The following is a 72,089-nucleotide window of genomic DNA, read 5'->3' as shown; positions in this document are numbered from 1 at the left end:
CTGGTCCACAGAGTGAGTTTCCAGGACAGCCAGAGCTGTTACCTAGAGAAACCTTGTCCCAAAAACAAAGTAAATGATAATAATAATAATAAAAATATTTTAAAAGAAGATATGCTCTTAGCTTTGAACTTCTGGAGGATGGACACATGCCACTGTGCCCAGCTTGCCTGTCTTATAATTTTTTGTTCCTAATACTATGCCTACCATATGGTAAGCTCAGTAAATATAGTGGCATGGATACATATTAAATGGATGGATTAATATGGTGGTGAGTCGAGATACTGCAAACTCAGGAGTTGGTTTTGTTTTTTAAACCAAGGAAACCCTATATTCAATACATTCTCATTTTAAAAAATATTGGTAACCTAATATTGTGCCAGATAGTAACTCTCAATTAAGTGTGATACTCTTATTCTTCACACAACTGAAAATCAGAGCATACTGACGTCTTAAGTAGGTGCTAATATTTTGAAGGTGGCCTCGAAGTCCGCAGTTAATAGTTCTACTTCATTTTTCCAGTGAAGGAGGGGAGAGCATTTCATTAAAAAAAATCAAAGTTAGTGAGATGAGAAATTCAGTGAAAATTAACCTGACTTAAGACTCTAGTTTTGTTTTGAGATAGGTCTTACCGTAGTCCAGGCAGGTCTGGAAATCACTCTGTAGCTACCACCCTTCTGCCTGTCTCTCCAGACTGGAATCACAGGCATACACTGTCATATTTGGCTAAGAATCTTCAAGTACATGACCTTCAAGAGGAAGATTAAAATCTGCATATAGGTGCAGTGTTCAACAGACGCTCTCCTCGCACCAGATAGATGAGACACGACACCTTCTTTCCGTCTACTAATTTTACACCTATTTAAAGCAGTCAACCCTCTCTCTCTCTCTCTCTCTCTCTCTCTCTCTCTCTCTCTCTCTCTCTTTTTCTTCTTCTTTTTTTTCTTCTTCTTCTTCTTCTTCTTCTTCTTCTTCTTCTTCTTCTTCTTCTTCTTCTTTTTTGTTGTTACAGGGTTTTACTCTAGCCCTGTGGCCCAGGTTGGTGTGGAACTTGAAGCAGTCCTCTTCCTCGGGCTCCTCAGAGGTGTTTTGGCTAGATGTGCTACCATACCCAATTGCTTGGCTTCGTTTTCTTTCATATGACCGCTTGTCAGCAAAATTAGTGCCATATTGTACATGCCTTTTGTACTTCAAACAGAAGCATGTAGCTCAATAACTTGCTTCTGGAATGTTCCATCCCATGTTCAAGTTCCCTGAAGAAAGGGCTGAATGCTGGCTGGAGAGGAGAGCGCTGCTGCAGGAGCCGCCTGTGGCCCTCCATGGATGCCGCATTCCCAGCAGAACTCCTCATCATGCCAAACCACTGGCTTACACTCACTTTCTAGGAAGCCAACCAGGCAAATATAACTGGGATGGCGTGGTTTTCCCAGCTGATATAGGAGGTATTTCCGTGACAAATGTCACGGAAAAGCATCAGTTTATGCAAGTTACGCAAGCCTTTCTATATGAAGGTATGAAGGTTTTTTTTTTTTTTTTTTTTTTTTTTTTTTTTTTTTTTTTTTTTTTCTGAAATGGGAGAAAAGGAACCTTCAATATTTTAAATGCGGAGCTTATTTTAAGAAGATTTCCATTGTTTGTGTGTGTGCACAAAAATACCTGTCTGAAGCTGGGCGGTAGTAGCGCACGCCTTTAATCCCATCACTCGGGAGGTTGAGGCTGGTGGATCTCTGTGAGTTCGAGGCCAGCCTGGTCTACAAGAGCAAGTTCCAGGACAGGCTCCAAAGCTACAGAGAACCCTGTCTCAAAAAAGCACACACACACACACACACACACACACACACCACCTGTTTCTATTATACTTGCATGCAGGCCCCTGAGGAGGGTGTTGGGTTCCCTAGAGCTAGAGTTTCAGGCAGTTGGGAAACCACCCCGCATGGAAGCTGGAAAGCAAATTCTGGTGTTCTGCAATATCTGTGTGTGCTCTTAACTACTGGGACTTCTGTCCAGCTCCCAGATGCAGTATACTTAAATATCTGGTTACAATGATATAAAAATATACAAGATACAGTGATGAGAGCATGGTTCTCATGGGAGAGTTGATTGGTAAGATAAGCTTTGATGTGCAGTGTGTGTACAAGTGCACATGTGTGTGCATGCATACGGAAGCCATAGTCAGTGACAGGTATCATTCTCTATTACTAACCATATTTTATTTATTTATTTATTTATTTATTTTTATAGAGTTTGTCATGTAATCTGGAGCTCAGAGATTGAGCCAAAAAGGCCAGGGAATCTCAATTCTCCATCTTCTCCATGCTGGGAATTGAATTCAGGTCCTTAGGTTTCGGTGGTCCTATTGTTTGAATATGAAATGTCCACCATAGCCTCTTGCATTTGAAATTGGTCCCCAGATGGCAGCGCTGTTTGGGAAGGTTATGGAATCTTGCTGGAGGAGGTGCGTCACAGTGAGCATTGCTTGTGCTTTACAGCCTGACCCCACTTCCTACGTCAGCGTCTCTAACCCTCTGGAACCATGGCACCTCAAACGACATACTTTCTTTATAAGATGCCTTACTCATGCTTTGTCCCAGCAATAGAAAAGTAACTAAGGCTGGGCCGTGGTGCCACAGCAGGAGGCAGAGGGGAGGTGGATCAACGGGAGGACAGAGGCAGGCGGATCTCTGTGGCTCGAGGCCAGCCTGGTCTACAGAGTGAGTTCCAGGACCACAAGAACTATACAGAGGAATCCTGTCTTAATGGTTTTTTTGAGACAGGGTTTCTCTGTAGCTTTAGAGCCTATCCTGGAACTAGCTCTTATAGGACCAGGCTGACCTCTGAACTCATAGAGATCCTCCTGCCTCTGCCTCCCAAGTGCTGGGATTAAAGGTGTGCAACACCACTGCCAGCCCCCAAGGCAACCCTTATAAAGGAAAACATTTATGTAGGGCTGGCTCGCAGGTTCAAAGGTTTAGTGTATTGTCATCGTGGTGGAAGCTTGGCCGCACACAAGGTAGACATGGTGCTGGAGAATGGAAGGTCTTGAGTTCTCTTATCGGATCAGCAGGCAGCATGGAAGAGAGAGCAGATACCATCCCTAGTGATACCACTTCCTCCAACAAAGCCACGCCCACTCCAACAAGGCCACACCTTTCTAATCGTGCCACTCCCTGATGACCCGGAGCATTCACATCTCTAAGCCTATGGGGGCCGTGCCTGTTTAAAGCTACCACAGTGGGCAAAGGTGTTCACAAGCAAGGTTCCATGCCCTGAGCCTGATCCATGGGACTCACGAGGTGGAAGGATGAGAGCCAATCTTACAAATTCATATCTGACCTCCACATTGCCCCTGGCACCAGTATTAGTTACTTTTCTGTATTGCTGTGATCAAGGCACAGTTGATGGAAGGCAGTTATAGAAGGATTATTTGGCATTACAGTTCCAAAGTGGTCAGAGCCTGGCCGCCCAAGGACGCCACTGGCCAGCACGAGCAAGAGCCGACGACTCCCAATTTTAATTAAACTGCAAGCAGAGAGAAGTGGGATCATTCTAGAGTTCTTAAACCTCAGAGCACCCCCAGCGACATACTTCCTCTACAAGTTCACACCTTTATGACTACCCAAACAGCACCTCCAACTGGAGACCAAGTAGTGCTAAATGTCCGAGATTGTGGGGGACATCTCATTTAAACACCATAGAACTTCACAGCCTCCACAATCACCCCACACAAAATCAAAAAAATAAATGTTATAAAAGAGAGAAAGAACATAAAAGAAGAAAAAAATTTACAATATTACTCTCCTTTCATGCACGGGAAAAGAGAAGACCTAAATACATTGTTATGAGTAATATATGACTGTGAGAAAATATGCAATATTAATACTTAATGGTTAAGTGAGTATTATAGATATATAAATACAATGTTTATTTTATTTAATTTTTTTGCGGTGGATATGGATTACTGTGTTCCATGTATGTACTGAGTACTCAAAGAGGCCAGAAGACGGTCATAGGATTCCCAGGAACTGAAGTTTCACATGGTTGTAAACTACCATGTAGGTGCTGAGATTTAAACCTGGGTCTTCTGGAAAAGGAGTCAGTGTTCTTAACCAGCAAAACACCTCTCCAGCCCCTATACTCTTCGCTTTTTAAATTCACTTGCCATCTAGACTCTAGCCCAGGCTGGCCCTCAATCCTCCTGCCTCAGTCGCCTAGGTGCTGAGATGGTAAATGTTACCCTCCATGCCTAACTGGAATATTTTAGATAATAATCACCAAGTTGAATAGCAACAGGATTAAAGTTTAACAGAATAAACATATCAGCAAAATATTATTTGCATACTAAAAAAACCTATGCATTATTTCACAAGTGTTTTTGGTTGTTTTTTGTATTGTATTGGTTTTTTCGAGACGGTGTTTTCTCTGTGTAACAACTCTGGCTGACCTGAACTCACTTGTAGACCAGGCTGGCCTCAAATTCACAGATCTATCTGCCTCTGCCTCCCGAGTGCTAGGATTAAAGGTGTCTGCCACTACCACCCAGTAGTAATGTGTTGTTGTTATTATTATTATTTTGGTTTACTGAGACAGGAATTTCTCTGTGCAACAGTCCTAGCTGTCCTGGAACTAGCCTGTAGATCAGGCTGACCTGGAACTCACAGAGATGTTCTGCTGGGATTAAAGGCATGTCCCACCACCACCCGGCAAGTTTTTTTTTTAATATTAAGTCCCCACACTAGTTCCTTGTCTCTTCTCTGTTACAAAGTACTTGACAAAGTCAACTCAAGGCTCTTATTTTGAAGGAACATTCTTTATGTAGGAAAGGCCTATCAGCAGAAGTTTGAGGCCACATTGTTTCCATAGTTAGGAAGTACAGAGTCTCAAATGCTGTCCTCCCCCCTTTCTGCCTTTCTCCTTTTTAATTCAGTGGAGGACCCTAGTCCTTCAACCCTTAAACTAAACCTAGTTAACCTAGGATCTTCAACCCTAACTGGCATAATCTATATGGTCCCCCACAAGCCCACCCAGAGCCTTGTGTGAGGAGACAAGGTGGCTCCAGATGCTATCAACCTGACAATGGGGATTAACTGTCATAGACCCTTTGCTTTCCGGGGTGGGACTTATTCACCTGTGCTAAGCCATCAAGCTAAAAGCTTAGCCCTCTTTTATTTTTTGAGAGACAAGTTTTCTCTCTGCAGTTTTTATTGTCCTGGAACTTGCTCTGTAGACCAGGCTGGTCTCAAACTCACAGAGATCCGCCTGCCTCTGCCCCCTGAGCGCTGGGATTAAAGGTTGCGTGCAACCACTTCAGCCTCTTAGCCTTGTTCTTATATTTTTCATGATGGCAGTAAGTTTTCAGCCCCGAACTCAAAACAAAGCAAGTGAAATGTCACACGAGGACAATGCTTGCTTTTTTCTAAGAGTCCCCAACATTTCTAAATGTTTCTTATTCAAAGTGCTCTTACCAGGCTGAGCGGCAACAGCACAAAATCTCAGGCAACGGATAATCACGTTTGCCTCAGTAATTCCTGTTACCTATATAGTAACACTACGTTCGTACACTTGGGGAAGTTCTGATCAATGTTCATGAAACGTGTCTGTGATATAGATGGCAATCACAGCCTCCCCTTGAGCCTTCTTGTACCTGCGTTTAATTCCTCACTCGAGTTCTCTCTTCCCACCTTCTTCCAGGACTGCAAACCCTACTTCATTGGCTGCCACATGCCATTAGTTCAGCATTACTCTTAATAATCTATAACTAAGCTAAACGATCCCTTTCCTCCCAATTAAAAGCTTGCTTTTATTCTAACTAGAAGGCAAAGTAATAGAGAGGGGAAAGATACACGGGTCATTAGGAAGAACTTGTAATGAGTCATGATCTGAAGATTATTTTTTCATATTCCATAGCCTAATGCTAATTGAATTACAGACCCAAGAATCCAGGAAATGAAAGTCAAAGAAAAGGTGCGCTGATTTAATAAATGCGGTGTTGTGTCCTCTCTCATCCATCAGTTCTCTTCAGTTAATAAATGGATTCACAAAACCTCACCCAAAATGGAGATCACCATGATAAAACATTCAAAAAAAAACTGTGTGCTAAAATTCTATGTCAACAATAATTTAAGTTGCATTTCTGCAAAGACATTAAAATATTATCTAAAATGTACCTTATGAGGACTGTAAGTTATCTCTGACTATGATTAGGATATGTAAAAATATTCATAGAAGTAATGGCTAAAAATGTTTAAAAAACTATAGCTGGGCAATTTTGATGGTTTATGACATAAAATCTAATTTTTTAACTTTTTATATTGTTTTTTCTATTAAATAAGTGTTTTATAATGTATGCATAACAAAAGATTTCTATCTCTTGCAATATACATGCTCTGTTGAAGTTGAAGACATGTTCTTGTGTCTTGAAAGCATTTTTATAAGGATGTGATACCTTAGAACGAGTCAATACTTCATTCATAAACAGCACATCCTTTCATTTTCTTGACATCACCCAAGGAAAACGGGAATACAGAGCAAACATGGACCCAGTGCACTGGAGTTAATATATATAGTTCTAATGCTACTTACTGATTAACACAAAGGTGTTTCCTTTTGCTTTTTGAAGCTCTTCCATTAGGAAACAAGAAACAGAAATACAGTGTTAATAAAAGATGCTAGCACGGAAATGTTCTCAAGGGGCAGATGCCTATTCCAAACTCTCACAGAGCAAATTAGTCTTCTATAATGAAGTACAAGATCTTCAGGCTACATGCATTTCAATGCTTGAGAATGTTCAGATAATGTTAATACTTAGTATCTCTATTTACATTGGGTTTGCATGACCATTTTAATGAGAATAGGTTTCAAGCAGTCTATGAATTCTAGTCATTATTTACAGAGTTGGAAGATGTTACAGCACGTGATATAATTTCACAGTTTTCCAAATGCCTTTTATTTATATGCCTCTGATTCCCAAGAGTGAGTTGGGCTGGGCATGTGGCTTATTTGGTACTTGCCTGGCATGCACAAAGTCCTGGGTTTGCTCCTCAGCACCACTTAAACTAAGTGTAGGGCATACCTCTAATTTCAGTCTTTTTGGAATAGGCAGGAAGATCAGAAGTTCAAGGTCATCTGTAACATGAGGGCCTGCTTGTTGGGGTTTCTGTTCTGCCCAGTTCCTGCATTCGTTAAGTCCCAAGAAAAATCATGCAGAGAGGTCTACATAAGTTATAAACGGATTGGCTCATTAGCTCAGGCTTCTTATTAGCTCTTATAACTTATATTAACCCATTATTATCTGTGTTAGCCACATGGGTCAGTACCTTTTTCAGGGGGGGTAGATCACATCCTGCTTCTTTGGTGTCTGGACAGGTCTGGGGAGGAATGGGCTTCCTCCTTCCCAGAATTCTCCTGTTCTCATTGCCCCGCCTCTACTTCCTGTCTGGTTGTCCCACCTATATTTCCTGCCTGGCTACTGGCCAATCAGCATTTATTTAAAACATAATTGACAGAATACAGAATTGTCCCGCACCAGTCATCCTCTACTACATAGCAAGTTTTAGGCCAGTCTGGGCTACATGAGAGACTTTGCCAAAGAAAAAAAAATTAAAAACAGAGTAGTTTCTAATTCATTCATATGTTTGAAAGATACCTTTTGAGAAATGTGAATATAATACCAGATTGAAGGTGCAGATATAATCAAAATAGTAAATAACAGAACAGGAGAGTATCCTCCGTGGGAGCACACAAGGTCAGGTAGGAGAAAAATATAGTAGGGGTCAGTTAACATGGCCACAGATGACACTGTTGTTTAGATCTCAAGTGTCCCCCCAAAGTCTATTCCCCAGCCCATAATGGTGGTAGGTATGATTTTATTAAGTGAAACCCATGTAAAGGTTTTAGGTCGCGTATTCCTCCCCCTCTGCCCAGCCCCGTTTTGTTTGTTTATTTACCAGAGGGGGTTTCTCCGTGTGACAGTCCTGGCTGTCCTGGAACTCCTTCTGTAGAACAGGCTGGTCTCAAACTCACAGAGATCCTCCCGCCTCTGTCTCCCCAGTGCTGGGATCAAAGGTGTGAGCTACCACATCTTACTCTTCGTTAGTTTGTTTTGCTCTCCCATCCCCGTTTTCTTCAAGGCAGGGTTTCTCTAGCTTTGGAGCCTGTCCTGGAACTAGCTCTTGTAGACCCGTCTGCCTCTGCTTCCCGGATGCTGGGATTAAAGTCGTGCGCCGCCACTGCCAGGCTCCCCTTTTCTTTTTCACATGTGGTGAACGTTTTGTTTTGGAGTTTGCTTGTTGTGGTGCTGGGACCTCGTTTATTCTAGGCAAGTGATTACCACCGCACTTCACCATGGGAAAGGTCTTACCAGCCTCTGCTGCTGAGATGGGGGTCTCTTGCTGCATTCCAAAAGTAAGCTGGCCTACCAGTCATGGGCAAACCTCTCCAGCTGTGAGCCAAAGTTAATCTCTGCCTCTCATTGGCTGGCTATGCAGCCCAGCCAGGCCTGGTACTTCCTAGAACCTACTGTGTAGCCTAAGCTGGATTCAAACTCTGGATACTTAGGTTGGTTGAGTTACAGGGATCAAGCATGAAATCACCATGATTTGGTGCAGCAAAGGAAACAGTCAGTAGGGTGCTAAGACAGCCCATGGCTGCCTGGTGACTGATATCTACAGCCTATAGAGAATATTGAAAACTTAATACCAAGTTTTTAAAGATCCAGTTGATAAATGGGCTAATCCACTTAACAGAGACCCCCAAAGGAAGAAATCCAAATGACCGAAAGAGCTCAACACCTTCCCCCACCACCACCAGGGAAGCACAAATTAAAACCACATCGAATCTTACACCACTCAATGGCTATCATCATGAAAACAAACCAAAGAATAATGCTGGATGTTGTGCGCTTGGGAGGTGAAGGTAAGGACTTAACATCTCAAGATCAAGGCCAGCCTCAGCTACTTAGTGAGTTAAAGGCTAGCCTAGACTTTGCCTCAAAAAAAAAAAAAAAAAAAAAAAAGGAAGAAAGAAAGAAAAAAGCAAGAAAGAAAAGAAAAGAAGAAAGTAGACAACAACATATTCTAGGAAAATCATAGAAAAAGAATACTTCTACGTCACTGGTGGGAAAGAAAATTGGTACAGCCGCTGTGGAAATCAGTGCTGAGGTCCGAAACTCAAACTAGAATTACCAGATGACCCCACCGTAGCGCCGTTTAGCTTAGCGGAAGGACTCTGAACACACCACAGGGATGCCTGCACAGCTGCTGTTTTCTTGTAACATTCACAACAGCTAAAACATGGAACCGCCTTGAACTCCATCACCAGACGGATGGATACGTGTGGCCATTTACAAGGCAGAGTTTTACTGAACCGTAAAGAAGGATGAAACAATGTTACCGACAGAATTGGAAATCTCTTTAAGTGAAATAAGCCAGAAGGGCAAACACCACACGCTTTCTTTTGTGTGGAGCTTTTTTTTTTTTTTTTTTTTTTGTTCTTCATTGCTGTAAACAAAATACCAGGACAAGCAAGTAAAGGGAGGAGAGAGGGTTTGTTTATAGCTCACGGCTTAATAAAGGTAGAGTTTATCATAGTGGGGCTAATGTAGTGGGCGAGACTAGGCTAGTCGCACTGTGTCCCCAATGAAGAGACAGAGCGAAGTGAAGCCTGGTGTTTCTTTCACTTTTTCCTTTTTATTCAGTTGGGATCCCAGGCTAGGGGATGGTGCTGGCCACATTCAGGGTGGGTCTTTCTCAGTTAAACCTCTCTGAAAACGCCCTAAAGGCTAAAGTTCAAGGTGTGCCTGATACACAATTCTAAATCCCACTAAATGGAAAATCAAGTTACTCATCACACCTGGAACATAGACTGAAATTTGTAAACATACATGCATACACACATATGCCTGTGTGTGTGTGATATGGAAGTGGTCTATGGGAAGAGGAGGAGGTGTAAAGATAGGACTGGGAGACCAGGCAGGGTAGGGATATGTGTGTCATGAATGCAGAAAGGACTCTGGAGAGAAGGGGACCAGCAAGAAGAGGGAGAGAGGATGGGGCAGATAGAACAAAGTATAGCGTATAGCGACATACATGAGTGCAAATGCCACACTGAAACCTATTACTTTATGTGTTCGGTAAAACAATTATAATTTTTAAAAGTCCTAGAGGAGACTCTAGTCCTCCTGCCTCTGCCTTCCAAGTGCCGGGGCTAAAGGCTTGCACCACCAGCAGCCAACATTTTGCTTTATTAAGATGGTGATCTCCAACACTTGTGCCCTGACGGAGACTAACGCAGGTAGCTCTGTGGGTAAGCCCTGCACTGGTGTTATTCTGAAATTTGCTGGCGCTAATAATAGAAAAGATACTGCAATTCTGCCTGTTTACTTTCAGATTTATTAACCATTTCCCTGACAGGTGATTCTGAAGTGGATCGTTTTCATTTAGAAGCGTAGCGTTCCCGCAGGTCTCCGGCTGTGCTCTATTTCTATGGCATATCTTTTCGATGACGATTCTATGCGTGTTGTCTTAATTTTGAGGGAGAGTCTCTCTCTGTAGATCAGACTTGCCTCCATCTTGCAATGATCCTTCTGTTTCTGCTCCCTGGGTGCTGGGGTTACAGGTGTGAGCCATCACACTTGACTAGGATTTTAAGAGATGGGAGACTGGACGTTTATCCCAAGGCTGCAGTCAGCCAGGCAAAGTTTTCACCTCACTTAGAAACTCTCAGGATTAACTCACAGGGATTTTTTTAAATTCATAAACCCAATTCAATATATAAATAACATATACATATAAAAAATAAAAATAAAATTTTAATGAAAATTTCAACTCTGTACACATATATGTGTATGTGTGTATGTATGTATGTATTTATGTATGTATGTATGTATGTATGTGTGTGTGTGTGTGTGTATGTATTTGTGTATGTGTGTGTCTCCTCCAAATAAGTTTAGATTTAGGGAGTATGCTTCAAGCTAAGGGCAACTATAATAGAGTATACTTTTCCCCTCTGAACTTCAAAATCTATTCTTTGGTTTATATAGCAATTTTTTAACCCAACCAGTTGACTTATACATATTTCTTTTGGAGATTTATGTATTGCTTGGGAATTCTGTTTTTGTATATTGATTTCAGTCTATAATTATATTAAATAAACCAAGAAAGCACGTCACAAACTGGCTTTAGAAATAGCTGTATTTTTACATATCTGTCTTTGTGAAAAGCTTGCCTGAATATCTATATTTTATTAGTAATCTCTCAATTTCCTCAATAAGTAAGTCAGTAAATTGAATTTATAGTTTATTTTTCTTTCCTCCCATCAAATTACATGAATAAGAAATACCGTGGTCTTATAACATAATTCTATTTCCAAGAGAAAGAACATGCGAGTGGGTAGAAGAATAGGCACTGGTGACTGTGTATAATATATTTGTTGAGCATTTATACTCTGCAGGGATGATGTAGATGGTGCTGCGGTTGACGTTTCTGCTTTCAAGCAGAGGACACTTAAGAGAGAGAGGCAGGGGTCCATTTCGGGTGGAGTCCATACGTAGACCAAAGAACACAGCTGAGTCATATATCAAAGGTGGCGCTGGTGGGTACACATGACACCTTCGAGTCTCCAATCCAGACACTTGCTTATTAACAATTTAAACATGCGTTTCTAGCCTCAATGATGTAGGGAATGGGTGGCCGAGATGATATCCCCCACGAGGTGAGATCACAGAGGCTCTCAAAGCAGGTACAGTTTTCTAGGCAGAAGTGATGAAGCTTTGAATTTCCTCGCCGCAGTGTGAAGGGAAGAATCTCAGATGTCAAGACTTGCTTGCTGACTGATGACCAAAGACTTCTAGGTTTCTTGGCTGGGTAATGAGGGGAATAAAGCTACCCAGTTCTTAAGCGGATATTATTTCTCAAAGAGATACCACTTTTGCGGGAGGCCAGGGGTAGATGAGACAATCTTTCTCTGGGAAGCCCTGGCTGTCCTGGAACTCACTCTGTAGACCAGGCTGCCCTTGAACTCAGATCTGCCTGCTTCTGCATCTCAAGTGCTGGGATTAAATGGCCCCCGTGCCCAGCTGGAATACCACTTTTTTTTTTTTTTTAAGAGAGAAGCCTAAGCACTTAGGAAAAGAAGATGTCTCCCTTTGGGATTTGCTGAGTACAAATGACTCGAAGACTTAGGGATGAAATGTCCACTAGGAAGCCTGATTCCTTGGGATACCCAGGAAGAATGCTCTGCTTAAAGAGGGACCTGGTGTCACATGCCTGTAACTAGAGTGATCAAGAAGCAGAAGCAGTTCTTGTCATTGGTTCAAATCCAGCCTGTTCTACATAGCAATTTCAAGGCCGGGGTCATGAGGAGGGAGAAAGAGGGGATATTCTTGCTAAGAGCTTTCAGAGTTGAATCTGGTGAAATGGCTCAGTGGGTAAATTTAGGTGTTTAATATGCAAGCCTGGCTACCTGAGGTCAAGTCTTGGAATCTCCATAAATATGAGGGGGAAAAACAGAGGCCATCAAGTTGTCCTCTGACTTCCACATATTCAGTCCCCCCATTTATGCCCCACACACCCCACCACCACTAATAATAATAATAATAATAATAAATAAATAAATAAAATAAAACAAGATTTCTTTCATAAAGCAAATGAGACTCATTGACATACATGATATCATTAAGGTCACTGGAATGGATGAAGTTGCAAGGGCATGAAATGAATGCTTATGGATCTAATGAATAAATACATTACGGGGAGGCAAAACCACAGCGAAGACTCAGCTTAGTAAAAATTCCTAGATACTCAGAGCAGCAGCAGCAGAAACTGAACCCATTCCAGCACTTTCCCTACGAGTCACTGGAGGACTACCAAAACCAAAATTAAAAAAAAAAAAGCAGTAAACACAATTTTCTTTGCTAAGTCTATAACTGATTATTTAAAGAAAGCCGACCATTTCGGAACAGGCTCATTTCAGCTGATGGAGTCCACATTACTTTAGGGCTAGGGGGCCTCCATTAATAGTGAGTGGTGAGCATCGCTCTTCCAGACTGGTCTCCGAGGGAAGGATGCTCACACTGTGAAGGCTGAGAATATTACCAAACTGTAGCTCAGAGCTTCGACTCTCCAGACTTAATGAAGTCTCTCAACTTCACTGTTGCCCCCTAGTAAACTTTTTAAGGTGTATTTCATTTAACTAATTCCTATTTTAAAAATAAAATACAATTGATATGTAGATTTGTTTATTCACTGTGACATGCAATGGTGACAATGGTGACTGAGATGTTCACTTGTTTGGTTTTTGGGACAGTCATGTAGTTCAGGCTGGTCTCAAACTCATGCTGTAATCAAGGACGGCTTTGAACTCCATATCCTTCCATCTTTGGTACAAGTTGCCAAATGTTTCCTTAGAGCCTAGTTCAAATGTCACTTCACAGAGGAGCCCTCCATGACTTTTCTTTGCCCCTCATTTTGTTTTTTTTATTAATAGAAAATAATGGGTTTCATTATGATAGTTCCATATGCACACTCAACGCGCTCTGGCTGTTTTCACCCCACATTACCCTCTCCTGGCGCTCCTCCCCAACCCTGATGCTGAACAATTTATTTATTTTATGTGTATTAGTGCTCTGTCTTTCTGGGCATCAGATCCCATTACAGATGGTTGTGAACCACCATGTAGTTGCTGGGAATTGAACTCAAGACCTCTGGAAGTGCAGCCGGTGCTCTTAACCAGAGCTATCTCTCCAGCCCCTGGCTTTGTTTGTTTGTTTGTGTATTTATTTATTTTTATCTAGAGTCTGCAATGAAAGAAAAGATAAAAAATTTTTTTTCTGAGTCTGGCTTGTTTCATTTAACAAGATAATCCCCAGTTCCATCTATTTTCTTGCAAGTGGCATCATCGTGGTTTTCTTCCTGTCTGAAGACTCTCACTGTGTGTACAATTCACATTATCTTTATCTAGCCACTGATGGGCAGCTTGACCGATTCCTTGTCTTGTGAATAGCGCTTCCTGGCTGTGTGATGTTTGTCAATCTTTGAGCACAGGCTCTGTATCACTTGATTTTGTTACTGCTCAGTCAATGTCGCTAGCGGATCATAAGCTCCTAGAAAGTACCAAGATGATTTTCACCCTTGAATTACCGGCAATCAACAGGCATTTAAGACAGGCTACTTAATAGCTAATTGTGGAATGAAGGAATGGATTAATATGAAACAATGAAAGCAAAGGGATTCACATACACACACATGCACATATGAGCATAAACACACATGAGCACACACACACATAAACACATGTATACACCATGAGCATAAATAAGTGATATAACACATACACATACAAACACACATGGGTGCAAACATACATAAATACCTACATACACACATGTATACGTATATACATACACATACACACACCCATCTGCACACATGTGCACGCACACAGGTGCTAGAAACTGGTGACAGATCTGATTTGTGTGAAGGAATACTCTCCCAATTTCTTTTAACTTTACTTTTTGTTATTTATTTCTGAAACAGGGTACCCTCAAACTTGCGGTTTGGCTAAGAATGACTTTGAACTTCTGATCCTCTTGCCACCACCTCCCAAGTACTAGGATTACAGGCCTGACCCACCCTACACAGTTTCTAGGCTGCTCATTACCAACTGAGCGACACCTCCAGCCCTAATGGCCCCCAGATTTATCCACAGGGACCATGGTGATCTAAAAACTGTACAGACCCATTTCCCTTTTGTCAACAGTGGCTCGACTTCCCCACAGAAATACAACACATTAGTTCCTTACTGAACTTTCCCCCACTGTATTGGTTTCTGAAATATTTGTAGTCTGTTAGCTTGTTGTTTTTTTTTCCCTCTGCTAGAAAATAGCAAAATGAATGTTTCTCAAACAATATTAGGAGTCAAAAGTGAATCAAGATTGATTTGATAACATAGTCATTGTAGACATGAGCCCATGGGTATTGCACTCTCTGTGTACACCATAGTTACATTCTTCATGGGTTGTTTGTAATTGATGTCACTCTCTTCCTACTGCAGGATGAGCCAGGATCAAACATTCATAGGAAAAATGAGTACATTAAATCACCCAGAAAACCCAGAAATAATATTTTACAACTGTAGACAAAGCAGCTGAGAGATTAGATGCATTTTCTACTTTTCAATCAATTGTTGCTAAATTGTATACACCTTTAATAGCTTAATATCACCATGGTAACCACATTCCATATGTATGATTTGTTTTTGCTGCATACAAATTATCAGAAATCAATTAAGGATTTAAAATCACAACGATACTCGTACTCTTTAATTGTTCGGAGAATGCCATTCCATTTGTTTCTGTTTTGCATTTCCCCCTGGCTATGTTCTAATCCAAGAGTTTCTGTTGAGCACATTGTGATTCCAAACTCTTATTTGTTCTAGGATTTTAAAAAATCAATTGCATTTTCCTAAAGTATTCATTTTATTCTATTTTCCTTACTTAATTTAATCATGAAATTATCTTCTTTTATTTGACTTTATACTGAAATCGTCCAATATATCATATTGACCTCTCCAAAGCTAGACATATGTACAGCATTTACTTAATTGAACCTTTCTGGCTTGCCTGTTCTATACTTAAGCCACCATTATGCAATGCTGTTTGCTTGATTTATTGGGTTTGGCTTACATGCTTTATAAATTGTGACTGTTGGGAAAATTTTAAAGAAATTGACTTGGCCTGACTGGGATTTTTGCATTGAGAACTCATTGCCATTCAAGCTCCATTTATTTAAGAAGGTATCCATTTTAACAAGGGCCTTCATCTGGAATAAATAACACTGGTTGTAGAGGCTGGACAAAGGGTCTCTTCCAATCTTAGCTTTTCTATTCCAACATTAGAATCTGGTTGATGTCTGAAGGGCAGTGTGACACTAAACATCAGTCAGCGGTGAGCTAGAAACCCCAGCCGCCGATGTGACAGAAAAGTCCAAATAGAGAGCGCATTATGTGGGAACTAGGATTAGAACAGTTTTCTATGTTGCCCCTCTTTCCATTCAGAAATTTGGGTTTCGGCCTAAGTCCCTCTTTAACAGTCAATGTTCTTTCTCTAAGCCACCTTTATATAAAAACAGTCGAGTCATTAGTACCTCATTAATAAAGTCTTGTGGCAAGTACCGTGTATAGTCCTTCAGTACCACTAATGAAAAGGACTAATTCAGCATGAAGTACTGATGTTTTCTTTTTTGAGATTTATTTTTAATTATGTATATGTATGAGTGTGTGGGGGAGTGCCTAGGGAGGGCAGAGCATCGATCCTTTGGAGCTGGAGTTATGGGCGGGCAGTTGTGAGCTGCCTAACGAGTGTGCTGGGACCAGAACTCTTATTCTCTGATAGAGCAGTATCCCTCTTGACTGCTAAGCCATCTATCTCTTCAACCCCGGATGTTTCTTATTTTCTCTTTCTTTGTTTTAACCTGAATTCCTAGTTTTGTGTATCTTTTTCCCCACTGGGCAAGACGTAGCCCGTGACACAGCAGACAGATGTCAACGGGCATAGGGAAGGAGGTAAGCCATGCCACGGTGAAAGGTGAAAGCAAGCCCAGAGCTTCATGATGGCAGGACCTGAGGTAAGACACCAGAACACTATCTTGTCCAAGGCTGGCTGGGACAGTGGCCACCACGATGACCCTTAACTACCTTTTGCTTATTATAATATCATCTCATATGATGAGCCTAAAAGAAATGATCCTCTCCCATCGTGCACCTGAGGCCATGCCATACTCAGAAAACCCTGAGAACAACGAAGGGATACAAAGACCATTCTTGGAAAGTCCACACACATTCCTGGAAGTCTATGCCTTAACCCATGCATAATCTCTTTTGTCTATCCAAACAAGCAACTAGCCAAGATAAGCTCACACTTAACTCTTGAGTGTGTACCATTGTCCTCTGATTAACTTCCTCTCAGCTATCTATCTTGTCTGTGAATTCTCCTTCAGGTGGAGACAGTAACCTGAAAACACGGGTGGAGTCTCGGTCTGACCTCCCCATCATTCTTGAGTCCTCCCCAGTCCTTCGCTGCTATGAACCCCCCCCCCCCCGCCATGTTGACAGTCCCAGCGGTCAACAGTCCTGCTTTGAAGGAGCGCGCAGGTGCACTGTGGACAGAGCGAAGGGTCATGGTAAACAGGAGTGACACCACGCTATTACCACCTGATCTGTGTGGAGGAGGATCAGGAAAAAGTCCCAGAAGAGGTGGCAGGTGTCTTCTTAGAGACCTGTATCTAATCAGACACACAAGACAGGGAAGATGTTTGAAAAGAAGAAAGAGCTTGAACAGAAATGTGATCCCTCACACATCCAGCTGTTCAGCAGATGCTGCCTAAAGCAATTCTGGGTGCTATAAATAGACGACATTAGAAAACACTCATTGCCTCAAGAAGTTTACTGTCTAGAGGGAAAGGAAGACCTACTAAACAAATAGTACAAATACTATCTTGTAAGAAAAAGAAATCACAGAGTAGCATAAAGCTCTAGGGGAAGTGTAGCACGATCAATAAAAGCCCAGAGACAGAAATTGGGGTTTAACCCGAAGGTCAGAAAAGCAAAACAAGCCGGGCTGTGGTGTCGCACACCTTTAATCCCAGCACTCGGGAAGCAGAGGCAGGCAGATCTCTGTAAGTTCGAGGACAGCCTAGTCCACAAGAGTTAGTTCCAGGACAGGCTCCAAAGCTAGAGAAATCCTGTCTCGAAAAACCAAAAAAAGAAAGAAAGAAAGAAAGAAAGAAAGAAAGAAAGGAAGGAAGGAAGGAAGGAAGGAAGGAAGGAAGGAAGGAAGGAAGGAAAAGAAAAGAAAAAAAGGAAAAGAAAAGAGAAACACCTAATCACTGGCTCTTACCTCTACCTCAGTCCAAAATGGCGATTCTGTCTCCCGGAATCTCAGAATGAGACTGTGTGTGAGAGCTGTCTCTTCCCATTTTATATTCCTCTCTAGTGCTGGGCATGTACCACTAACTCCCGGTTTCTATGGCAACCTAGTGTGGCTGCTGGGATTAAAGGTGTGTGCCACCTTTATGGCTGATCAATATGGCTGTTTTACTCTCTGAACTTCAGGCAAGCTTTATTTATTAAAATGCAGATGAGGCCGGGCGGTGGTGGTGGTGGTGGTGGTGGTGGTGGTGGTGGTGGTGCACGCCTTTAACCCCAACACTCGGGAGGCAGAGGCCAGCCTGGTCTATAAGAGTTAGTTCCAGGATAGGCTAAAGCTACAGAGAAGCCCTGTCTTGAAAAACAAAAATAATTAATAAATAAATAAATAATAAAATGAAGATGAAGTATCATTACAGGGAAGGCTTTCCAGTGTTATAGGCATGTTTCATCCTTACATCAGGCTCTACCACAGACAGACTTCTGCTGGCTGATCCAAGATGGCACCTTCCAAGTCAAGGCTGAAATGAGGTCACCATAATTTGGTTTCCAGGCCTCCTTAACTTGTCAGAGAACCTGATGTTTACCTATCTCGGTTATCTTTGAGGGCCTGACATATCCTGTGCTTGAGATCTTAAAATTAAGACACTATGCCGGAGAGGCAGAGGTTATCTGCTGGGTAACTGTGGTGGATGGACTAGGAATAGCCTCCATAAACTCATGTGTGTGAGTCTTGGCCCAAAGGGAGTGTCGCCATGAGGAGGTACGGCCTTCTTGTTGGAGAAAGTGTGTCACTGTGGAGGTGGGCTTTGAGGTCTTAGAAGCCCAAGTCTGGCCTGTTTGACACAGTCTCCTGCTGTGTCCCTGTCAAGAAGTAGAACTCCCAACTCCTTCTCTGTATCGTGTCTACTTAACACACCATCATGTTTCCCACCATAATGAAAATGCACTAAACCCCTGAAACTGTAAGCCAGCCCCAATTAACTGTTTGCCTTTATAAAAGCTGCCACGGTCATGGCGTCTCTTCACAGTAATAGAAACTCTAATGAGACAGTAGCAAAGCTTCTTGCCACATGGGAACTGGTAACACATCTCATCTGGGAGCCTTTAGCCTTGGTCAGACCCAATACCATTGCATATTAATCTTCCTGGGACAAGTTTGAGGTCCAAAGTCCCTTCCACACTGAGAGACACTGGTCTTTTGTACACATCCACGGGAAGCTCCATTCAACACCTGCTGATAAAACCCATTTCTAGAGCAGAGAGAACATTTCCTAGCCTTGCTCAGCCTTCTGAGTCCTAAGCTGGGTGTCTATGCACGCGACCCCTTAAGTGGCATCTCCCAAACCTTATTTTGACCTTCGCTCTAACCTCAGTAGAACTAGAAATGGCCACACGCTCCTGTGTGTCAACCTTTCACAAGCTGGTTTTGAAGAACTTCTTCCCGAGCTCATAATTAAGTTGAAAAACCTTCATTTAGACAAGAAGAAAGATTTCTTAGAAAACTTTTCTGATTTAAATAGCACACGCCTAATTGTGAAACGGAGGGTCAAATTCCGCCTCTCAACAGTGTTTACTCTCTTATGAAAATGCTTTGCCCGCAGCTCTGGCTAGTTTGCTTACAGAAGGGATTTAGGATAGAAGATTGCAGTCCTGGCGAAGGAAGGGTTTTCTTCCCTCTGCCCTGAAGTCTTCGCAAACCACTGGGCCCCGTCAGTTCTGCTGTGGAGTGACTCAGATTTGACCTGTGGTAGGAATGTCCCTCTTTAGGCTTCTTTGGAGCCATGGCTATGCCTGGAGCACAGCTCCTAGTGTGGACTTTGACCACAGGTAGGACTAGTGCCCCAATTTTATTATCTTACAGTTCTCCAAATAAAGGCCGGATCAAAGCAGGCATTTGCAGAGCAGATGACCTATCACAAAACCGACACTTTTCTCCCTCCCTCCTACCTGTCTTTTTTTCCTGCCTTCCTCTTTATAAGACTATTTTGATTATTTCTTACTTATGTTTATATGTGTTCATACGTTAGGGAGTGTCTGTGGAGGCTAGGTCCCTGGGAGCTGGGGTCTCAAGATGTTGTGAGCTTCACAATGTGGGTGCTGAGAATCAAACTCAGGGCCTTTGGAAGAGCAATACAGACTTGGAACAGCTGAGCCATCTCTGCACCCTCTGCACCTCCCCACACCATGCTCTTTTTTTTTTTTTTGTAGTGCAGGTTTCAAACCCAAGTCACTGTGTGCACGGTAAGCAAACTATTTATTTATTTATTTATTTTTACTATTTATCTTTATTCTATACATATTGGTGTTTTGCCTACATGCATGTCTCCTGGAACTGGAGTTACAGACAGTTGTGAGCTGCCATGTGGGTGCTGGGAAATGAACTCAGGTCCTTTGGAAGAGCACTTGGTGTTCTTAACCACTGAGCCATTTCTCCAGGTCCCGGTAAACAAACATTCTACAACTGAGTTTCACACCTCACCCCCAAGATTTCTTCCTTGCTAACAGAAAAATGGTAAATATGCCGGGTGGTGGTGGTGCAAGCCTTTAATCGCAGCATCGGGAGGCAGAGGTAGGTGGATCTCTGTGAGTTCAAGGCCAGCCTGGTCTACAGAATGAGTTCCAGGACAGGCTCCAAAGCTACAGAGAAATCCTGTCTTAAAAAACCAAAAAGAAAAAGAAAAGAAAGAAAGAAAGAAAGAAAGAAAGAAAGAAAGAAAAATGGTAAATATAAAATATTCAGTCTTTTTATTTTTTTTTAATGTTCAGTCTTTTTTTCAAAGACATTTTTAACTATAAATAGCCATGGTGTTGTTCTGTTTGGCCTGTAACTTAGAGTTGTCACCATCTTTAGGCAGAGGTGGTTTCTGCTGTGTGATTGTGTTCATTTCTGTCTTAACTGACGTGAACACTTGGCCTCAAGCAAAACTCTCCCTTCAGCACTTTGAATCCCTCTGTGCAAGCCCACAACTGCACGACTGTGCATTCTCCTCCTGTGGAAGTTCCTCGTGCCCGGAGGGCTCAGTTTGTACTTTCCAGTTGGGACTTGGTAGGCTATTATTTCAAGGTTCTATTCAAGTCTGAGCAGCTCCACAAAATCCCCACTAAGTCAGCTGGGCTCCTGGAGTCCATTGCTTTCCTCTGTTCTGTGCCTTTTAACTAGCTCTGTCCCAGTCGGCTCTGCAGGGCAGGTTGGCTTGGTAGCCCTGTCTCTGCGTAGGCCTGTCGTCTCTGCAGTCAAGTTGATACTTCTGCAGGGATGCTGTGGGAGGCGTGATGAGTTAAATCAGGGTTTTGTTTTGTTTTTTGTTTTTTTTTTTGCTTGTTTGTTTTGTGTTTTGAGACAGCTTTCTCTGTGGTGCCCTAGCTGTCTTGGAATTTGCTCTGTAGTTCAGGCTGACGTTGAACTCACAGAGAACCACCTGACTCTGCGTCCAAAGTGCTGGGATTAAAGGCATGTGCCACCACACCACCGCCTGGCTGAGTTAAATCAGTTTTAAGGCTCTCCAAGTTCTTTATTTTTCACCAAAGCATTTTTCTTTCATGGATAAGATTAGATTTTCTCTCTCTCTTTCTTTCTTTCTTTCTTTCTTTCTTTCTTTCTTTCTTTCTTTCTTCTTTTTTTTTTATTTTTTTGTTTTTGTTTTTTTTTTCAAGACAGAGTTTCTCTGTAGCTTTGGTGCCTGTCCTGGAACTAGCTCTTGTAGACCAGGCTAACCTCAAACTCATAGATCCGCCTGCCTCTGCCTTTCAGAGTGCTGGGATATTAAAGGCGTGTGACACCACCGCCCGGCTAAGATTAGATTTTCAAAGTTTAAGTTATAATATTAGATGGATTATTCTAAAGCACATCTTCAGAGCACTGAGATGGCTTGGTAGGTAAAGGTGTGTTATCAAAATTCCTTGAGGGGGGGCATGTAAACAAACCTCCTAAGGTCGCAATGAACAACCGAGGTGTGTTTCCATCAAAGTTCACTTTGGGCAATTGATGAGTTTATTGGACTTCCTCATAGAGCAAAAGGAAGGGGTTACTTACAGGAATGCAGGTAAACCTCCTCCCAAAGTTGCAATTCAAAGTCTGCCAATCCTGGATTTGGCTTTCCCCATTGCCAAATAGGTGGAAGAGTGCCCTGTGTATATACTGTAACTCCTCCTTGAGACCCTGTGCAATTAGGCCAGAATTGTACATAGTGGCTGGCTACTCAGGTGAGGAGCCCTTGCTCCTCTTCCCTCCTTCTACGAGGGGTTATCAACCATCATCAAGCCGAATTGGGATGATCTTTTGCAAGTGGGCACAACTTGTCTCTGAGGATAGTCAACTACAACAAGGTGCCTGGAGCCAAGCTTGACACCAGAGTTTGGTCCCTGAAACCTACATGGTAGAAGGAAAGACTTGACTACCTTAAGTGTCCCCCAACCTCCACAAATGTGCTTTGATGTGTGCACACACAAACAAATGTAACAACAACAACAACAAAACTTTTATTAAAATTTCATTGTTCTCACCTCATCATCAAAAGGCTTCCTTGTACATCATCCCAACTGCAAGTGCCAAACACAGGCCTGAGACTTTCAGCAGAAGCGCCTGATCCTAAGTCACGTTCTGTGTCCCTGCCTACCACTATTTCAAGCAAACTCACGGTTTTCCTCGTATAATCGCTTGCTGCTTATTTATTTCCTTATCGGTAGGTCTCAGGTAGCCCAGGCTGGCTTCAAATTCACTGTGCGACAGAGAATGACCTTGGCTTTTGATTCTGCTACCTCTGTCTTCCAGGTGCTGGAATTCCACGCCCCACTTTGGTCTGTCCCCCTGCAGTCTCTCACTTTGGTACCCTCTGCTATTTAGGGCTGTGACATGGGCAGTGGGTACCGAAGTGTGAATCCTTTAGCAGCACAGCCTAGGATAGAGCCCTCGAGGAGAGGGCCAGTTTGCTGGTCACCTGTGAGTTTCCAAAGCATCATGCTATGCCTGGAACACAGTGGACACTTAAAACATGTTTCACATTAGTAACTGAGTGGACTGCTCTAAGCAGGTATGGGGCTGATATACATGTCTCTGAACAGCCTTCAGCAGAGAGCAGGAGGGGAAATGGCTACACAGAACATCCTGCCTGGAGACTCACTGCTGCCAAGCAGCTAATCCTTTTTACTAACGAGCCATTCTTAGTACCTTTTTCAAAATCTTCAGTAGTCAACATATTTCCTGCTGCTGCCCAAGTTCATATGGTTTTGAGCAATTGCCCTGTTTTACCATATTGTGATATATTCTCTGCTGTGTTTTCTGTCTGGCACAGTGTCTGGCACTGTAATGGATGCCCAACAAATATTTGAATTAAGGACAGACATTGAATTATAAACAAATAGTCAAATAGGTTGCTCTTAAGATCCTAAACTGGCGGTGGTGGAGCACACCTTTAATCCCAGCACTCACGAGACAGAGGCAGGCGGGATCTCCCAGTTTGAGGCCAGCCTGGTCTACAGAGCAAGTTCCAAGATAGTCAGTGCTACACAGAGAAACCCTGTCTGGAAAAACCAACCAACTAACCAACCAACTAAACAAACAGACAAAAAGATATATGATACTATATTTTCATCACTAAAAGGATATTATGTATCTTTTAAACGAAGATTTTAGTGTGTTTGTCTGTCTGTCTGTCTGTCTGTCTATCTGTCTGTCTGTCTGTGTGCATACAGGTACCTAAATGCCAGAACAGAATGCTGAACCCACTGGAGCTAGAGTTACAGATCCCAGCATGGGCACTAGGATCCAAGCTCAGGTCTTCTGCAAGGGCAGTGCATGCTCTAAAGCAGCACACCATCTCACGTGCCAGCGTTCTCCATATTATCTATGGTGATCAGGAAGTTACATGTTACTGTAGCAGTTACTTCTCTGTTGCTGTGCTAGGGTTACCACGGCCAAGGCAACTTCTAGGAAGAACAGTTCGCTCTGGCTTACTGCTCCAGGGGAGGAGTCCATAGTGACAGGGAAGGCAGGGCAGCAGGCTACAGGAATAGGAAGGTGAGAGGCCATGACCAGCCACATGCAGGGAGCCTAGGGTGCCAGCTGCCTGTGAGGCTAGGATATACTCCCCAAGTCCACCCCTCAGTGACATACTTCTCCAGTGAGGCTCTACCTTCTGAAGATTCCTTAACTTCCCAAACAGAGTCACCAACTTGGGACCAAATGTTTGAGTATCTGAATCCCATCACGGACATTTCCCACTCAAGCGACCGCAGTCTGCGCAGACACATGATAATTGTTCTGGGCAGTTGTCCCATAGAAATGAAGACTTACATTTACACAGAAACCTATATACAAATGTTTGCAATTGTTTTGTTTATGATTGCAGTTTTGGAAGACGATCCATGATTCCTCCAGTAGGTGAATAATTAAGCAAATAGCCATCTGTGGAATATTATTCAGCAACAAAAAGGAATAAGTTACTGACACATACAACAACTTTGATGGGTCTCAAGGAAGCGACAGTGAATGAAAAGTCAGTCTTGGGATGTGTGACGTCGCTTACACAACATCCTAAGAATGACAAAATTACACACAGAGAGAAGCACCGCAGTCTAGAGAGGTGGCTGGCGTTTTAAGGCAGTAGCAAGAGGGTCTCTGGGATGGATCTTGCCTGACGATGCTGACACGGACGCACACCTGCTAGGAAACTGCCCAGAACAATGCACACACGCGAAAGTGAAAGGAGCGCAGATAAACCACCAAAAAGCCGACCAGGATTTTACCAGCGCTCATTTCCGGGTGGTGATATTTGTACTCTAATTATGCAGGATGTTGCCTTCAAGGAAATGGGGCAAAGGGCACACATACTCTTTCTATATCATTTCTTACAACTGTTTGGGAACTCACAAAGGTCTCAACTGAAAGAACCTGGCAATTCCTTGGAACCCAGGCCTGTTTTAGGAATTAGCAAGGAAAAACACATAGTGCTGATCTTTGAAAAGCTTTCTTTGACTGTGTAAACCATCAATGTCATCTTAAATTCTGGAGGTGACCCCAGTGTGAGGTTTTATAATTCAAAATCACACCATGATGATGTGTCTACCTGGATTCTGTCTTTTAAATTTGGGGTTCAGGGCCTTATTCATTTCTCTCACTCGTTAGGGTCCATTAGCTACACTAATAAACAGTAAAGGCTTCTACTACCGAGGAGAGCTCGTGTGAGACACTGAATGCTGTATTATGGGTGCTCTCTATAAATACGGCTTAAAATTAGATGGCAAAGACTTCCAATTCACATCCTGCCAACTGTCTTACCACACTTTTTTTTTCCCTTGCCCATTTGCCTGCCTTGCTATCCTCTGTAATGAGTGAGTTACTGAGTTACAGTAATTGTAGCTGGGAAAACCATCACGCAGAGGAGGGGCGAAGCAGCTCAAAACCTGCCTTATTTTTAAATGAGTGAAGCCTCTGTCATTTTTTGGCTGAGTTACAGCCTCGCAGCAAAGTCAAAGGACCAGTCGAGTAAATGGCACGTGGGGAGGGCTCGTGGCAGCATACATTAACCGGATTTCGTTTTCCCTTAATAAAGAATTTCAGTTTTTCCACAGCTAACTGTATAATCAATTTGCTGCCCTGCTGCCTGGCTAACTTGCTCTTGGCTCCACTTCAATACTATCGAGCAGAGCCTGTAGCCAGGGCATGAGGAGGAGCCAGTTTAAGGGGGAAGGAGCTCCTTGCTGGCACACCAGAGTCCTCTCCTTCCTGGAATTTTCCTGGGCTTTGTTTGTTTGTTTCCATCTTCCTCTTGTGGTTGTTTTGAAACAGGGTCTCTCGAAGTCCAGGCTGGTCCCCACCTCACTAGGAGGGGAGGATGAACTTAAACTTCTGATCCTTCTGTCTCTAGCTCCTCTGTGCTGGGATTACATGCATGGACCATCATACCTGCTTCATGCAGTGCTGGGGATTGAACCAGAGTTTCCTGTGTCCTATACAAGCATTGAGCCATATCCCTGGCCCTGAGTCTTTCAGTCTCCTTTTCCTTGCCCTTTTTTTTCTTCCCTCTCTTTTCTATCTATGTCGTTCTTCTGAAATTACATGTATTTATGTGTGTGGGTGGGTTAGCATGCCAAGGCATGGGTGTGGAGGCCAAACGACAAATTGCCTGGTCAAGTCTGGTTTCTTCACTGTGTGGATCCCCGAGGATTGAACTCAGATCATCAAGATAGGTGGCGAATCTCTTTACCCACTGAGTCATCTCATGGGCTGTCTTTACTCTGTAGGGAGCAAGATGCCCAGACTTGCCTTAAACCCTTGGGCTCACATGGTCTTGCTGCCCCCGACTCCTGAAGAGCAGAAACAGCAGACATACATCACTTGATCTTTCATCCTGTTTATAAAATAGAACTAATTTTATTTGCTATTATTAGTGGGTATGCTGGCTTCTTTTATGTCGATTTAGCGATCCTAACTAAGACAGTGTGCTGTTCGGATGTGTGAGTGCCCTGCGCGGCTCCTGTGGAGGTCAGAAGCAACCTCGGGAATTGGTGCCCTCCATCCACCTCGTCTGAGGCAGGGTCTCTCTGGTTTCTGCATACTCGGGCCAGCTGATCTGTGAGTTTCCAGATGATTCTCTTGTCTCGCCTCCATCTCCCTGTAGGGGTTTAAGCATTACAAGTGTGTGTCACCACATCGAGGGCTTTTTTGTTTGTTTGTTTGTTTGGTTGGTTGGTTTTGGTTTTTTGAGACAGGGTATCTCTGTATATTTGAAGCCTGTCCTGGAACTCATTTGGTAGACCAGGATGGCCTCGAACTCACGGAGATCTGCCTGCCTCTGCCTCCCAAGTGCTCAGATTAAAGGTGTGTGCCACCACCACCACCACCCGGCCACATCTAGATTTTTTAATGTACATTCTGGGGGTCAAACTAAGGTCGGCAGACTTTCCTGTGTAAGTTCTTTACCCAGGGAACCATCTCCTTATCTTCTGATATCATATCCTCAACGTACCCAAGCATGATGCTCCGAGTGTCCCCATCCTGGCCATCTGAATCTCTGTTATAACATCCGGGATGGTGACAGAGCTTCCTTAACCACGTCCTGAGGACTGGATGACATTCAAGTTGACAGTCTTTCTTCTTCTGCAGCTTTGGAGCACCCCGGAAGGCTTTGCAGTTTTATGTTATCATTTAACTATGGAAGAATTTAGAGTGCTGAGGGGAACATGCATTTCCAGTCCAGTTGTGGCTGTGAGAAAAGCTGCCGAGTCTGTAGCAGACGCTGTGCACGATCGGCACTCTGAAGTTATCCTCCTGGAGGCTTGGAGAGAGTGCAGAGAAAACACATTCTCTCATAACTGCTGATTGTGTTCTTCCAGCCTGTCCCAGGCCTGGAAATTATACCCTATAGGATGGGCTCGTTCACTAACTTACTTGTAATTCCACATTTTCCCCCTAGCTCGCTGGATTACAAGACACAAGTTAAACATACAAGATAAACAAATATTATCTTTAGTCACACAATCACCAGACAAAAAGCTCCTCAGAGCAAGCCGGCTCCACCCTCCGGGTTGCTATTTCTGCTCCTCATTCCGAAGGCTGCAACTTCCATTTGAGGACTGTGGTCTCAGCATGCCTCGGAAGAACGGCTGTGCTCTGAAGTTAAGCGGGCCAGGACCCCTCCCTCTGTCTAGGTGCTGGGACCCTAAAATTTGATTTGCTCCCCAGATAACTTCCTTATCATTAACCCCTCAGGGGCCAGGCCCGTGAGGATCACACAATCCTGAGAGTTCATGGTATAGAAACCCTCACAGAGCCCTCTGTCCCAGCTATGACTTCTTCCCGCATTTCCCGGACATTCTTTCTCTGACATTTACACCTCTTGCTATATAGTTTGGGGCTATGTGTCACTGTGCAGCCATTCCTGGGTGGTACACCATAGTTTAGAATAATTCCCCCCTCCAAACTTACTACAATTTTTCCACTTTCCCCCCTCCCCGAGTTTCCTCAGAGGATCCCTAAGATGTATTCTAAGGAGCTGAGAAGTCTGTCTACTTCCCTCATCTCTCCCCATCTACGGTGGGGGGTTCTTTTCCTGTGAGTCACATGGGAAAGGGTACACAGCACTACAGAGATCAGAACAGGTGTCCCATTAATTACAATCTTTGTTCCTCCGGAATCCCGAGGGTCAGTGCTCACCCTAAGCTATGCCTGTGACTCAACACAACGTTTATTGTCCTGTGAACTCATTCCTGGCTGCTGAATAACACTCCAGTTTTTAGCGGGATCTCCCTAAATGGACTTAATTGAAAATTCATTCAATTGCCTTGAAATCAGAAGTTCAACACACTAGAGGACTCACTATCCTTGATCAGAGGAACACAAACAATCGAGACAATCGCAACCGAATCTCTGTTTGGCCCTCTTTGAGAACTGCTGTAGCGTGGCGTCGTTACTTGCTGAAAACATTCTACCAGTCACCGAAGGGGCCTGTTCAGCTCTACAAACTCTTGGCCGGTAATTTCTCCTCTCGACACAGAAAAAGAGTCATAGCTCAGGTCTCATCAAACCATCTGCCAGATGTCTGAATGGTGCCAAACAACAACCAAAAACCACCACATTGAAGACAGTTGCGTGATGTCCTTGGGACAAGCCATGACAAGTCTGGGCAATCATTTGAAAGAAACTTCTGCAAAACAGAGATCATGTCCAGCCCCATGAGGAGGCCACACCCCCCGTGTCACTGCAGATAACCATCCAAGAGATTCAGGGTGACTCACTCAGAAGTCCACCAGCACACTCTGCAAGAGCTCTCTGGAGCCGGGTGTCTTTACTCTGATGCTCCCTGGCACAGAGTCAGCCTACTGCTTCCCTGCCACTTTTTTTTTTTGCAGTGTTTGCACAAGATGCCACTGTGGCCTAAGCCTTTGGTCTTAACCCAGAACCACAGATTTCTAATAAAATTCCTTGGCAAGCCGAATTTCAGAGGGCTAGTCTCTCTCTCGCACTCTCTTTCTATTCATTATTTATCTCTCTATTCCTTTTGTTTGTTTGTTTGTTTTTCGAGATCGGATTTCTCTGTGTATCTTTAGAGCCTGTCCTGGAACTCACTCTGTAGACTAGGCTGTCCTCCAATTCTCAGAGATCCGTCTGCCTCTGCCTCCTGAGTTCTGGGATTATAGGCCTGCACCACCACTGCCTGGCCCTTTTTCCTTTTTTAATTAAAATGTTTTGATCATTTACCAGTTACCCTCCCCCAGCTTCCCTAGATCCTCCCTTCTTCCCTACCCACCCACCTTTATGTTCTTTCTTTCTCTTAAAGAAAAAAAAACAAAACAAAAATCAAAATAAGCAAGCAAAAGATCCTTAAGAAAAGAAAAGCCCAAACAAAAAGTCTACAAAAATAACACTGAACTCATTTTGCATTGACCAACTACTCCTTGGCATGGTGACTGCCCTGGAGTGTGGCTGATATACCCAGTTTTCTCTTCGAGAAAACAAATTGATTTTCCCTTTGCCAAAGGGTATCAATTTATAGATAATTTCTTGGCTGGGGTGGGAGGCCCTGCCCACTCTCAGTGCTGGGACCCCATCTGGCTTAAACCTGTCCAGGTCTTGTGCATGCAGCCACAGTCTCCGGGAGTTCGTATGTGCATCAGACCCGCTGTGTCTAGAAGACACAGATTCCTAGGAGTCCTCCCTGGCCTCCGACTCTTAAAATCTTCCCACCTCCCCTCTACATAGCTCCCTGAGCACTAAGAGAAGGGATCTGATGAAGATATCCTATTTACCAAGTGCTCCAAAGTCTCTCACTCTGCACATTGTCCAACTGTGGGTTTCTTAGTTCCCATCTACTGTAAGGAAAAGCTTCTCCGATGATGACTGAGCAAGACACTGATCTACGCTTATACCAGAATGTCAGTAGGAGTCATTTTTTTTTTTCTTTTTTCTTTTTCTGGTTTTTCGAGACAGGGTTTCTCTGCAGCTTTTTTAGAGCCTGTCCTGGAACTAGCTCTTATAGACCAGGCTGACCTCGAACTCACAGAGATCCGCCTGCCTCTGCCTCCCGAGTGCTGGGATTAAAGGCGTGCGCCACCACCGCCTGGCTAGTAGGAGTCATTTTTATGCTGTGCTCTTTTAACAGAATAATAGTACTAGGTTTTCCCTTAAGCCATGAACTCTCTGGTCTCAGGTTCTTGACGCCTTTAGCAATGTCAGGCATTGGTTCCATCCCACAGTGTTAGTGCTAAAGGTCAAACCCAGACTTAATGCATTCCAGGAAGCACATATGCTACACCCCTATCGTTCAAATATTCTGTGCTCTTACACACACACACACACACACACACACACACACACACACACCATAAGCAAATCAAAATAAAATAAAACGAATCAAAGTGAGCACAGCACAAGCAGCATCAGAAGAGGCCAGACCAAGCATCCCAGAGGCTCTTCTCCACCCCGGGGTTCTACACCTGGGGGCTGTGCTGTGACCAGAAGCTCTCACTGTGACAGATGACACAGACAGAAATGTGACTAACAACTAAGAAACGAATTACAGAAAACAGCTTGAAGATTTTGAAATGAGGAAAAACCTAGTCTTCTTTTTTCCCCTTTGAAACTAAGCACACACCTCCCATTCCGCTCACATTGAATAATTTGGCAAAAAACCAAGATGTCCCTTGTTTCCAATACTTAAATACTCCTTGGCACATAGACACCAAAACAATCTCTACAGTGACACAATAAGTCAGGTTTATCATGCAAGAAGACAGGCTACTTGTTTTTTATTTTTATTACAAATCAATTTCCCAAATAAAATCAACGTCTACACCACTAGACACAGGCTGAGCAGACCCCATGTTGCCTGGCATTCGTCAGAAGTCTCCCTCTGCCCGAGTCATTGTATGAAGGTGAAGACACAGACTGCGCTCCTCAGCTTTTCACCCGTTCACCATTTAACAATTGTTTGCTTGACACGAGCTAACATTTTGGGTGCTATGGGGATCTGTGTCAGGGGAAGTCCCAAGAGTAAACAGATGGTATGTTCAAATTGGGATGATCCAAGCGGGGGGAATGGCCTTTCTTTACAAAAGAGTCTCATTTCAAAAGTTTGGGTAAGCAGAGGGGTGAGTTACAGTAAGCAGAGGGGTAAATTCAGGTAAGTGCTCAGACATCTTTCCTGTATGACCAGAGACACTGGACACATATACGCTGGCCCTCATAGTGGAGCTCGGCTGGAATGTGGAGCGTACAGCTAGGGACTGGAGAAGCGCGGACATTAGACCAGAGTATGGAGCCGGGCATGGGTTCTGAAAGTGGGTGCGAAGTCCTCTCCAGGTGGGTGTGAAGTCCTCTCCAGGAGGGTGTGAAGTCCTCTTCAGGTGGGTGCGAAGTCCCCTCCAGGTGGGCATTTCTAGTGAGCAGGTGGGCAGGGAGCTCAGTGCTATGGGCAGGCATGTCCCAGGACTGATTAGTTGGGGCTGGATGGAAGGCAAAGCAACGGGTAGTCCCAGATGACCGTACTCGGGATGGCGGCTTTGCTGCTTTAAAGCGTGGCTACAGGATAAGGGGTAGATGTTTTCTTTGCTCCAATGGGATGATAATGTCAGATATCAGAAAGGGAAAGAGAGAGACACTTCTTAAAAGACAGATTGCATGTGCAATTCTCTCTCTGGAAACCGAGATGCCACGACACAGGGCATTTACTGCACAATCCTCAGTAACTGCTCTCATCTGGGTGTCTGGGTGTCTCTCTCCCTCTGCCTCTATTATTTTCAGTGCTGAAATGCCCAAATACCCAACACAGTGGTATTAGAAGGTAGGGGAGGTGATAGGTATTGAAACATGTGCATTCATGAGTAGAATTAGTGGCTTTGTAAATGATGGTGAAGCCCAATCAATCATATCTGGTTAGGGTGTGGCCACCTGGAGCCCAGGTAGAAAAGCCGGGAGATGCAGGGCACTTGCTCTCTCTCTCTACGCAGTGCTCGCCAGATCCTTCTGGATTTTGGATCTCCTACTCTTGTAGTGTGAGTTCCTCCTTTTTCAATTATTAAAATATAACTGTTGTTCTTGAGCTGGTCTGGTTATTTATAGCACCAACCTAATTTGTCAGCACATAAGAGATAATAGGAATTAGCTAGAGCACTATACCATGTAAGCATGTAGCAAGATGATGTCATGTCCCAAGCATCTCCTTACCATAGACAGGGTGACACCTACTTGCCAGGAAGTTGGTCTTTGTTGGACACCAATCTGCCAATATCTTGAGTGTAGAGTTCCCAGCCCCAGAACTGTGAGGTATGCATTTCTTTTGTTCAAAAACCTCAAACTAGCGTTAGCGTATGATCCAGCAATGCCACTCCTGGGCACATTCTCAAAGCATTCAACACAGATACCTGCATATCCATCTTCTGTGCAGCAACATTGCTTATGATAGCCAGGTTGCAGGATCCACCTAGATCCCCACCAGCACTAGGTTTTTAAAAAAGAACACAGGCGCGCGCGCGCGCGCGCACACACACACACACACACACACACACACACATGCACAATTATAAAAGTAGATGGGGGACCATTTGGAAAGAAAAGGACCAGCTGGGAAAAGGGGAAGGAGGTGATGGGAGTTGAATAGGAGTAATAAATTTACATTTATTTATTAAATAAATACATTTAATAAAACGTCATAACAAAACATAAATCATAAAACTTTTTTGTTGCTTACAAGTCACCCAAAATGCAGTGTTTTTTGTAAGAAAGAACACTTCTTTTTAAAAAATATTTATTTCTTTATTATGCATACAATATTCTGTCTGTGTGTATGTCTGCAGATCAGAAGAGGGCATCAGACCTCATTACAGATGGTTGTGAGCCACCGTGTGGTTGCCGGGAATTGACCTCAGGACCTTTGGAAGAGCAGGCAATGTTCTTAATCACTGAGCCATCTTTCCAGCCCCAAGAACACTTCTTTTTATTATTTATTTATTTATTTTTTTTTTTATTAAAAATGTCTGCCTCCTCCCCGCCTCCCATTTACCCCTTCCCCCTCCACTCCCCCTCCCTCTCTTATCCAGAGAGCAGTAAGGGTTCCATGCCCTGTGGGAAGTCCAAGTTCCTCCCCCCTCCATCCAGGTCCAGGAAGGTGAGCATCCAAACAGGCCAGCCCCCCCCACCCCAAGCCAGTATGCGTAGTAGGATCCAAATCCAGTGTCATTGTCCTTGGCTTCTCAGCAGCCCTCATTGTCCGCCATGTTCAGGAAGTCCGGTTTTATCCCATGCTTTTTCAGTCCCAGTCCAGCTGGGCTTGGTAAGCTCCAAATAGATCAGCCCCACCACCTCAGTGGATGGGGGGACCCCTCGCAGTCCTGACTTTCTTTCTCATGTTCTCCCTCCTTCTGCTCCTCGTCAGGACCTTGGGAGCTCAGTCCCGTGCACCAGTGTGGGGCTCTGTCTCTATCTCCATCCATCGCCAGGTGAAGGTCCTATGGTGATATGCAAGATATTCATGAGTATGGCTATAGGATCTGGCCTTTTCTGGCTCCTGAGAACACCTCTTTTTAAAACAAGTTTCTCTTTATGTACTATTCCCATCCTTCAAGGCGGAAGTCCCTTGAGTACCCTGAAACTAGTTTCTTCTTCTAAGCCACTTTGTTAGCTACCTTTCTCACCTCTGGCATGAATGCCTGACCAAAATGACTTAAAGGAAGAACTTCTTTTGGCTTAAGGTACAGGGATACGGTCCATCACGGCAGGGAAGGCATGGACTTGGAGTAGGGCAGTCTATGGTGATGAGAGCTTGGGACTTGTTTACGTCTGCAGGATCAGAACGTGGAAATGTTAGGTGAAGAAGGGGAACTGGGCCGTCTCCCTCCAAAGCCCATCGGTGGTCGGCTGCATCTTCTAGCGAGGACCCATGTCCAAACAGTTCTGCAACTTCCCCAAATGGCATCATCAACTGGGGACCAAAACTGCTTGGGGGACACTTCAAGTTTAATCTAAAGCGTCATCTTCTTAGTTGTTTATGTGGGTCCCCTTGTCCTTTAATCTTCACTTTTGTTTTTATTTCTATAGCATCTTTATTACAACATCTAGCAATACATAATAATAATACATAATAATAATAATATAATAATATAATAATAATAATAATGCAGGGAGGTTACTTAGTTTGATTAGTTATTGTGCTGGCTACCATTTAAAAAAAATGTCAACTTGATACAGGCTAGAGTCATTTTGGAAGAAGGAACCTCAATTGAGAAAATGCCCCCTCCTGATTGACCTCTGGACAAGCCTGGGGTGCATTTTCTTGATTAATGATTGATGTGGGTGAGTCCAGCTCACAAGGAGTGGTGCCAAGCCTGGGTTATGGTCCTGGTGGCGTAAGAAAGCCAGTAAGCAGCACCCCTCCATGGCCTCAGCATCTGTCCTACATCCAGTTCCTGCCCTGACTTCCCAGTGATAGGGTATGACCTAAGAGCTGTAAGCTGGAATCAACCCTTCTCCCCAACTTGGTTTTGGTTGTAGGTGTTTTATCACAGCAGTAGAAACCCAAGACATCTATCTTTGATTCTTTAATTGTCCTACTAAAATCAATGTAACAAGCCCTGTAGATTAGCTCAGTGATAGAGCACTCGCTTGTCTACCAGGCCCACGCCCTTTGGCTTGATACCCAGCTCGGAAAACAATTACCATGGCATTTGTTCCTCAGTCTGTTGAGTCAAGATTCTCCATAGGTAATTTAACCATGGTCTCCTAATTTGCTGTGAAAGTCTCAGCTTATACCTGTATTTTGAGTCACCAGCAACAGGTCATTCATGTCTGTCATAAATGTATCCTAAAGAGAATATTCATATTGCGTTATACTATGCCTTGGGTCCATAGCATATAAAGAACTCTTAGAACTCAACAGTAAAAAGAAAACTCAGTTTTAAAATGGGCAAAGTTATTTCCCAGTTTTCCACGGAGGATATACACATGACCAAGAAGCACATCCCTGTACCACCCAATAGATCAATGGCAGTGTGAATCAAGAACACCCCTGACGTTCTCGTGAGACATTCCGGAGGGTGTCTAGTCTGCTTCAACTTTCCTCCCTGTCTTGTTTCCCCTTTCCCTTCCCTTCTCTGTTACTTTTTAAGAGCATTTTCTCCTCCCTTGGCAACTCGAAGCGCATGTGGAAGTAACACTGACTAGCTGCCCTCAGAGACCTGACGGCGAAGCTGAAAACTCCTAACACATAGAAGAGGCTACAGGGTGTCGCACTTTAAACAGCGTCTGAGCACAAAGCCACAAGTGACCCGCTCCTTCCGAGGGACAGAGGCTGAGTCCATACCTGGGAACAGTGAGATGGACGTGACATAGTCGGTCAAGCGTCACTTCAGGTCACTCTCATTGGAAGAAGCCTGGGAGAGCCTATTGACAATCGCAACATGCTGCACATTCACTGAGCCTGGGGAATGGCTTTGTTTTCTGTAATTACAATCACACTTGACTGATACCGTAAAATGCCAATACAACCCCCCTCCCTAACTCTAACTTGGATGACCTCTTAGCATTCATGGTACAGGATTTGACCTATAATACACTGTGTTTATATAAGACTCTATATTTAGCATCAAATGGAAAAGTTTGCCAATAATGAGGTTTTGGAATGCAGTCAATTCACGGGAACCTGGGCTGGCTCACAACAGCTCCGCAGCCCTGCACGATTCTCGTGGAGAGTGACTGGATTTAGAAGCGGCGATTGTGCAAGGAGCTCCTGCGAGGACTCTTGTCCTCAGAGACCCACATCCCTCCTCTGCCTTCTCCTGGAAACCTTGGCTTCCAACTCCGGGCCAGCACTAGCCCATCGGCCTGAGGGACTCAAGCCCTGCTGGGTTGCCTTCACTTGACAATTGCTTCATTTAATCACCCATTTCTTTTCTGGAAAAGAAAAGCCAATTCCAAACAAAATCTACTGAAGTATCACCATGACTGCCAATATACGAAGCTCATCTCCAAACAAGAAGAGCAGCGGAAACATTCCAAGAGATAAAATTCTCTCATCAGCCCCCTTTTCAGCGGCGTTAGAGGTACATTTTAAGCTCTCTACACTAAGAATGTTCTGGCACAGACTAAGAAAAAAAATGAGAATTTTTCCTATTTCAAGTGTTTTTTTTTTTTAAGAAACAATTTTCCATATTGTGTCAGATCATTTTTCCACCAAGACCAATATAATACTTAGTAGATACAGACATGGTGTTGAAATGCCTTGAAAACATAAATACTGCAGAGGGAGGGGTGATAATGAGCCTGCATCCTTGGGAATGTATTCCTCCAAGCTCTGGTTTGTGAAAAAATACTTTGAAAAGGACATTAAGCCTATAGAAAAGACAAAATATTTGTCGTCTAACTTCTTGCTTCTTTTAGCATACGACTTTAGCAAATGGTTTTTTAAAAAAAAACAAACAAAGCTGGAAGTGCTAAGAGTTAAGGGTGTCTCCAGATGATGCCAAGCATGTGTTTCGCGGCATTCTTTATAATATGGAAGCGTTTTTCGGGGTCTGGCTCTAAAAGTTGAGTTAAGCAGTTCACATGTTAACTCCAGGGCTCTCTGCCTAGACACGATTTTGTTCATCCTTCGCTCCTGCTGCGAAGGGAATGGAGGGACAGAAAGCTTCACCGCCCTGGGTACTGTGCTCTACTGCTTTAAATTCGCTCCGAGAGCGGAAGCCATGTTTTCCCAGATGTTTGCCTGTGGTTTTTCTCAGTATCATCATTTTGTCCTTAAACTATGGGAGAGACTTACGAGTAAACAGAAGAGCCAGCATTGGCTTTTTTGCTCTAAGTGCTGTTTACTGAACAGCTTTTCAAGATTAACAAGACTGAAGATGGTGTGGGGACTGGAAGAGGAGAGCAGAGAGAGAGAGAGAGAGAGAGAGAGAGAGAGAGAGAGAGAGAGAGAGAGAGAGAGAGAGGGCGAGGGAGGGAGGGAGGGAGGGAGGGAGGGAGGGAGGGAGGGAGGGAGGGAGGGAGGGAGGGAGGGAGAGAGAGGGAGAGAGAGGGAGAGAGAGGGAGAGAGAGGGAGAGAGCTGGTGAGCTGGTTCCTTTACTCTCTGGAAAGATGGTACAGGAACTCGGAGAGCGCTGGTTCCTTCACTTCCTGGAAAGGCTGAAAACAATTCGCCCTTCATTCCTGTTGTTACTTCTGAAAGGGAGCTCAGATTTTCCATTTCAAAACTTTCCAGATTACTCTCCCACTTGTTCATTGTTTCATTTGGACTCGCTTAGAACAACATCTGAACACTTGCCTTCCCATCTCAAAGCAGCGAAGATCCCGATGATCCAGTAGTAGCCTAGACCAGACTGCGGTCCTATTGGAGAGATCCACTAGAACCTACTTCATTTCGCCAAGGCTGCTGAATAGAAGAGTTTGCAAAACACGCACTCAGCCTGATGGCCTGAGCTCAGCCCTTGGAATCCGCGCGGTGCAAGCATGGAATTTGCTCCCAAAGTTGTCTTCTGAGTGCAAATTACTCTCCGCCCTCCCACAAATAAATGTAATTTTAAAATTCCCCAAAGAGGCTGAGGATGTAAATAAAATGCTTGCCTAGCAGGCATGAAGTGTTAGGTTTGATCCCCAGAACTGCATAATGGGATTGAGTGGCGGGGCGGGGTGGGGGGCGGGGGAGGCTCGACTGTAGAAGAGGATATCTCTGGAGTGAGGGGCACAGGCAGGAAGGTCAGGAGTTCAAAGTCATTCTCCACTACATAACAACTTTGAGGCTATCCTAGGTTATATGAAAACTTGTCTTGAAGAAAACAAACATTAACATAACAACAACAAAAAACACATAATAGCAAGGTTGTAAAAATTACACGTCATATTTTTAATTAGTTTCTAGCTTAAAAAAAATTTCAAGGCATGGAGTTGGGAGCCTGGTGACCTGAGTTCAAACTATGGCATCTATGTAAAAGTAGAAGGAGAGACCTGACTTTACAAACTCACTGGCACTCCCATTATGGCACATGCACCCTCCACCAATCATGCATATGTGTGCATGTGCACATATACATGCCAATCATAATAATAAATGAAAATTTAAATTCCAAGGTACTTTGCGTGTAAAATTTTCCTCTTCTTTTATAAACAAATACATTTGGAGACTAGAATAGTTATGGTAGCATTGTGCAACAAAACATAGTTAGAATTGGGGGGGGGGCTGGGCAGTGATGGCGCACACCTTTAATCCCAGCACTTGAGAGGCAGAGGCAGGCGGATCTCTGTGAGTTAGAGGCCAGCCTGGTCTACAAGAGCTAGTTCCAGGACAGGCTCCAAAGCCACAGAGAAACCCTGTCTCGAAAAACCAAAAAAAAAAAAAAAAAAGAATTGGGAACAGGATCTTTCTTATTTATTTTGCAGATAAGCATACAAGATTATTAGATATTATAAAGGATGTTTAATAAATTATCCTCTACCATCTCCTTTTATAGCATCCTCTCAGTTCCCTTTCTCCTTTTTTACTCTCTATAGTTTTCCTCAGGTTTTAATACAATCACACCGTATGTGTATGTGTATATATGTATATATATATATATAGTGTATGTGCATGTATATATGTATTGTGTATTTATATATATGTAGTGAGCCTTTCTCTGTCCTGACAGTCAGTTCCCAAATAATGCCATGGAGACTTATTATTAATTATGAAAGCTCAGCCTTAGCCTAGGCTTGTCCCACTAGCTCATAAGAAAAATTAGTCCATTTATTTTAATTTATGTTCTGTCGCATACCACCCATCCTGATTCCTCTGTGTCTTCTCACGTCGCTGCACTTCTTCTTCCCAGAGTCCTCTGTGAACCCAGAAGTCCTGTTTAACCTTTTTCTACCAAGATATTGGACATTTAGCTCTTTATTAAACCAATCAGAAGGCACCTTGAAAATGACACATCTTCACAGTGTAGACAAATATTCTGAAACATTTCCCCCTTTTTGTCTAAATGAAAAGGAAAGGGTTTAGTGCTAAATAGTAAAGCTATATACAATAAGAACAATTATCAAGTAAAGATTACATTTGCAATGTCCAGTCCATTTGCATTTGGAAAATTCAGAGAAAATACTTCATTATCTATCTTGTCTTGGAGAGTCCAAAGTTTTATGTCTAATTTGCTTTCTATCCAAATTTAAATTACCAAGCCCAAAATATCTTTTTGGAACTTAAAATATTTTCTTAGACTTAAGCTTTTATGTTTCTTTTTTTTTGCACAAATTTAATGTTTATTCCACGTTTCTGTCATATTCCTGGATCCTTCACCAATGTTACATGAGGAAAAAAACAAAAGCAAAACAAATGAAAAACTGAAATCAGAATCAGTAATGTTATCCAAGGAGGGAAGCAAATAAATTAAACTCTAGCAGCCATCAGCAAGAGGCCAGCAAGGAGAACGCTGTGGAAGGACATGAGGTTGCTAGAAAACTGCAGACTTTCACCAGCAAAACACGCTCCTGCACGGAGTGGAGCAGAAACAGATCTTTTCCTGCTAAGGTAACAGAAATGCAAGTTCTTTTTGAATACTGTGGAAAGGCAAATGTGTGTATCATGGTAATTCTACCCAGCTGTTACAGTGTGGGCCAGGAACACACCTGCGGATTCTAGGGTGGTGTATACTGTAATTCTCTGATTGGGGTAGTGGACACACTAGCAAAAATTGGGGGGAGGAAGGGAAGAAATGAACACAGAGGTACAAGACAAAGGCGAATGAGACTTCTCTTATATCTTAGCAACATTTAGATGGAATCAAACTTCAGTGCAGTCCACTCTGCTTAGATGAGGCTTTGGTTCAGCTCCCAATCTCGATTGTGTGACGCAGTCTCCTGTGAGAACACTCAGGTGTCTTCTTAAACAACAAACCTATTTTTAGTGGTGGAGCCGCTCTTTGTAGCTGTGTCTGCGCGGGACTGATAACCAATTACTATCTTTGGAGGAAGTCCTAACCTTTCCTTGTATGCCCTCCCTATGTGTGTGACTGCGTCTCTGTTTTCACACTCAGGAGTCCATATTGCTCTCTTATCACCTTTACCTCTAACACTGACAACAGCTCCACATACATCATCGCTGTAGTCATCAAAAGATTCTCCAATAAGGCACAGCAGTGTCTCTAGCCAAAAGCGATCGAGGTCACTTCGTCTCTGCTGCTTGTTCAATGTAATTAGCCATCGACCACCCCGTTTGTTCTTCTCATCTTCCCACATAGGCTCAATACCATCCTTAAAAAGTGAGTAGTCACAGCCAGGCATTAAATTACTAGACAACTGGATATGGTTGTATAGAGCCCAAAAGTCTTCAACAGTATCAAACTTAGAGATCAATCGAAGGTTTGCTTGCCAAGTTTTGCTTTTATCATTTTTAAAAAACCAGAGTGCCCACCTGTTCTGGAGAGCGTGTTTGATATAGTGCTCTGGGTTGGCAACCTCCTGACTGGATTCTGTTTTCTCCTCTTCCGCAGGTGGGGGATTAGTAGTAGGGGTGGTTTCTGGTTCCACAGTTGCCATCTTAGATCGATCTCAGCTTTTATGTTTCTTAACCCTATAAACTTTATATCTCTTATGTAAGTTCCATTTTTGAATGTGATAACAAAGAAAACTGTAAAACTAAAACTATGACTATCTTATCTTCTACCCAATCAGAGACCCTAGAAGGATATAATATTACCTGAGTAAAGAGGAAGTGAGATCAAGCAATTTACAAAACTATAGAAATGACAGAAATTGCTGGGTGCCTGGACAGTCACACCAAGATTCCTCTGCAGCTTTGGGGCATCCATCTTTAGCCTGTGGGCCTAGAATATCTGACAGACTTTTCTGTGGAGGAGGAATTTTGAAGTACTGTCTCTCCTTTTCTTGGCAAAGTTTGGAAGTTGCCTTCTTTTGTGTCCTGCTTGTCCAGTTTGTACAGCATAATATCACCAGTCAACTCAAGAGCAGTTTCATGCCAGAAGCTAACTTTGCCACAATAAAAACAAACTCCATATTTGGTTCTTTGATGCCCATCATCCTTTTTTTTAAAAAAAAAAAAATTGATGCTGCCTGGAGCAGACAAGTCTTACTGTCATGAAAAACCTTAGGTTATTAAAACATTTTAAATGCTATATTTTGTAGGTCTCGGAAGAGTTTGAAGACCACCTAGCTATCTCTGTTTAATTATATAGATCTAAAATATATCTCTCTTTAACCTTGAAAATGTATCTAACATGACTATAAATTTGATTATTATAGATGACTAACTACAAACCTATATTTCTTAATTATAAATAGCTTTCAAGAACTAGAATTTTACATTATATTTTAATGAGAAGCATAGGTACTACCTTAAACAAGAGTAGAAACATATATAGAGTATAAAATAATTAGTCCTAAATTTGTATTGATATAGAAAAATCCAGACCAAAATATTTGAGACTAATGGTTGTTTAAAAGTAGACTCAACAATCCACTCTTTTATCCCTTCATTTCTATACTATATTCTCATTTTTCCCTTCAGAAAAAGATCCCTGAATCTAGTCTCCTTTGTTTAGCATTTTTCATGACCATGACCAATAACCAACTTGTAACCAACCCTCCTAAATAATGACAAATATCCATACACCACTGAATGACCAAGAATACCCACCTCACTAACCCAGACACAGAAAGACAATTATCACATGTACTCACTCACAGGTGGTTTTTAAACGTAAAGCAAAGAAAGGCAGCCTACAAACCACAACCCCAGAGAATTTAGACAACAATGTGGACACTAAGAGAGACTTACATAGATCTAATCTACATGGGAAGTAGAAAGTAGAAAAAGACAAGATCTCCTGAGTAAATTGGGAGCATGGGGACCTTGGGGAAAGGTTGAAGGGGGGAGGGGAGCAGAGAAAAATGTAGAGCTCCATAAATATCAATAAAAATGTATATAAAAAGAATACCCACCTTACTTCTTTGGAATGTGGGTGTCATGTTCTCTAGACTGCTTCCTGTTGTCTGGGGGTGACAAGATCTTTAGAAGACTCTGAGAAAATTGGGATGATGATCAAGTCCTAGGAGGGTTAGTGTTATTATTTTTTGTTTAGTTTCTGTGTAATGGGAGCATGTAGAGCTTATCTGAAATCTTGGCCAGATTGTTTGTGAGGCTGGGACATCTCAGCTAGCAGCTTTGAAATTGTTCTGGATGCAGAATTTTGAGGAAACTGCAATAGAAGCATCTGAGAGGCTGGGTCAGCTGGTTTACTTGACTTTATTGGTGTCTGGTCCTTTTGTTCTGAAAACACATAGAGTTTCAAAGATAACATGTATATTTGCATTAACATAAGTAAGGGATATGCAGTGTGTACAAGTCTGTTAAAGATGATTTTTTGTTTTATGTTTGAGCAAGGTAAAAGGAATGTGTCAATTTTATAAGTCTGTTTGGACTGTATAACCAAACCTCTATTCATGTCGTATGAAAGGAAGGCATGTAATAATAAGTCATGGGGACTCTGTAGCCAACAAGATTTATCATGCCTCAACCAGTCTCAGAGCTGTTCCCATAGTAGAAGGATCAGCATGTATGTCACCTGTCCTGTAGTCTTTCTTGCTTTCTTTTTCATGTCTATAGTCAAGATTTTCAGGAGGTCTCCTCCAATCAAATCTGGTCTTCATTAATCTTGAAGAAAACCATAACTTCTAGTTTCCTGTGGAAACAAAGGTATAACCTCTCCCCCAACACAACATTTTTTTTAACTTTCATTCTGAAGTAAAATATCTTTTAAATATATACGTTAGTTTAATTTGGCAGTTTCCATAATCCAATGTACCTCAGCAGCTATTTTTTTGTACATTAGCATTTAAAAAGTTGAAAGTCAACAAAGCACCATACAGCATCCAGATGCCCTGTGCAGTTCCCATCCTCACATGACTTATTATTTTTATCCTACTTTACTTGTTCTTTAAAGGCTTTACTTTATTATTTTTAAACTATTTTTTCTATGACTGTCTATACTCATTTTTTTTTCTTTATTTAACATCTAAGAGCGTTTTTAAACACATTGTAATCTGTTCAGAGGTTTTGTCTGCCTGGACCTGGCTTTTTTTTTTTTCATGTCTGCAGCCTCTTCTAACTCTGATGAATTGTTGTGTGTGCCTAAAGCAGGAGTTTGAGCCCAGTGCTGGCGCCTCAAGTGCTTGACTGTACAGCAGGGCCTCTTAAAGAGCTTTACCTAGCCCAGTGGTGATGGTACACACCTTTAATCCCAGCACTCGGGAGGCAGAGAGAAGCAGATCTCTGTGAGTTCTAGTCCAGCCTGGTCTACAAGAGCTAGTTCAGGACAGGCTCCAAAGCTACAGAAAAACCTTGTCTCTTTTATTCTGTCACTTGTGTTATTTTTAATAAAATGCTGATCTTAGTAGTCAGGCAGAAAGTATAGGCAGGATGACCAGGAAGGAAGTAGAGGCGGGGCAATGAGAACAAGGAGAATTCTGGGACGAGGAAAGATTCAGTCTGTAGTTGTTACCTAGCCACAGAGGAAGCCAGACACAGAGCAAGCAAGTGAGAATGCCTCACTAAAAAAGGTACCAAGCCACGTGACTAGCATGGCTGAGAAGGAGACTGCTTTCTCAGGCCCTATGTGGATATTCGACTCTCCATATGTAACTAGACTTTTCTTTGGGCTACCACCTCACAAATAATGATACAGAGACTTAATATTAATTATAAAAGTTCAGCCTTAGGCTAGGCTTGTCCTTCTAACTCTTATAACTTTGATTAACCCATTTATCTTAATCTACGTTCTATAGTACGCTACCTATCCTGCTTCTTCCATGTCTCTGCCCTTCTTCTCAGAGTTCTCTCTGTCCCCTGAAGTCCCGCCTAAACTCTTCCTGCCCTGATATTGGCATTTTGCTCTTTATTAAACAAATCAGAAGGCTCCTTGGCACACATCTTCACAGTGTAAACAAATATTCCACAACATATATGTGTTTGTATATATGTGTGTATGTATGTATGTATGTATATATGTACATATGTATATATGTACATATGTATATATGTACATATGTGTATATGTATGAGTATATGCATATATGTGGGGGGTAGCCTAGGACCCAAATATGAGAGAGCATATGTTTTCTTTTCTTTTGACTTTTTGAGTTTGGTTCACCTTTATGCTTTCCAAATCTATCTATTTCTTGTAGATTTCATTTCGTTTTTTTCTTTCCACCTTATTAAAATCTCATTGTGTATATGCACTATGTATTCACTATACATTCATCTCTTGATGGGCATCTAGGGTAGCTCCATTTCCTTGCTGTTGTGAATAGAGCAGCAATGAACATGGCTATACTAGGGTTTCTGTGCTAGGCTATGGAACGTTTTGGGTTTGTACCTGGTAGTGGTATAGCTGGATTACACATGTTTGTATTGTTTATTCTGGAGTGGGGGAACCCCATACTGATTTCCATATGGAAAGTGGATCTTTTGTTCTAATTTTTTCTTTCTTTAATTAATTAATTTATTTTTAATGGAGAACCAGAAACTGAATCCAGGCCCTTGGGCATGATAGTCGGGGGCTCTACTTTAGAGCTACATCTTTAGCTCATATTTTAACCTAGAAATAAAATTCCTTGAGGCTATCATCTCCGTACCTTTAAAATGAGAGTTTCGGCAGGGCATCCCATCGGTCAGCCTTTGGCTGTATAGGCGTGGCCGTGGGCGTAGATGGGAATATGCACAGAACCAAAGGTTTGTTGCTTTAGTGAGAACCCCATCAGTCTCCTTGCTTCTACCTACCTGCACTCAACAGTCCCATGACTTCTAGAGCTTTCCCAGCTTTGTTAACCCTACCTTCCTTCCCCCTCACACCAGCCTAACTTGCCAGCAGGTTCACAGCCACAACGATGAGTAAACAATTGCTAGCACTGCTTCCAAATTATCAGACACCATCTAAGCACCCAGCGGGCTTCCTGAAGGACTTTAGAACCCCTTGGAGAACTCCAAGCCCAATCCAGGTCGGTAGTAATCCCCTCACCCTGAGACCCAGCAACAACCACGAAGATTTCAGTCCGTTCGTGTCTGAGTTCTTTTCTTGAGCACAAACACACTTTCTGCTTTCAAATCCCAGATCCCACTGCACATATGCCTTCAAACTTATTTCCAAATATTAATGGTGCACTGTGAGAGCTTTTACATCATGTACGCACTTAAATAGGTGGTATTCTATTCTGATGCCAAACATCTGGATAAAAAGTTAAAAAAAAAACAGTCAATTATCTAGATATTTTCAAATTCCCAGATGTTTGGCACCACGTCGACAAAACATTAAAATCCTTGACCAGCCTTCCCAGCTTTTGCACAGATGTCTGGCGTTGCGGAGGCAAACTCTCTCTGAACTGACAGACGTTTTGGCAGGCAAGGAGCGGGGCGCTTATTACATGGCCTGGGTCAAAAGTGTTCTAAAGTTGAGCGTGTGTGGATGGCTAACCTCTTCACTGTTTCAGCAGAGGAGAAAAGGGTGTGCGTTTTGGGGAAGCTGAACCCATTCTGATGGAAGCCTGCAGTCTCCGTCTGTTTTCCTTTCCCTCACGTCCTGACCTTTGGGGGTCTGCACTCTGGCGTTTTGTTTTGTCTTTCTGGTATAATTAAGATGGTTCTTGCTGCCTGATGGTTTCATTAACAGATTGTTCTGAATCTTTAAATGTCACGTTAATGTGCCAATATCCCTGACAACAGTCCTGCCGAAAATATATTCAGATGTTTTAGAAGATATTTTTGTTTTTCTAATTATCTTTTTCCTTGGGTTGCAGTCTTTCTTCTAGTCCTGCATCAGTTAGTGTGTATGTTTATATACCTTTGACCCTTTTTTGACACATTGAAAGTATAATTTCTAAAAGTTAGGTGCTCAGTGTTATCCACTATTATATCTCACCAAATTTTATGTGCTTAGATAAGTATTTATAATTAATTTTGAAATTTCCACCCTTTACAGTTTTCTCTTTTTGTTTTGTTTTAGATTTAAAAATGTTTTTCCAGGCAATGGTAGTACATGCCTTTAATCCCAGCATTCGGTGGCAGAGGCGGGTGGGTCTCTGTGTTAAAGGCCAGCCTGATCTAGAGTGAGCTGCAGGACAGCCAAGGCTACATAGAGAGACCTTGTCTTAAAAGTTTTTGTCTTTATTTATGTGTGAATGTATATGCGCACGTGCAGTGGGCACCTGTGGAGACCGGAAGGGGCATCAAATCCCCTGAAGCTGGGGTTCCAGGGGGCTAAGAGCTCCCTACATGAGTGCTGGAAACTAAACTTAGGTCCTCTGAGGAACAGTGAGTGCTCTTAACTGCTGAGCTACTTCTCTAGTCCCTTTTTTTATGTTTTTGAGACAAGAGTCTCACTATGCAGCCTGGCCCGACCTTGATACGTGCCATGGACAGGCCTTGAACTTAAAACTCTTTCTGTCTCAGTTTCTTCCTCACTGACAGGGTCAGGTCTGTACCGTGCCCAGTTCTGTTTCTTGATCCTCTTGATTTACTGGACTTTCCTTTTCTAGTCTATCTGGTGCTCTTTAAGTCAGTGTTGCTTGAATTTGTTTAGTATGTCTATAATGTACCTATTAATATGAAATATTTTCATCCTGTCACTGAAAGAGATAAAAGCAAGCTGAATCTGTCTCTCCATGCTACGGGAGAGAGGGCAGTGGACCTGAGTGGTTAGTTGCATGAACTCATTAGTGACACCAGACTGAGTCTCTTTCATCTCAGCCCACACAGAGCCGACTGACCCGTTTCGTTGTGGTTTCTTCCTGATCCTGACGCTGCCTGACCCGGTTGCCACAGGCAGGACATTAGCCGGGCTTTGCCTTCGCGTCTTCATCCTTTCATCCGTAAATTGGAAGCTTCCACATTACTGTGTTTTGAGGAATAATTTGTAAGGGCCCTTTGAAATTATAAATCTTAAACGTTGTGTTGCTGTTGTGTAACTTGACTTATGTGAAGGAGAGGCATTGTAAAAACCATATGAGTCGGCTTTTGATTTTAAAATCCATATAAACCGGCGCACGGTTGAGGACCGACGGCTTTGTTCCTTGCAAGGCAATGTAATCTCCTCATTTTCAGCTTTAGCATCTGGTTCTATGTGTTATTTTTTTTTATTATGAATCCTTTCTTCAGATTTATTGGGTGTTACAGTATGCTCAGTGCTCTTGCCCAGTTGCAATTTACCGATGACTTTCTATCGTGGGTAATTTTCCGGGGTCTGTTCAGCCCTGTATGAGGTGGTCGTTAGGGGTAATGCACCATTACTCTTGGGTGTGTTATTGTTTGTATTTTTACATAAAAATGAAAACTAAAAGAAAGCAAAGAACTATGGTGATTTAGCCAAATATTTTGAAATACCTCCATAATTCCAGTCTTTTCATCTTTATCCAAAGTCCTATAGTCCTGGGCTCGGATCTCTCAGCTTTGGATTCCTACTTGGACACAGAGATTGCTATCCTGGACCATTTGCACCATTCTAACCAAGCGCGGTGGGAGCTGACTGGACCATGAGGATCTAACTGCATCAGTGAGTTTATCCATCTATGGACTCATACTAAATGGGCTGCTAGGAGGAAGGTAAGTCGTAGGAGGCAAGAAGGTATGTTGTGGGAATTCTGTCAAAGTGTGTCCATCCCAATTATACATCCTGGAACTGGGAACTGACTACAGGGTGAGCTCGGGGCCCACTGGACCTACAATGAGCCAGCCACACCTCTCCTCCATAAGCCCCTACTTTAACGGATGGCCAGGTGCTTTGTGGAGTCTGTAGCAAATCTGAATGTATTCAATAGATAAAGGAAAGTCTGTTTCCTTTCTCCCTGTAGTAGTGGTTTGAATAAGAATGGACTCCAAGGCTCATAGATTTGAATGTTTAGTCATGGGGGAGTGCACTATTTGAAAAGGATTAGGAGCTGTGGCCGGTCTTGTTGGAGGAAGTGTGTCACTGGAGGTGTGCTTTAAGGTTTCAAAAACCCAAGCCAGACCAAGTGGCATTTTCTTCCTGCTGCCTGGGATCAGAATGCAGAACTCTCAGCTACTTCTTCAGCACCATGTCTACTAGCATGCTGCCATGCTTCCGGCCATGATGATAGTGGACTAAACCTCTGAAACTGTAAGCCAGCCCCAACGACATGCTTTCCTTTACACGAATTGCTGTGATCACAGTGTCTCTTCACAGCAATGGAGCAATAACTAAGACAGTAAAGTAACTGCACAGTTTCCTTTGCAAAAGGCCTTAGGTCCCTCTGGGGAAGTTGGAGAAAGGCTTTACAGTCAGACTCCTAGGAAACTCTTCGAGGACCTAGCCTCCCTCATTCAAAAGGTTCTGGGTCTGCAAACTGGCTCAAGTCTGGAAACGGAGTCTCAGGCCAAGATCCCCTTTTGCCGTGATCCAATGTAGCCTTCTTTTTATTTGTTTAAGTGTTTTTTTTTTTTTTTTTTTAGAGTAACTTGGCAAAATAAAATGCTGGTTTGTTATTGGACTTTGCTTTACACATACATCAACCAGACCATAATAATCATAATAATAATATAAACAATAATAACAAATAGTGATTTAATAAACAAAAAAAGTAAAAAAAAGCAAACTTACTTTTTGGTCTTTTTCACCATCTTATACAAATCAATTATTTATAGTTCAGTTACGTACACAGAAAAAGTCACTGGAATGCTCAGAAGGAGATCGCTTTTGCTGTTATTGTTTTGTTTGTTTGTTTTACGGGGCATTTTTCTCTCTTGATATTATAAGGAACATGTTCACAACACAAGTCAGAAGCAGCACAGAGAACCATCTGAAGCCTGGTTTGGTCACCCGTTATCATTAAAAAATGGCTAACTCCTAACAATACTTGCAAAATTATAAAACGTAAATAAAACATACATACAAATTTTTCTTTTAAAATAGTTTTATACTTTTTTATTGATATTTATTGAGCTCTACATTTTTCACTGCTCCCTTTCCTGCTTCTCTCTTCCCCTCTTTACCTTTTAAAGTATTTTTAAGAATAAAAAAAAGCAGGGCCTGGGAAGTTCCGGTTCTTTTTTTCCTCCCCTGTTGCAAATGCATGCTGTGGTCATGGTGAGGTGGTGGAGAGCACATGCCACCTCTGGGTGGCACTGCCCACAGAGACTGCTTCTTCACTTGAAGACAACTTCGTTTAAATTCTGAGACGGCAAGTGGAGGCCGAACAGTGGCCCTGCCTTTAGCGTTTCCTTTGTGCTGTTTAAGTCATCCCTGTCAGGCTTCTTGGTGCCACCATCACCATCCTCATCATCTCCAACCCCACCTGCTTGCCCGTAGGGGCCTCAGCCCCTCCTCATCTTCATCCCCATCCTCTTTCTCCTGCTCTCCCTCCCCACCTGCTTCCTCTTCTTCGTCTGCCTCCTGCTCCCCGTTTTCCTCCCCAGCACTCCTATGGGCAGCTGTGTCTCTTCCATTATTCTCCGCTTCCTCCACAATTTTCTGCTTCTCCTTCAAGCTCTTGATGGTGAACTTGGCGCTGGCGTCCAAGGCCGTGTCTGATGTGGTGCGGCATAGCCATATCTGAAGCAGCAAGTGAGAAAGAGACCCTGCGTGAGCTGGAGGATGATGCAGGAGGTCAATGTAGCTACAGTTAGGGCAGAGCACGATCTGGGAACGATGCAAAGAAGGCTTTTTTGGAGCAGCTGGTAGGGTTGTTTGTTTTAATGCCTACACAGATCAAACAAGAATGTGGCAGGCTTCTTATCTACTCATGCCTGGAAACACCACGATTGATTAGCCAGTATCAAAGGTTCATACAGGTCATGCCACCATAAAAACCATAATGGGTCAGGCCATTATGGACATTGCTTTGCCTCTGCTGCCCATGAAAATAACTATGATTACCTTGCCTTTGGGAATTCCTGGATCCTGCTACTTTGGGGCCCAATATAACCCATTATTTTTAATTCATCTAACTGAGCAGCAATGTCTGGCACAAGGAATGGGGTGACAATAAAGCTCCTCAAATGTGCTAGGGCCTCTCTCACTGTTTTGGGTTTTATGGGATTAGTGAGGGGCGTGTCTTCTGGGCCTTCCCCTGTGTAGGATTGAACTTCACCCAGCTCATCCACTCTAGCATTGCAATTTCCCTGAGCCTTAAAATCCCTCCATTAACACTAAGACAAGGGATATCAGGCATCTCCAACTCCTTTTCAGTAGGCCATTTTTTTTTTCCTGGCAAATACTTCTTTCAAACTTTTGACACTTAAAAAAAACTGTGCTAGCTTCCATATTAAACCTAGAATCTCCACTCAGATGACCCATATCAATAAACTCAGCCTGATCCAGTTTTATGTGCCTTCCACTGTTACCCTATACCCTTCAATCCCTTTCCATGCATATTCCCCCAGACTTCTGCTTGAATGAATAAGCAAGTTCATTAAGGTCTTTAGAAGCATAGGGTACTCCCCCTGCCTCATCCTCCTGTCTTTGGGGCCACAAAATCCCACAGCTCAGCCTGTTTGGGCTCTGGGGACCTGGAATTGAGTGCACCCAGGCCGGTGGGAGGTCCCCTCCTTCATTTGACTGCCCGGAGCAAGGTAGGCCTTTGTCTGAGAGCTGCTTGGCCTGCAAGGGGACCTCACAGTCTGCAGGAGGATCCATCGTTCTTTGGGGTGAGTGAGGAGTGAGTGCCTGAACCGCGGCAGCTGCCCGGAGAGGGACCACCGACTCTCCACAACTCCCCCTGCCACCAGCACACTTCCTGCTCTTCCTGCAGGGGTTATTCTCCCCGGATACCGCCTCTCTCTCCCTGTCCCTTCCCAGCTTGCACCCAGAACCCTCCCCCCCTCCCCCTTCCTCATCCTCCCGTCTTTGGGGCCACAAAATCCCACAGCTCAGCCTGTTTGGGCTCTGGGGACCCGGAATTGAGTGCACCCAGGCCGGTGGGAGGTCCCCTCCTTCATTTGACTGCCTGGGGCAAGGTAGGCCTTTGTCTGAGAGCTGCTTGGCCTGCAAGGGGACCTGACAGTCTGCAGGAGGATCCATCGTTCTTTGGGGTGAGTGAGGAGTGAGTGCCCGAACCGCGGCAGCTGCCCGGAGAGGGACCACCGACTCTCCACAACTCCCCCTGCCACCAGCACACTTCCTGCTCTTCCTGCAGGGGTTATTCTCCCCGGATACTGCCTCTCTCTTCCTGTCCCTTCCCAGCTTGCACCCAGAATCCTCCCCCCCCTCCCCCTGCCTCATCCTCCCGTCTTTGGGGCCACAAAATCCCACAGCTCAGCCTGTTTGGGCTCTGGGGACCTGGAATTGAGTGCACCCAGGCCGGTGGGAGGTCCCCTCCTTCATTTGACTGCCCGGAGCAAGGTAGGCCTTTGTCTGAGAGCTGCTTGGCCTGCAAGGGGACCTCACAGTCTGCAGGAGGATCCATCATTCTTTGGGGACACCAAACACCTCCGCGCTCCTTTTGAAGGAAGAGATGGGCAGGCGCCAATGCAGGAGCTCCTCCAACAACATGAAAGGCAACATGACATCACCACAAGCCAGACATCCCGAAACAACAAGAATTGAACACCCTACCCCAGAAGATATAGAAGAAACCGACATTAAACAGTACTTTATGAAAATAATAGAGGACCTTAAACAGGAGGTAAAAAACTGCCATAAAGAAATGGAGATGACAAACAAAAAGGTAGACGAAATAAATAAATCTCTCAAAGATACCCAAGAAAAACAAGAAAAACAAGAAAAAGCAATCAAACAGGTAAGGGAAACAGTACAAGACCTGATAAATGAAATGGAGGTATTGAAGAAAACACAATCTGAGGGACGACTGGAAATGGAAACTCTGAGTAAACGAACAGAAACTTCAGAGACAAGTATTTCCAACCAAATACAAGAGATGGAAGAAAGAATCTCGGACTCTGAAGATACTATAGAGGAAATAAACTCACAGATTAAAGAACTAAACAAATCTAACAAATTCTTAACACAAAACATTCAGGAAATCTGGGACACCATGAAAAGACCAAACCTAAGAATAATTGGGGTAGAAGAAGGAGAAGAATTACAACTCAAAGGCCCAGAAAACATATTCAACAAAATTATAGAAGAAAACTTCCCCAACCTAAAGAAGGATGTTCCTATGAAGGTACAAGAAGCCTACAGAACACCAAATAGACTGGATCAAAAGAAAGCATCCCCACGCCATATAATAATCAAAACACAAAACATACAGAATAAAGAACAGATATTAAGAGCTGCAAAGGAAAAAGGTCAAGTAACATATAAAGGGAAACCTATCAGAATTACACCTGATTTCTCAATGGAAACCATGAAAGCCAGAAGAGCTTGGATAGATGTGCTACAGACACTTAGGGAACATGGATGCAAGCCTAGACTATTATACCCAGCAAAGCTTGCATTCACCATTGATGGAGGAAAACAAGATATTCCAGGACAAAAACAGATTTAAACAATACGCAGCCACAAATCCAGCCTTGCAGAAAGTAATAGAAGGAAAATCACAAACCAAGGAGTCCAACAATGCCGACAATAACTCAGGCATCTAGCGACCCTTCACCAGCACAACTAGAAGAAGGGAAACACACAAACTCTACTACTAAAAATGACTGAAGTTAACAACCACTGGTCATTAATATCACTTAATATCAATGGACTCAATTCACCTATAAAAAGGCACAGGCTAAGAGACTGGATACGAAAACAGAATCCAACATTTTGCTGTTTACAAGAAACACACCTCAACCACAAAGACAGGCACCTACTCAGAGTAAAGGGTTGGGAAAAGGTTTATCAAGCAAATGGCCCTAAGAAACAAGCGGGTGTGGCCATACTAATTTCCAACAAAGTTGACTTCAAACTAAAATCAATCAGAAGAGATGGAAAGGGACACTTTATACTCATAACAGGAAAAATCCTTCAGAATGAAGTCTCAATCCTGAATATCTATGCCCCTAATATAAAAGCTCCCACTTATGTAAAAGAAACACTTCTAGAACTCAAGGCAGCCATCAAACCACACACACTAATAGTTGGAGACTTCAACACTCCTCTCTCACCAATGGACAGGTCAATCAGACAGAAACCTAACAGAGAATTGAAAGACTTAATGGAGGTAATGAACCAAATGGACTTAACAGACATCTATAGAACATTCCACCCAAATAGGAAAGAATATACCTTCTTCTCTGCGGCTCATGGAACCTTTTCGAAAATTGACCATATACTTGGTAACAAAGCAAACGTCCACGGTTACAAAAAAATATTAGTAACCACCTGTGTCTTATCGGATCACCATGGATTAAAATTAGAATTCAACAACAATGCTACCCCCAGAAGGCCCACAAACTCATGGAAACTGAACAGTCAACTACTGACCCACACCTGGGTCAAGGAAGAAATAAAGAAAGAAATTAAAGTCTTTCTTGAATTTAATGAAAACAAAGACACAACATACTCAAACCTATGGGACACAATGAAAGCAGTGCTAAGAGGAAAGTTCATAGCACTAAGTGCCCACTTAAAGAAAACGGAGAAAGCACTCATTGGTGACTTAACAGCACACCTGAAAGCTCTGGAAAAAAAAGAAGCAGACTCACCTAGGAGAAGTAGAAGACTGGAAATAATCAAACTGAGGGCAGAAATCAACAAAATAGAAACACAGAAAACAATCCAAAGAATCAATGAAACAAGAAGCTGGTTCTTGGAGAAAATCAACAAGATTGACAAACCCTTAGCCAAACTAGTCAAACGGCAGAGGGAGAACACGCAAATTAACAAGATCAGAAATGAAAAGGGGGACATAACCACAGACACAGAGGAAATTCAGAAAATCATTAGATCTTACTACAAAAGCCTGTATGCCACAAAATTGGAAAATGTAAAAGAAATGGACAGTTTTTTAGATAAATACCATATACCAAAGTTAAACCAGGACCAGGTAAATGCTCTAAATCGTCCTGTTAGTCGCGAAGAATTAGAAACTGTTATCAGAAACCTCCCTACCAAAAAGAGCCCAGGACCAGATGGTTTCAATGCGGAATTCTACCAGAACTTCCAAGAAGACCTAATACCTATACTCCTTAAGGTATTTCATAATATAGAAACACAAGAGTCACTGCCAAATTCCTTCTATGAAGCTACAGTTACCCTGATACCTAAACCACACAAAGACTCAACCAAGAAAGAGAATTACAGGCCAATCTCACTCATGAACATGGACGCAAAAATTCTCAATAAAATACTGGCAAACCGAATCCAAGAACACATTAGAAAAATTATCCATTACGATCAAGTAGGCTTCATCCCAGAGATGCAGGGCTGGTTCAACATACGAAAATCTATTAATGTAATCCATCATATAAACAAACTGAAGGAAAAAAACCATATGGTCATCTCATTAGATGCTGAAAAAGCATTTGACAAAATTCAGCACCCTTTTATGATAAAGGTCTTGGAGAGGTTAGGGATACAAGGGTCATTCCTAAATATAATAAAAGCTATTTACAGCAAGCCGACAGCTAACATCAAATTAAACGGAGAGAAACTCAAGGCTATCCCACTAAATTCAGGAACTCGACAAGGCTGTCCACTCTCTCCTTATCTCTTCAATATAGTGCTTGAAGTTCTAGCAATAGCAATAAGACAACATAAGGGAATCAAGGGGATTCAATTTGGAAAGGAAGAAGTTAAACTTTCATTATTTGCAGATGATATGATAGTATACATAAGCGACCCCAAAAACTCCACCAAAGAACTCCTACAGCTGATAAACTCCTTCAGTAACGTGGCAGGATACAAGATCAACTCCAAAAAATCAGTCGCCCTCCTATACACAAAGGATAAGGAAGCAGAGAGGGAAATCAGAGAAGTATCACCTTTCACAATAGCCACAAATAGCATAAGATATCTGGGAGTATCGCTAACCAAGGAAGTGAAGGATTTATTTGACAAGAACTTTAAGTCTTTGAAGAAAGAAATTGAAGAGGATACCAGAAAATGGAAGGATCTCCCCTGCTCGTGGATTGGGAGGATCAACATAGTAAAAATGGCAATTCTACCAAAAGCAATCTATAGATTCAATGCAATCCCAATCAAGGTCCCATTAAAATTCTTCACAGAGATTGAGAGGACAATAATCAACTTTATATGGAAAAACAAGAAACCCAGGATAGCCAAAAAAATCTTATACAATAAAGGTACTTCTGGAGGCATTACCATCCCTGACTTCAAACTCTATTACAGAGCTACAGTATTGAAAACGGCTTGGTATTGGCATAAGAACAGAGAAGTTGACCAATGGAATCGTATAGAAGACCCGGATCTTAAACCACAAACCTATGAACACCTGATTTTTGATAAAGGAGCCAAAAGTACACAATGGAAGAAAGAGGGCATCTTCAACAAATGGTGCTGGCATAACTGGATGTCAACCTGTAGAAGAATGAAAGTAGATCCATATCTATCACCATGCACAAAACTCAAGTCCAAATGGATTAAAGACCTCAATATTAATTTGAACACATTGAGCTTGATAGAGGAGAAAGTGGGAAGTACTCTACAACAAATGGGCACAGGGAACCGTTTCCTATGCATAACCCCAGCTGCACAGACTTTAAGGGCAACATTGAATAAATGGGACCTCCTGAAGTTGAGCAGCTTCTGTAAAGCAAAGGACATTGTCACTAAGACACAAAGGCAGCCTACTGACTGGGAAAAGATCTTCACCAACCCTGCAACTGACAAAGGTCTGATCTCTAAAATATATAAGGAACTCAAGAGACTAGATGGTAAAATGCCAATTAACCCAATTAAAAAATGGGGCGCTGAACTGAACAGAGAATTCTCAACAGAAGAAGTTCAAATGGCCAAAAGACACTTAAGGTCATGCTCAACCTCCCTAGCTATCAGGGAAATGCAAATCAAAACAACTTTGAGATACCATCTTACACCTGTCAGATTGGCTAAAATCCAAAACACCAATAATAACCTTTGCTGGAGAGGTTGTGGGGTAAGGGGCACACTCATCCATTGCTGGTGGGAATGCAAACTTGTGCAACCACTTTGGAAAGCAGTGTGGCGGTTTCTCAGGAAATTCGGGATCAACCTACCCCAGGACCCAGCAATTCCACTATTGGGAATCTACCCAAGAGATGCCCAATCATACAACAAAAGCATATGCTCATCTATGTTCATAGCAGCATTATTTGTAATAGCCAGATCCTGGAGACAGCCTAGATGCCCTTCAGTGGAAGAATGGATGAAGAAACTGTGGAATATATACATGCTAGAATACTACTCAGCGGTAAAAAACAATGACATCTTGAATTTTGCAGGCAAATGGATGGAAATAGAAAACACTATTCTGAGTGAGGTAACCCAGACCCATAAAGATGAACATGGGATGTACTCACTCATATTCGGTTTCTAGCCATGATTAAAGGACATCGAGCCTATAAGTTTGGGATCCTTGAGAAGATAATAAGAAGGTGAACTCCCAAAAAAGATATAGTAATCCTCCTGGATATTGGAAGTAGACACGATCGCCAGGCAAAATTGGGAACTTGAGGGTTGGGCAGGACTGGGCCAAGGGAAGATGGGGAGAGAAAAGTGTGAAGGGGAGAGCGGGGGGAGCTCGGAGGAATGGGGTGCTTGGGATATAGGAAGGGTGGATATGAGAGCAGGGAAGCATATATCTTAATTTAAGGAGCTACCTGAGGGTTGTCAAGAGACTTGACCCTAGAGGGGTTCCCAGGTTTCCAGGGAGACGCCCCCAGTTAGTTCCTTGGGCAGCTGAGGAGAGGGAGCCTGAAAAGGCCAGTTCCTATAGCCATACTGATGAATTTCTTGCATATCACCATAGAACCTCCACCTGACGATAGATGAAGAAAATGACAGAGCCCCACATTGGAGCACCGGACTGAGCTCCCAAGGTCCTGATGAGGAGCAGAAGGAGAGAGAACATGAGAAAGAAAGTCAGGACCGTGAGGGAACCTCCAGCTGGCGACAGATGGGAAGGTGACTGAGCCCCACATTGGAGCACTGGACTGAGCTCCCAAGGTCCCGATGAGGAGCAGAAGGAGCGAGAACATGAGGGAGAAAGTCAGGAACGAGAGGGGTGCGTTCACTCATGGAGACGGTGGGACAGAACTAATGGGAGATCACCAACTCCAGTGGGAATGGGACTGATGGATCATGCGACCAAACCCGTCTCTCTGAGTGTGGCCAACAGCGGGGGCTGACTGAGAAGCAAAGGACAATGGCTCTGGGCTCTGATTGTTCTTCATGGACGGGCTCTGTGGGAGCCTTCTCAGCTTGGTCGATCACCTTCCTGGACCTGGGGGGAGTTGGGAGGACCTTGGTCTTAGCATAGAGTGGGGAACCCTGATGGCTCCTTGGCCTTGAGAGGGAGGGAGGGGAGGTATGGGTGGAGGGGAGGGGAGGGAAGGGGGAGAAGGAGGGGAGAGAAGGGGGAGAAGGAGGGGAGGGAGGGGGGAGGAGGAGGGAAGGAGATGGAAATTTTTAAATATAAAAAAAAAATAAACCATGAGGAAAAAAAAAAAAGAGATAGAGGAGGGTGAGAAGCCAGTAGCTTCTGCTGTCTCCACTTCCCACGTGCTGTGTTTGTGGTGGCATCGCCTACATCCTTTCCCGGGCAAGCCACTCATTGCAAGGCCAAACATTCTCAGCCTGCTCTCATTGTAGTTTGTAAATTAAATCACTTAAACATTTAAAAAAAAAAAAAAAGAAGCATAGGGTACCTCCTCTTGGACTACACTTTTCTATCTCCCTCTAGGGGCATGTTTGCCTCAAGTCTGGTTATAGGTCTACAGGCTACCAGTAGTGGGCCTGAGGGACATTGTCTTGCTTGGCATTTCCTACAGGGAAAGTCACTGCTGGTTTAGCAGACAATAAAGGATTAATTTTCTCAGTCAAAGGCAGAGAAAGCAGTATTTCATCAGGTGGGGGTGTGAGTACATTTTCTGCTGAGGGTGGAGATACTACTTCCTCAGGTGAGCTGAACCCTTGAGAATCTGAGAGTTCAAAGTTCCCAGCTTCAATGGGGTCCTACCACAATCCCCAATCCAAGTTACAAGATCCTTTGCTGTACCAACCAATGACCTTGCTTTAACCGCTGATACCTTCTGAGCCTGGTACTTGAATTTTCACGTAACTCAGCCACCCATGAGAGCTTTGATCTGATTTTCTACATTTTGAGTTCTGGTGCTATGGGACAATGGTCTTGTACCCTGTAAAGATTTGTTTTTTTTTTTTTTTTTTTTTTTTTTGGTTTTTTCAAGACAGGATTTCCCCATAGTTTCTAGAACTTGTCCTGGAACTAGCTCTTGTAGACCAGGCTGGCCTCAAACTCAGAGATCTGCCTGCCTCTGCCTCCCGAGTGCTGGGATTAAAGGCGTGCGCCACCATCGCCCGGCCCAAGATTTGTCAGTTGTACTGGATTAATAAAATGCTGATTGGCCAGTAGCCAGGCAGGAAGTATAGGCAGCGTGACCAGAGAGGAAGAAGAGGCAGGCGATGAGAACAGGAGAATTCTGGGAAGAGGAAAGACTCAGTCTGCAGTCCTCACCCAGACACAGAGGAAGCAAGATGAGAATACCTCACTGATAAAGGTACCAAGCCATGTGGCTGACACAGAAAAGAATTATAAATTAATGTAAGTTATGAGAGTTAATAAGCCTGAGCTAATAGGCCCAACCAGTTCATAATTAATGTAGACCTATGTGTGTTTCTTTGGAACTGAATGACTGTGGGACCAGGCCTGACAGAAACTACTGTCAATACTCTGGGGCTGCTAGAGAGAATATTCTCTTCAAGAACACACTTGTATACTTTTAAACTGTTTGTGCACATCTGGAGCCCGTCCATTTTATCACGGAGTTTGTTGTCCTTGACCATATTCTGATATGCTAGTGGTCGGTTAGTTTTCACCACCAATCCCATTCTTTTTCTTTCTCAGTTTATTTAGAGATGCTAGGAATATTCGACCAGCTTTGTAATTTCCACAAACTGTCAAAAAATTTTATGTACAGAGTCACCAGATTCCTTGCCTCTCACGATTGGTAAATAAGATTATCAAATTCATTTGTCTCTCTAAGTTTATAAAATAGTTCATGCCATGAATTTTCAACACTCTGCCAGCTTTTAGAAGAGGTTTCAGTAACTGTCAAGTGTCAGCAAATTGGAAAGTCTTTTCCAGATCCTTAAAAAATTCATTCTTATAATTCTATTGCCCTAGAATTCCTTCTGGATATACCAGATACTAGGTCCGAGTAATGGGAAGAGTAAGCAGTCCGGTAACTAACATAACCCACAATTACAAAGGCCAGGAGTTTACTTCTCACTCTGCTGGAGGTCAGGAAGTCCAGGATCCAGACATCAGTAGATTCAGTATCTGGCAGTAGCTTACTATCTGCTCTGCAACAGTGTCTATTGCTCCCAGAGAGAATGGATGCATTCTCAAACAGTTGACAGAAGACAGAATGGGGCTGTGGTGGTTTAAATGAGTTTCTCCTCATTTACAGAGGCTCAGATACTAAATGAGAAATATCCCTCATATTGAATAGGCTTAGGTATCTGAACATTTGGTACCCAGCTAGTGGGAACTTGTGGGAGGGTACAAGCTTGCTGGGTAAAGTATGTCACTGTGGGTAGGCTTTGAGAATTTATAACCTTGGCCCACTTCCAGCTCACTCTAGTTTGCATTTGCAGTTGAAGATGTGGCCTCTCGGCTTGGTGATTCAGGTGCCTGTTGCCATGCCTCCCCACAATTGTGAACTCTCCTCCTGGAACCAAAAGCCCAAATAAACGTTCTTCCGAACTAAGTTGTTTTGGGTCATGCAATTATGTTTTTGTTTTAGATTTATTTATGGTTATTTTCTACGTATGGATGTTTTGGCTGCATGTATGTCTGTGCCTGATGTCTCAGGAGGCCAGAAGAGGGTGTCATATCACCTGACACTAGAGTTACAGATTGAGGGTGAGCCGCTGTGGGTCTTGGGAGTCAAACCCAGGTCCCCTGGGACAGCAGTGGTCTTAACTGCTAAACCATCTCTCCTGCCCTGGTCATGGTGCTCTGTCACAGCGACAAAAAGTAACTTGTATAGGACCTGATATTCTCTCTCTCTCTCTCTCTCTCTCTCTCTCTCTCTCTCTCTCTCTCCCTCCCTCTCTTTCTCTCTCCCTCCCTTTCTCTCTCTCTCTCTCTGAAGTTGGTTTATTTCTGGGGGGCAGAGCAAGGCCTTGCTACTTAGCCTAGGCTAGCCTCAAACATGAGAGCCTCTTGATCCAGCCTCTTTAGTGTGGGAATTATCATGTGAACTGTCTAGGTTTATGTCAACTTGGTACAAGCTGAAGTCACCAGAGAAGAGGAGCCTGAATTAGGAGGTGTGGCCTTGGAGGAAGTGTGTCACTAGGAGTGGGATTTGAGGTTTCAGAAGCTCAAGCCAGGCCCAGTTGGCTCACTCTCTTCCTACTGCCTGCTGATCCAGATGTAGAACTCTCCAGCACCATATCTGCCTGTGTGCTGCCATGCTCCTTGCCATGACGACAATGGACTAAACTTCTGAACTATAAGCCAACTCTGATTAAAGGTTTTGCTTTATAAGAGTTGCCCATGGTCATGGTGTCTCTTCACAGAAATAGGACATTGACTAAGACAACAATTCTGTAAGAACAGCCTGTAGACAAGCCTATATGAAATTTTCTTAATTAGTGATTCATGGGGGAGGGCCCAACCCTTTGTGGGTGGTGTTATCACTGGTCACTGGTCCTGGATTCTATAAGAAAACAGACTGAGCAAGTCATGAGGAACAAGTCAGTAAGCAGCACCCCTTTCTGGCTTCTGCATCAGCTTCTACCTCTTGTCCTCAATTTCTTTAACGATGGACTATGATCTGAGAGTGGAAGCAATAAATCCTTTCCTTCCCATCTTGCCTTTGGTCATGGTATTTTATCACAGAAATAATAATCCTAACTAAAACACAAAGCATTCCATCACAGCCAACTCTAAAGGCTTTGTCTAAAAACACCAATTCCATTTGTGAGAAAAAAGCCTTCTTAAAACCATGACATTGGATTTTAAGTTTGAACATATGAATTTTGGAGAGACATATTTATCCACACAATCACATCCTATATATAGATATCTATGGATAGACCATGCAGGGGCACATAACAAAAATGGTGGAAGAAATGGCAATATCCATTCAAGCATTTATTTGTTAACAAATAATACTGTTCACATACTAATTGGTTGCTTCCAGTGTAGGATTGTTAGACAAACTGCATGTCTTTCACCTTAACCTTGATTATTGTTGGCACGTCCTGCTCTGTTTTGGTGACTATTTTAAGTTTACTGCTGAGGAAGACAGCGTTCCTCTCTTTCTCCCCCAGTGTCGCTCATCTAATGCACGAGAAAGTACTGTATTCAAGATGTTTTCTGAATTCAAGCAATCTTTGTCATTTCTATGGTTTCCACATCAGCTATGCTATCATGACCGCATGAGAGCTATAGCAAGACTCTCTTGTCTCCCTCCTTCCAACCCCAGTGCCAACACACACGTGTCAGAATCATCTCTAAGACTGACAGCGTCTGTTCACTTTTCGCTCTAAGGCATCCACAGTTTTTCCAAACACGTGGAATACAATCTGCATATAAGGCCTGGCATGACCTGCATCCCAGCTGCTATTGTCCTTCCTCTCCCCACACTTTAGCCAAACAGATCTTCTCATTCTTTCACACACACATGATGCTAGCTGTATGACAGGGCTTTGCTGCACGTTCCACTCCATCCTCTGCCTTCGTGGGCACATACTTCGGGTCTCTGTCAGTTGTTGCCTCAGCAGAGAAGCCTTCTTTTAGCATGTTTGCTGATTAGGTCATATGCCTCTTGCCATCCTTGGTGCTCTTGACTGGTGACTTAGTTAGAATTTTTATTACTATGATGGAACACCATGATCAAAAGCAACTTGGGGAGGAAAGCTTTATTGGCTTACACTTATACGTCACCTTCCATCATCAACGGAAGTCAAGACAGTAACTCAAACAGGACAGAGACATAGAGACAGGAGCTGATGCAGAAGCCGTGGAGAGTGCTGCTTACTTACTTGCTCCCCATGACTTATTAAGCCTTCTGTCCTATAGACCCAGAACCACTAGCCAAGGATGGCACCATCCACAATGGATTGGGCTGTTCCCCATCAATCATTAAGAAAATGCCTTAGTTGACATGAAACGAGCCAGCACAATTGATCCTTTGTCAGTGTAACACCCAGGCACATCACTGTTAAACTATATAACCTTTCCTTTCTTGTTCTTCCCCCAAGATTACACATTAGTATCAACATTAAAATACAAGCATTCCTAATTTTAGAAGTCCTTCAGTCTTTAAAATTTCCAACACTTAAAAATTCTGTCTCTTTAAAATAGTCAATCTCTTTTAAAATTCAAAGTCTTTAAAAATTGACTATCACTCAACTGTGTGTTCCTATAAAATATAAAAAGAGTTAAATACTTTCTTACTTCAGGAGGGAAGATCTGAGCACAGTAAAAACCCATTCAAAGCAAAACCAAATTCCAACTAATTAACTCAATGTTCAATGTTTGGGTTCCAAGCATAATCTTCTGGCTCCTCTAAAGGGCCCAAGTTATTTCTCTGGTTTTGCCTTCTACAACCCAGATTGTTTCCTAGGCTCTGGTTGGCCCCATTCGACTGCTGCTGCTGTTCTTGGTGGTCATCTCATGGTCCTGGCATCTCCAAAACTTCTGGGTTTCTTGCAGCAACTGGGCTACAAGTCCACCAATAGCATCTCCTGGGCTGTCTTCAGGAAATCCAGCCCAGCCACATGTGTCAAGCTTCAGCTGCTCTCCATGACCTCTTCTTGCCTTCAAATACAGTGTAACAAGTACACATGGGTAACTCTTACACTTCCAAGTTTGGCTGCCAGTGCCAGGTACAATTTTGGTCACCTTTGGAACACAACAGTTGTGTGCTGACCCTGAGGAAACCTTTCCCAGAAGACTTCAATGATGCTGGTCTCTTCTTAGTCACAGCTGATTCTTCAACCCCAGCTGACCAGCATAAGTTGTCTTAGTAAGGTAAAGGTTTTACTTCAGTGTTTCTGATACATTGTTAACCACAACTGATTCTTTAGTCCCAGCTAACCAGAACCACAGATTTTTTTTAAAACTCAAAATAGCAAACAGTTCTGTAAAAAGATTCTGTAAACAGAGACTGCTTGTTCATTTCCTGGTTCTGACCCAAATAATCACACAGAAACTATATTAATTACAACACTACTTCGCCAATAGCTTAGGCATAGTCCCAGCTAACTCTTACATCTTAAATTAACCCATTTCTATTAATCTGTGCATTGACTGCTGGTAAAGTTTCTGGGAGTCTTTCTCCTTCAGCAGCTACATGTAGTCTCCCCGACTCCACCTACTCTCTCTCTATATCTCTGTTCAGATTTCCCGCCTGGCTTTACTCTGCTAAGCTATTGGCTGAAGCAGCTTCTTTATTAACCAATGGTAATAAAACATATTCATAGCATCATAGCCTACAGAGGGGAATCCCACATCAAGGTTCTTTAAAGGACTCTTAAACTTCCCTCCGAAACTTGACGAGCCAGGCCTCCATCACCTGCATTGCTCAACATTCTTATCTTCCAAGCTCCCAGAGAACAGTTTACCACGGTTTGAATACCCAGTGACTTTTCCAGTCGTAAAGTCCAAGATCCTTCTGCAGTCCTCCCCTGGTCTGTCACAGAAATACCCCATAATTATGGTACTGATTTTATCTTATTTAGGATTTCTATTGTTGTGATGAAACACCATGACCAAAACCAAGTTGGGAAGGAAAGTCTTTATGGCTAACATTTCCAGATCGTAGTCCATCATTGAAGGAAATAAGGACAGAAGGTAGGAGCTGATGCAGAAGCCATGGAGGAGTGCTGCTTACTGGATTGCTCAACATAGTTTGCTCATCCAGCCCAGGAATGGAATCACCCATAATGGACTGGGCCCTACCCCATCAATCACTAACTAAGAAAATGCATTTAATCTTATGGAGGTATTTTCTCAGTTAAGGTTTTTTCCTTTCAGGTAACCCTATCTATGCCAAGCTGACATAAAACTAGCCAGCACACCTTGATTTCTTTTACTCTATTGGACATTTTACTGATGGAATATATACTAAATATGCTTGTGTTTATAGTTTGAGATGTCTTTCATCTACCAATGTTTGTCCTATGTATTGATGTATCCCTAGTACCTACACTGGTCATATATATATATATATATATATATATATATATATATATATATAAAATCATGGTGGCTATATTGGTGTGTTTTCATTGTTAGTTTGACTATATTTGAATCACTCAGGAGACATCTTTCTGGCTTGTCTGTGAGGGAATCTTAGCACAGAAGGAAAGACCCACCCTGAGTGAGGGTTGGGGTGCCTAGACTGAATAACAGGGGAAAGAAGATGGAAAAGCACATTAATCCTCCAGCGTTGGCCTCTCTCTGCTTCCTGCCTATGGATGTCACGTGACCTGTTGTGTTCCGTGCATGCCACCATACCTTCCCCCGCCATGATGGACTGTTCCCTCAAACTGTGAGCTGAAAACAAGCCAATGCTGTGGGATAACCCCTCTGTATGTTGTAAATCTGTTTCATTACCATTGGTTAATAAAGAAACTGATTTGGCCAATAGCCAGGCAGAATAGAGCCAGGTAGAAAATCCAAGCAGAGATACAGGGAGAAGAAGGGCAAAGTTAGGGAGAAGTCATCGCAGCTGCCAGGGAAACAATATGTGAGGTAACATGCCATGAGCCTTCTGGTAAAATATAGACTAATAGAAATGGGTTAATTTCATTGTAAGAGCTACTTAATAATAATCCTGAGCTAATAGGCCAAGCAGTTTGTAATTAATATTGAGCCTCTGAGTGGTTATTCAGGAACTGGTAGACAGGAGAGAAACATCCAGTCACACAAACCTTTGCTTCCTTGATTTGTTTTCTTTTAGCTATTTTGCCATAGCAATAGAAAAAGTGACACATAAATTTTTTTTTTGCAACTTTATATGAGCCAGTTGCCACAATGCTCTGCCATAGCTAGATGTGTTTCAAATCATCATGGCACTCCAGGTTCCCAAAAAGTATATATATATTTACTTCTTGGGAACCTGGAGTTTTACTTTTAAAACTTTTTAATGATTTCATTTAATTTTAATTTTTGTGTGTGTTTGTGTTTTGCTTGTATGTTTGGTTATCACATGTGTGCCTGGTGCCCTCAGAAGTGAGAAGCCATCAGATGCCCTGGGACTGGAGTTACAGATGGTTGTGAATTACCATGTGGGTTCTGGGAGATAAACCTGGGTTCTTTGGAAGAGTAACAAGTTCACTTAATTAATGAGTCATCTCTCTAGCCCTCTGAAAAAAAATTACTTTATGTATTCCTTTATGTTTATGTGTAAGTGTGTTTGTCTGTATTGAGTGCAGCTGCTCATAGAGGACAAAAATGTGTGATTTGGCCTGTGGAGCAGAAGTTAAAGGTAGTTGTGAGTTATCTGATGTGGATGTTCAGAACTGAACCTGGGGTCACTGCAACAATGCTCTTAACTGGTAGGCCATCTCTAGTCCCTTACCGATGTACATTCTTGGGGTCACAATCACCAGCAATTAACACACCCATAATATCTCAACTAAAAAACACCAGATAATTCTATGGCAGAGATAAATATAAATTACCTGCCAATCAATTACCAGCTTGTTGTTTTCAGCTGCAACGGCAATTTCTTGACAGGCAATGTGGATCTTGCTGGGTTGCAGAAAGTCTGGGGGTCACTGTGCCCTGCTCATGTGCTGTCCATGGAATAGGACTGGCATGCCCACTCTCTCTGCTCCAGGTCAGCCTTCTCTCTGCCTTCATTCATTCCACAGGTGTTGACTATGATGAGTCTTGGTGATTTCCTGTGATCTTCAAAGTCTTCTTACCAACAGTACTGAAACAGAGGAAAATCCCCTTGAGCAAAACTCCCTCCTAAGAATACTCAAGGTTAGTCCCGAGCTCAGCACTTGCTGAGCGCTTTCGTGTGCTGGTGTATATGTGGGGATAAGGAAAACATGCACAAGCCACCGTTCCTTCCCTGTCACTCGTACGCGGGTTCCAGGAGCTGGTCTCACTTGTCATACGAGTTCAAGCAGCTTATCATCCACTTGCATCTAGAAATAGAAATACAAATTTAAAAAAAATTACCAGGATCTGAGTGAGGGCTCTGCGGTAAAGAGCCCTCGCTGCTCTTGCAGAGAGGAGAATTCAGTTCTTAGCACCCCCACAGGCCACCTCACCAGTGCCTGCAACTCCAATTACAGGGTTCTGCCAGCCTTGTTGTCAGAGGTCAGGGAGCACCTCCCCCACAGGCGTGTGTGGAGGGCGTGTGGGATTACATGCGCACACACATAAATAAAATAAATCTTTAGAAATAAAGAAGATACGCAAAATAGAGGCTAAAATGGAAATGCGTAGCTAAGAGCTAAACTAATGCTTGGAATAAATATGGGAGTTGAATTCTGTCAGACTTGGCCTAGAGTGGGCTGTTCAGAGGATCCAGATAATGAAGGAAAGTATCACAAGGGGAATGCTGGTGCTGTCCCTGGGGCTATGGGATGGTGCTTCAGGCACAAAAATCTTCAAGTTAATGGCATCAAGGTGAGTATGCTCAATGGACCCCAGGCCTTTTGAAAGCATAGCTGTAAGCTGTGCTGCCCAACAATAAAGCCATCTTGTCCTTGTTGTAAGGGGCAGTGTTACAAGGAAGCCGTTCCAGGAAGGACCTCAAGCCCACACTCAATTAAAGAAGGGTGAATCACAGACAGAATGGAAGGGGAGAACCCTGCAAACTTTACCTGACTAGTGACTCTGTCTTTAAAGCTTTTCTCCTGTGAACTAGAGATGATTCAGCAGTTAGGAGCGTATCCTGTCTGTCCAGAGCCCGCGGTTCTGTTTCCAGCACCCCCTCGGAGAGGCTCAGAACCACCCATAACTCCAGATCCAGGAGATCACTGTGCTCTCTGGCCTCCGTGGGTATCTGCACACAAACACACACACACACACACACACACACACACACACACACACACACACACTCACCCTTCCTCTACACACACACATTCTAAATTGTAGGCAGACTTTTATGTCCTGCCAGTCACCCCCCTAAATAACCACACAGAGACTTATTATTAACCATAAATGCTTGGCCAATAGCTTCAGTTTGTTTTTAGCTAACTCTCATAACTTAAATTAACCCATTTCTATCAATCTATGTGCTTCTCCAAGCCTCGTTTATGACTAATCTTGCTCAAAACCAACACTAAACTAACTGCCCTAACCTCCCACAGCTTATAGGTGTCAGCGTTACTCCATTGACTACAACACTATACCCTGAGGATGCAGCTCAGTTGCTACAGTGCTTGCCTGGCACACACGGAGTCCTAGGCTCGGTCCCTTCACTACATAAACAGGATGGTGCATGCCTGTCACTCCAGCCTTCAGGAAGAAGTGTGGTTAGAAATACAAGCTCATCTCTGACTCCACAGTAAAATTGAGACCAGCCTGGGATATGTAAGATCCTGTCTCAAAACAAAACAAAACAAAACAAAACCCAAAAACAAATCAGCCAACCAAACAAACAACAAAAAAAAAAAACAATAAACAGAAGCAAAGCAAAACAAAACAAAACAATCCAAATAAAGACAGCTGGAGAGGTATTTCTGAAAAATCCCTGGTTGCTTTTCCAAAGGACCCAGGTTCAATACTCAGCACCCACAGAGCAGTTCACAACTGTCTGTAACTCCAGTCCCAGGGCATCTGGCACCCTCTTCTAGCTCCCATATACATCAGAAATGCATGTGGTGCCTAGACTTTCATGCAGACCAAATGCCCATGTACATAAAACAGATAAATAAAGAATTAAAAACAGCCAGACGGTGGTGGCGCATGCCTTTAATCCCAGCACTTGGGAGGCAGAGGCAGGCGGATCTCTGAGTTCGAGGCCAGCCTGGTCTACAAGAGCTAGTTCCAGGACAGGCTCTAGAAACTACAGGGAAACCCTGTCTCGAAAAACCAAAAAAAAAAAAAAAAAAATTAAAAACAAATAAAATTAAAAGTGAAAAAAAAAAAAAGTCCACGTAGAAACAGGAAGCCAGTCTTCCAATCTTCGGTAGCCCACAATGTGAAACTCTTCCTCGTGATGATCGCCTACCAAGTGTGCAAGCACTCACCGTCCACAGTTCCCCTGGTCACACCCGTGATGATCGTCTACCAGGTGTGCAAGCACTCATTGCCCACAGTTCCCCTAGGTCACACCGGTGAGCCACACTCTCTTTTGGTTTTTATCAACATTTGTGTTGTTCTCAGAAATCAACCCTACTTTTCGATGTTTCATTTTTATGAAGACCTTTCTCTATGAAATTTAGGGATTAGAAAGGGAAGCCCTTTGAATTTAAAACAAAACACAGCATAGGCACAAGAGTCAAGAAGATTTGGGAGGCAGACATTGAGGCAGACACAGGGAACACTGGCATCTTGGCTAGCCAGCAGTGGCAGGCAGTGGACTGGGGACACTGTCTGACTTAAGGGGCAAAGCAGCTTCCCAATTCTCTCGAATTATGTTTCCATCTAATTTTATTCTGAGATCGAATCTACCCATATGTAAATAGAAGTCTGTTTTCAAAGCATATTCCAAAGCCAAATACAGCTAATGTTCCCATCACTGCTGTCTTGCATTACTCAGAAAATGTTCTCTTCCACTAACTCTATTGCCTGAACATTGGCCAGTTGCTGAGGATGGAACCCAAAGTCTAACACGTCTTAACTTTGAGGACAGTGAAAGTTGACATTGGATATGACCGTATAAACAGATTCTAGGCCAGAGGATGTGGCAGATAAGAACACTTGCTTAGCATGCCAGAGGCCCTAGCTCTGAATTAAAAAAAAAAAAAAGAAAAGAAAAGAAAAAAGAAATCCTAATGCAGAGTATGATGTTTGCTTCATAGTTTGCTGTCTTTGTCTGGAGGGGTGGATTAGTTCTAGCAGCTCTTAGTTATTGGTTCCTGCTCTGAGGATCAGGGTAACTGCAGTAGACTGCCATGGTGAGAAACAGGGCCCAAAGCTGCTCTAAAAAGTCAAGGCTGCTGTGGCTAGAAGCAGCCTGAAGCTGTGCTCTAGGGCAACTTCCGGGCTTAAAGGCCAGGCTTGGTCTGAGGTGAACACTGAGGACAGGGTTTGTAGGCAGAAGGCAAGAACAAGGCACCAAGAATGACTGGATTGGAGCAATTGGATCAGAAACAAAAGCACTTCATTTAAATTTTTTTCCATTGTGCTGAAATACATGGAACATACCATTTAATATCTTAGCCATCATGTGCACAGTTCAGTGGCATTAGATACTCAGAATGGCCTATCACTATTGTCACCATCATCTCAGTAATTCTCCCCCTCTGGAAAACACCATAACTGTGCACACTTAGAACTATAACCCCCTCCCTCCTCCCAGTCAGTCCCGGGCAGCCGCCATTTTGCCTTCTCTCCTGAAGATTTTGCTAGTGAGCACCAACTGTAGCACTCTCTGCTGTCGCTATGGTGATTTGAGACCACTTCGCGTTCTGCATATTAGATGCCATCTATTGCACTAGTGGCAATTACACTAAAATCTGCTATTTTCCTTGCTTTTACTATATTATGTAGATAACAGAATTGACTATATCTGTAGGTTTTGCAGGCAGAAATTTAAAAAATGTTTATAACTCCCCAAATAATTACATCTGCACAAGGCATATGCGGAAAATTTCTCATCATCATACCCCAGAGAAGCACAGCCATCCGCACAGCATTGACAGCGCATGGCATAACATGCCAGCTAGAGCTTCTTCAGAGGCAGAGGTTAGAAGAAAGCACTGTGTCATTTCATAGATGGGATCTGAACACATGGGTTTTCCGAGCCAAATGAGTCTTGGACCTGACCCCACAGGCATAAAGGGACAACTATACATATGGCATTTTAAGAACTCTTAGGCTTATTACAAAACTCTTTCTAGTTTGTCTTATGCATCTCCTGGCAGTTCTAAAAACCAATAGGATAAAAATATTAGGTTCCAAGAGATATTTCATTTTATTTTATTACTTTTTTCTTTCATTTCTTATTTCAATTCCAAGACACAGGAGAGCAGCAGCAACAACAATACCTCCTTCAAACCCAATGGTAACACAACATTGAAAAGCGTTTGGAAAGTACAAGTGATCTTTGTGTGTGTGGTTGTTATCCCTAGGCATCAATAGAGACCGTGCTGCGGCAGGGACAGGCTCCTGACCTATAGTCTCCTGCCAGTGTTTTCCAAGAGCAGGACTCAATAAGCTCCAAAGGATATGTTTTGTGTCTCGTGGTGCTAAGCTTTACAAAGCACACACAGCTCAATAGAGCACTGCTAGGAGCAGTCAATAAACATAAAGTCTGTTCAATATGATTCCATCTTTTTTCAATGGCATGTTCCTGTGAACCAGTGGACAAGTCTAATAGCAGGTGTATTCACTGAAGAATCACAGGATTTTTTTTGGAGGGTGTTTGACAAATTTATGGCAGTTATCTGATACTGTTTTGATACAGTACAGGAGGAAGATCGGGGAGAAAGAGGAAGAAGAAGAGGAAGGGGAGAAGGCAGAGGTGGGAGGAAGAAGAGGAGAAAAAGGAAGAGGGGAGGAGGAAGAGAAAAGGAAAGAGGAGGGAGATGGAGAAAAAAGGAGAGGGAGGAAGAGGAGGAAGAACAGGAGGGGGAAGAGAAGGGGAAAGGAGGAGGAAGAGGAAGAGGAGCGGAGGAGGAAGAGGACGGGGAAGGAAACAGGAAAAGGATGAGGAGCTGTTAGCTAGGAGAGATTACTTTACTCCTGTTTCACTGTAATCAATTTTCCTGCTGTGGGACCTAGAGATTATAGCTAGCCATGGCCAGCTGGCATGCTTGAGGTTGGACTTCTTTTCCTCTGAGGGAAAAAACAACATATGTTCATGTGAGAAACTGCCTGTATATGTGTCATAAGTTACAACACAGCGCAGTTGGCAAAGGCTGTAAGCGTGAATGGCTGGAGAGCCGATCACGGTGAGGGTGGCTGGTGTGACTTTTCTCTCCAGTTCATCACCGAGAAGGAGAGGCAGGATCTGAGGAGCTTGTTCTTGCAATCCCAGCTAACAATTCAGAGCCTAAAGAAATGGGCAGATCCTAAGAACACAAGGGAGATCTGCACTTGATCTCAATACCATCCTTGAGCGAGAAGTATGGCCCTGTGGTAGAGCACATCCATAGTGTGTATTGGTCCCCGAATTCCATCCCCAACAGCATCAAAAGAAACCCCCCCAAAAGAAAGAAGGAAAGAAAGAAAGAAAGAAAGAAAGGAAGGAAGAATGAAAGAAAACAAAATTTCCAAAATCCCAAGACCAATCACAACCCCTATAAGCTCTATATCAACTGTCATGTCTTTGGATTAGAGCTTTACAGTAAGAAATCACCCATCACCTGGTGGTGGTAGCACACACCTTTAAACCCAGCACTTGGGATGCAAAGGCAGGAGCAGGCAGATTTCTGTGAGTTCAAAGCCAGCCTGGTCTACAGAGTGAATTCCAGGATGGCCAGAGCTACCCAGAGAAACCCTGTCTCAAAAATAAAATAAAATAAAAAAACCAAAACCCAAAAATACAAACAAAAACAAAACCACAAATTTAAAAAAAGATAGAAAAGGAAAGAAGAAAAAGAATGAAATCACCCATCATCCTTACCAACGACAGGGAAAACGCACCGCTAACCACTGTTTAGTAACTCTTGGTTAGAGCTTTACATGAAGCCAGTGTGTGTGGCAAGACACAGGGAAGAGCACAATTTGTTCTAGTTCGTGTTGGGGAAAAAGGAAGTGACTCATTTCATCTCCCATTACTACAAAATTGACTGGGGAAAGTTGAAGATTTATTTGGTCAGAGAACTCAACCATTGCTTATCTGACCAGGAAGAAGAATTTTATTTCAGAGCTTTGGAAAAGGCCTTTACATCAAAATAATTCCACTCTAAATTGCTTTTACCGGTGCTCAAAACATCTCCCACAGATGTGTCTATGCTTCACAGACTGTGCTGGTCC

At 43.0% G+C, this 72,089-nt stretch overlaps 1 protein-coding gene across 1 annotated transcript; it reads right to left on the bottom strand.

The window, feature by feature from the left end:
• Nucleotides 1–39,731: 39,731 nt before the first annotated feature.
• Nucleotides 39,732–40,406, bottom strand: LOC119826625 (eukaryotic translation initiation factor 4E-like). The gene has a single exon (XM_038348046.2). The coding sequence runs from the start codon at nt 40,404–40,406 to the stop codon at nt 39,753–39,755; it is 654 nt and encodes a 217-aa protein (XP_038203974.1). The 3' UTR covers nt 39,732–39,752.
• Nucleotides 40,407–72,089: the final 31,683 nt, after the last annotated feature.

This window comes from Arvicola amphibius, chromosome 11 (genome assembly GCF_903992535.2).
Source record: "Arvicola amphibius chromosome 11, mArvAmp1.2, whole genome shotgun sequence".
Lineage (NCBI taxonomy): Eukaryota > Metazoa > Chordata > Mammalia > Rodentia > Cricetidae > Arvicola > Arvicola amphibius.
This window is presented reverse-complemented; position numbering and strand designations above follow the sequence as displayed.

Coding starts and splice junctions, on each gene's coding strand:
- LOC119826625 (XM_038348046.2), bottom strand. CDS start 40,406: ATGGCAACTGTGGAACCAGAAACCACCCCTACTACTAATCCCCCACCT.